Source organism: Marmota flaviventris, chromosome 10, assembly GCF_047511675.1.
Source record: "Marmota flaviventris isolate mMarFla1 chromosome 10, mMarFla1.hap1, whole genome shotgun sequence".
Lineage (NCBI taxonomy): Eukaryota > Metazoa > Chordata > Mammalia > Rodentia > Sciuridae > Marmota > Marmota flaviventris.
The window spans coordinates 77,679,309-77,751,397 of record NC_092507.1 but is presented as its reverse complement, the minus strand read 5'-3'; the positions used below and the strand labels follow the sequence as shown (position 1 = coordinate 77,751,397).

The 72,089-nt window shown below is 37.1% G+C and overlaps 1 protein-coding gene across 4 annotated transcripts; it reads right to left on the bottom strand.

The window, feature by feature from the left end:
• Positions 1 to 16,331: 16,331 nt before the first annotated feature.
• Cdc7 (cell division cycle 7) lies at positions 16,332 to 58,206 on the bottom strand. 4 transcript variants are annotated; one of them, XR_011708880.1, is made up of 14 exons: positions 58,127 to 58,206; positions 57,231 to 57,389; positions 48,785 to 48,868; positions 48,332 to 48,467; positions 41,899 to 41,992; positions 41,671 to 41,813; positions 40,595 to 40,844; positions 39,851 to 39,946; positions 38,870 to 39,048; positions 37,987 to 38,069; positions 35,454 to 35,603; positions 31,529 to 31,642; positions 19,674 to 19,755; positions 16,332 to 16,665 (listed from the first exon to the last, which is right to left on the bottom strand). XR_011708880.1 is itself a non-coding variant. In XM_071618042.1 (13 exons), the coding sequence occupies exons 2-13, from the start codon at positions 57,343 to 57,345 to the stop codon at positions 19,741 to 19,743; spliced, it is 1,455 nt and encodes a 484-aa protein (XP_071474143.1). In that variant the 5' UTR covers positions 57,346 to 57,389; positions 58,127 to 58,206; the 3' UTR covers positions 19,355 to 19,740. The 4 variants fall into 4 exon arrangements, 3 of the variants coding, with proteins under 3 accessions (XP_071474143.1, XP_027791066.1, XP_071474142.1); XM_071618042.1 differs by lacking the exon at positions 16,332 to 16,665 and having other exon boundaries at positions 19,355 to 19,751; XM_027935265.2 differs by lacking the exons at positions 16,332 to 16,665; positions 19,674 to 19,755 and having other exon boundaries at positions 30,676 to 31,642.
• Positions 58,207 to 72,089: the final 13,883 nt, after the last annotated feature.

Below are 72,089 nucleotides of genomic sequence, written 5' to 3'. Positions count from 1 at the left end.
GGGTGGAGCAGGATGAAGGGAAAGAAATAGCTCTAGAAGAGAGGGGCCCCTTTGGAAATGTGCTTATCTCACTGTACACAAAGGATGAGGGCTTTTGGCCTTTCCCATGGAGGGTGCGGGTGGGGGAAAGGAAGCTGATTCCCCAGGAAGCGTGATCAGATAAGAAATCTGTGCCTCTGTAAACTCATCTGCTTCTGTTTTAGTACTGTCCTTCCTTAACTTCCTCCTAAGTTTCAGTAAAACTACTGGGGAGAGGGGGTTTCTATCTTTTTTTCAGCTGAGCTAAGGGGAGGAGGATTGTCCAAGAAGCTGCTCTTGAGAGGGCTGCCTGGGGCCAGGTGTGGTGAGTCTATAGCAGACAGTTAAGAGCTCCTTTTTCTGCTGCCACAGGCATCTGTTCCTACCCCCTTGAAACTGTTGAGTCTCTCTTCTCTATGGAGCTGTGGCTGCCTCCTGAATGGGGGCTGTGAGCTATGATCAGTCAGGTAAAAGGACTGATGTGTGAGGAACAGCCTCACATTCATATGGCTCTTATCTGCCTACCTCATCAGTAGCTTTGCAGGTAGCAGGCACCTCCTCCAGAAAGAAGCTGGGTAAGGGCAGTGTTGAAACAGGAGGACACAGGAGGACAGTGGAGTGTTCTGGAAGGAGGACCTGGTGAAAGCACTTTACTTGATGCTTTTGGATACATTAGTCAGAGTAATTTCATTTCAACTGATTTTGAAGAGAGAGGAAGAGAAGGAAAAAAAATAAAAGGAAGTTAAAAGAATTTGTGATTGATTTCCCTTTCAAATCCAGGATGTCGGAGACTTCAGAGGTTGCCTAGTTTAGCCAGTGCTCCCAGGAGCCCCTGCGTCCCAAATCCAGCCAAGCCCAGCTCTGGAACTCCACACCCTGAGCCTACCTGACAGGTTGAGAGTTTGGTAAGGCAGGGAGCAATTTACTTTAACTGCATCGCTAAAGCAATGTTTTCTTTTCAGAGCTGGGGGGTGGAGGGTGGATAAAACTACACACTCTTAGCTCAATCCAGGTGTTTATACTGTTTGCTGAAGTTAGAACAGGCATGATTTCCCTTAAGGAGAGATGGTGGCATTTTGAGGGATGGTCTGTGTGTGTGTGTTTAATTGGGTAGAAGCCCCAAAGAGCGTGAGTCCTTTTTACTTGGCAGGAACTCCAATCCATTCATCAAGGGAAAACAAAAGTGTACCTTCAAACACCAGCTTTGTGATAACCTCAAACACTTAAAAGTCAATATTTGCTCACAGGAACTTTATGTATGTACATTTCAGACACTTCCTACGTGGGTCAATTTTGATTTCCTTCTTTCTGATAGAGCCTAGCTTGGGGAACAACACTAATCAAAAGGTCCCTATCAGTCCATCTCCCCTCCCATCTTTTGGACTGATCATTATTTTTTAACTCTCCAATATAGGTATCAGACTTTGGTTGGAACTCCCTTAATAAGAGAGTTTTTTTGGCATGTTTTTGTTTATCATTTTATAAATATGAGAGAGACACAATTTGACAATAGAGCTTCTAGATAAAAAACTGGTTTTGTTAAAGTACTTGAAATTTAAAAGCCCTTCTTGCCTTGTAAGGAGCCCTTTGAAAGATGATCTGTTTGGGACCCTCTGGGATTTCTGAGGAAGCACACAGCTTTGGGGGAAATGCTTTCTCCCTCCCCTGATCCCACAAGTACACATTTCTCAACCCTACACTCTAGCTAGACCACTCTGCTTCCTGATGCAGTAATCAGATATTTTGATGAAGAAAATTTTAAAGCATAATCATGCTGTAGTAAGGAAAGTGGGATTTCTTTCCTTGTTGCAACTCAAGGTCACATGTTCTTTAAAATTTTGGTCTCTCACAAGATGCCCATCCCATAACTATGAAAAAGTCAGTCTCCAACATTAGACAGGTTACCAACCAGAATGGAAGAGAGACAGCCAGCCAAATAATTTACGCATGCAGTAATTGCAGTAAATTTTTACTCATGTTATTAGTATATTTGACACATGCATTACATTTACTGAGTCCAGTGCCTAAGAACACAAAGGCAAATATTAAAATTTATCAAATCTATGGCATATATTGCAATCACACCTACTTAAAAAAACTCACCAAGAAAAAAATACACTGACAATTGTATGTAAGTAAACCTCTCATTTCAGAAATGCTAGAAAATGGAAAATCTAGAAATGCTAGATAATAGAAAATGGAAAATGAATGAATCCTTCAAGATTCACAAGGGAACCAGGTAGGGAACCAATTACAAAACAAGGTAATAAGCACCATTACAGTGGTAAACAAAGCGGAGGTTGGTCCAGAGCCAGAGATAGGCACTTCAGATAAGCTTCATAGAGGAGGTGACATTTTTCAAAAAATGAACATGACTTGCAGGTGAAGAAGACTTGGCATTGCAGGCTGAGGAAACTATGTGCAAAGGCAAAGTGGACTAATGATCTTATGTGGGGCTTTGGCTACCTCTCTCGATTTAATGCTTACAACATGATCAGACTTTACCATTACTTCTCTTTTACAAAGGAGGAAACAAGCACAGGTTTAGTAACTTGCTCAAGATCTTTCAGCTGGCAATCAAGAAATACTAGCTATTGCTATTATTTCTGTCCAGTCATGTGGGCCATTGATCCAGAGCTGTTATCAAATATGGTAGAGACTAACTACAGGTGCCTATGGGAAATGTGGATTGTACAAGTTGAGATGTGCTATAAAATATACCTGATTTTAAAACTTTAGTGCCGGGGCTGGGGATGTGGCTCAAGCGGTAGCGTGCTCGCCTGGCATGTGTGCGGCCTGGTGTTCGATCCTCAGCACCACATACAAAACAAAGATGTTGTGACTGCCGAAAACTAAAAAAAATAAATAAATATTAAAATTCTCTCTCTCTCTTTAAAACAAAAAAACAAAAACAAAACAAAAAAACCTTAGTGCCCTCAAAAGGATGTAAAATATCTCATTAATAATTTTTATATTAATTACATGTTAAATGATGTTTCTGATACATCTGGTTGAGAATATATGGTTAAAATTAATTGTTCTTTTTTACTTTTGGTAATTGAATTACTAGAAAAAAATTTAATTAAGTATATGAATCACATTAAATTTCTGTTGGTCAGCATTGTTCTAGAGCAGTCTACTATGAAGTGGCATTGTGAGAGCAAATGATCCTGAGGGCAAAGGAATGTATTTGTGCCCATATTCTTTACATTCTGCCAGCAGAGTCCACTTGTGGTTCCTCCCACAGGGTGACTGGTTGTCACTCTGCCTCTGGGGCTAGGTGAAATATAGAAGCTAGTAATCAAGAAACACTAGCTATTGCTATTATTTCTAAACTTTGAACACAGACAGCCTTACACCAGAGTCTGCCTTTGAGTTCCAGAAATGTGACTACCTGTGGGTGTGACATTGAGCACAAAGGGCTGTGGTCAGATTGTTAATGTGCTACTTCTTTCAGGGAACCTCTTTGTACACATTTCCAAAAGACCTCTAAGGAGTGAGTAGAATGCTGGGGATTTCTGGCACCAGTTGAGTGATAAGGCCTCAAGGAAATAACTTCCATCCTAAATCAGGCTCCTGTGAGATCCGGGCTCCTTCCTCATTACATTCCAAGGCCAGGTATTGGCCTATGCTAGTGAGATTCTGCCCAAGTCCTGAGCAGGGAAAATACCCCTCCATACCCAGGACCCGTCTGCTTCTTCTACCCTGCTCCATCTTCTACCCAGTCACACACCTACCCGGTAAACTTCTATGCATCTGTGGCTTTGTTTGTGCTTCCCCTCACTAACCCTTTCTTGTCTTACTTTCAAGGCCAATTCACCCTTGAAGACTCCGCTCAAACCTCACCTACTCTACAGCCTTCCCTCACTTCCCCAGGGCATAAGTTATCCTCCCTCTGTTCCACACTGTAGTTATTTGTCTACACATCTATGGCCCCTGCTTGATGATGGGTTCCCTCTAGTCAGGGAAATGTCCCACTTGTTCTCCTCCACCCAGCAGTGCCTCATCAGTATCCACACACATCACACAGATGCTCAATCCCTGCTCTGGAATTGAGTTGAATCAAATCACATTTAACCAGCTAAAGGAGAATGGGGACAGCTCCTTCACAATAGAATTCTCCTTTATAAATCCTGAAAGGCTGATTGTTCCTACTATTCGCCTATCTATTAAAATGAAGAATTGATAGAGGTAACAGCAGTTTTTTGTTTTGTTTTGGTCTTTTTATTTATTTATTTTATTGGTGCATTATAATTATACATAATAGTGGAATTCATTATGCCATATTTGTACATGCGCATAATTTGATCAATCTTATTCCACAGTATCTTCCTTTTCCCTCCCCCCTCCTCTTTCCCCAGATTTGCTTGTGCTACTAAAGTAATCTCCCTTGTATTATTAATTAATGCATTAAAATTTTATATATATATATATATATATATATATATATATATATATATATATATGCAGGATTCATTATGATATATTCATACATGTACAGCACATAATTGGGTAGATTTCATCAACTTCTGAAATGACTTTTACAGAAGAAAACCGTGCAAGAAAAAAAATCATGATACCTTACCAGCATGACTCAGCAGCAAGGCACATCTCAGGGGAAAGGAAGATTTGGTTTTTGGTTTTGCTCATATAAGTTTTTTTTTTTTTTTTTTTTGGTACTGGGGATTGAACCCAGGGGGCACTTAGCTACTGGGTTACATCCACAGCCCTTTTTATTTTTTGAGACTAAATTGCTTCAGGCCTTGCTAAATTGCTGAGGCTGGCCTTCAACTTGTGATCCACCCTGCTTCCAGAGTTGCTGATTTTACAAGCATGCATCATCATGCCTGGCTTCTCATCATAGGCTCTTAATCTGTGAAATTCAATCACTCTCCCACCCTAGTGTCTCATGCTCTGATTTTGATACAGGGGTTGATGCATGATCTGGGGCCTGTTTCTGTGGCATTCAAAGGGTCTGCATTTGGTTTCCTTCCTAGTTTGCTTCTCACAACAGCCTCATAGAATGCAGTGGGTTTGTTTTTTAATTTTTTTTTTTTTTGGTCCTCATGCATGCTAGGCAACTACTCTGCCACTGAGCTGTAACCCCAGCCTGCGTTTTTGTTTTGTTTTTAATATTGCCATTATTCTTAAGAGTGTCATGAATTAACAATTTGTGATAACTTCTCCCACCTTCACACAATTTGATGCTTTCCTTTCAAACATACTATTGACGATAGTGATGATCTGGATCACACCTTGTGAGTCAGGACCTGTCCTTCCTTACTAGAGACTGATGCAGACAGCAATGACTAGGTGCTTTGAAATACTAGGCAGTAGGGCCTGGAAAACATGTCACAGGCCCTGAAAAGGTGTGCCAAGTCAGAGCCAAGAGCTAGTCCTCCTTTGCCTCACAATTCTGCTCCAACCCCCAATCCTTTCCCAAGGTGACATGCACCAAGGGGCCCATGCACAAATTGTTTTCCTACCACTGATCCTAATCCTCCAAAATAAAACTGATGCTTATTCTAAAAAATAATAATAATTTAACTTCAGGCACCCTGTTATTTCATCCTAGGAGCCTGCCCCATCACCTATAATACTATTTTACATAAGTTTTTCAATTATTTTACTGAAATGTCCAGCAAAGACTCAGCACCTTGAAGCCAGACAGCTTAACAGAATGATCTCTCAATTTTCTTCCTGATTGTATGTTTTTTGTTAAATTTTTGAGTAAGTACAATTTAGAGAAGGAAGTCTGATTTCTACTCAAGAAAAACAGGGAATCTGTCTTGGCAGTTAATGTGTGAAGTGCAATGTGTAGTAGGATGATCTATTCACATTTAGCTTTTATTTTTTTTTTTCCCTCATTCTTCTCCAGTTCCCCTTCTTGCTTCTCTTCTTTTTTAAGAAATGCATCAAAAAGTCTGGGAGAGTGAACTATCCTGAGACTCTACAGGTAGCTCCCTCCTCCAAAGGCAACAGGGCTCCACAGAAACCATCGAAGTGATGAATCTGAAGAAGTAGATGTGATATCAGTGAAGAGTCCAGTTGGGGTCCAGGTTCTTGGCTTCCAAACAAAGAACTGAGCAAGACATGCAGAAATAAAAGGCAGAGTATAGATTTATTGAAAGTAAAAGTGAGCTCAGCATGGTGATCCAGCCATAATCCCAGCCACTCAGGAGATTGAAGCAGGAGAATTGCAAGTTCGAGGCCAGCCTCACCAACTTAGCAAGACCCTAAGCAACTTGGTGAGAACCAGTCTCAAAACAAAAAAAAAATAAAAAATAAAAAAGGGCTGAGGAAATGGGCACGGTGGTGCATGCTTGTAATCCCAGCAGCTCAGGAGGCTGAGACAGGAAGATCATGAGTTCAAAGCTAGCTTCGGCAACCAGTGGGGCGCTAAGCAACTCAGTGAGACCCTGTCTCTAAATAAAATACAAAATAGGGCTGGGGATGTGGCTCAGTGGATGAGTGCTCTGAGTTCAATCCCTGATCCCCCAACCTCCTCCAAAAAAGGGCTGGGGATGTGTCTCAGTGGTTAAGCACTTCTGGATTCAATCCCTAGTACAAAAACAAAACAAAACAACATCAACAACAAAAACAACAACAAAAACACTCCATAAAGTAGAGTGGAGCAACCTCAGTGAGAGGTCAAGGCCCCGAGGTCTGGGCAATTTGATTTTTTATGTGTCAAACTGTTCTGCATTCTTCTCTTTATGAACCTAATTGAAGACCCTGCCCTATTTGTTCCCATTGGTTACTTTATTTTCGCCTAATTAGAATATGGGACTTCTGGCAGAGTTGCTATGTTGATAAGCACTCAGTGGCGGGAGTTGCCATGGTAATAGGACTTACCATAAACAGAGACAAGATGATTCATTGCCCCATCTTATATTCTAGCCAACATTTTTCTTGTACCCTGCCTCTGCCATCTTGATATCCCTAAACTCCTACCTCAGATGCCATGGCCTTATTTGCTGGAAAATATTAAATAATGAGGACCTTTTACATTTTCAGGAATTGCCAGACTTACAGTACAATGTTCCCAAGGAAAGGAAAATATCCAGACTTTTTGGGTCAGAGGGCTGGCTACCCTGATAAAAGCTGTTGCAGCCCATTTAGGTGACTAGATTTTGGGGGACAGACCACAGAAGGACTCAAAATTAGCACCAAGAGTTGCAATTCTGGGAATCTAAGCAAGGGACCTTCTTGGCCAAGTGGAACAAGAGGCTGAGAATCATTTTCCCAAAGACCTTGGCAAAATTTGTATGTTAAAGCTTAATCCCCATTTGGGCAGTGAGAAGTGATTTGATCAAGAAGGCTCCGCCCTCACAAATGGACTTGTGCATTTTGAAAGTGCTGGAGAGAGGAGATCACACCCAGGATATACGTACGCAAGAGGTTTTACCACCAGCCCAAAGTTGAAAGTGAAAGGGATGACCACAAGTCTCTGTCCCTGATGATTCTGAGAGTCACTGAGTCAAGAACAAGCAGTAGAAGCCACACGAAACATTTTATGTTAACAATGACAAGAGAAAATGTTCACTTGTGGAGAGGATGGTGGTAAAGCAAGGCAAAATGAGAGCCTAAGCTTTGAGAGAAGGCTATCCATAGTCATTCTCCATTTAATAAAATTTCTCTAGTACATATTCTTTGCCATGCACTATGCTAGTATGTACTATTTATTTATCAAACAATAAATAAAACTCACATGATCCTTACCCTCTGGTACAGAGGTAAAGGTTATTTCAAGTCCTCAAATAACTTTAAACTATAGTTAGCACTGAGGACTAATTATTATCTGTTTTCAACCCAATCAGTTTTTAACTAAGAGATAAAACAGATGAGTCTCTGTGCACAAATTTCAAGAAAACAAAGAGTTAAGTCCTGTACAGGGCCCTGCTGAAGCTGTCCCAGGAAAAAGAGGGGCCTATTTATTAGTCCTTGGGCAATGGGTTGGTTCTTCCTCTACTGTCATTTCAGAGAATAAGTGCTCCCTCCGGCATCATGGCTGGCCCGGAAGGTCACTGCAAGCTCAGGGTACCACAAATGCAGGATTGTTCACTCTCTTTGGCAGAGGAACTGGGCTTGGGACCAAGCTATCCCACAAACTCAGGTTTTTCCCATTTTATTTCAAGGGCAGCCAACTTTAGGACCTTACAAACAGGCTTATGGCAACACTGACAGTGGTGATGAGGGGAGCCAAAGTCAATGCCATCAACAGGCCACATTGCTTTCAGAATAATTTCCCAATCTTTGAAACAACTACAGAGTGATTGCGAGAGTGCCTTAGAGGGGAGGAGGAGAGCTGGAGTGCCTCTGGTGAGTAAGGTTGTGTGTTCAAATGATAAAAGGAATTTTCTGGGGATCCCCAATCTAGTAGCCAGCCATCCTTCCTTCCTTCTTTTCCTCCCTCCCTCCCTCCTTCCCTCCCTCCCTCCCTCCTTCCTTCCTTCCTTCCTTCCATCCATCCATCCATCCATCCATCCTGAGGATTGAACCCAGAGATGCTTTACCATTGAGCTACAATCCCAGGTCTTTTTTTTTTTTTTGAGGCAGGATCTTGCTAAATTGCTGAGGCCAACCTCAAACTTGTGATCCCCTTGACTCAGCCTCCCAAGTCTTTAAAATCAGAGGCATGTGCCATCACACTTGGCAGTCTTGTTACAACTTTCTATAGTGTGAAGAATTTTTCTGGAAAATTCTACAGTCTCTTCTGTGGTGATTGTACTATATCCAGTTGTTTAAGCAGAAACCTGGGGTTCATTCAAAACTTTGGTATTTGATCAATATATTCTGCATAGAAAATCTGGCTATTTTTTGATAGTTTTTTTTTCTAGCTGGAATAAGATCATTAAAAGTGACTTGATGTAGCCTAGTTTCTTCTTTCCCTTCAGTATTAAACTAAGACACCCCCACCTTTAGAAAGCATGTAATAGGGCAACCAAGGCTAGGTCAATAACAAGGAAGCCCCAGACCAGAGTCCTTCTGTGGCTCTCCTTACAGTGGTGACTCAGGGATCCACAATCCTATAATCTTATATTTAGATTCAGAGGTCATCACAGAAGGGAAAGTGAGAACATGGACAAAGGTGCAATGAATTTTATGGCCAGGGGCCTGAGAATAACATGTAATTTCTTCCCTGTGCTACTGGTTTTAATCCAGTCATGTGGCCCCAATCTGATAAGAACTCCCCAGGGTGTCAGAGAAATTAATATAGAATTGCTGAGGCTGGCCTTGAGCACATGATCCTCCTGCCTCAATCCTCCTTCAGAGATTAGAGGCATGCATCACCACACCTAGCTGTATCCTATTTTTTAATGATGTGGTTTTGATTTCTTCCTATAATTTGTGGGCATACTATAAATTAATACAGAATTTTCTATTAACCAGCTAACCAGTTCAATACAAGTCCATTCCAGTCCACTCTTTTATTCACTATAAGATCTTAGGTTACAATTCGTTCATCGTTTCTTCCATCCAATTTACTGTGCTGACTGTACTTACGGTATCTACTGTAGGTCAGACTGCTACATTTGAAGAAGGAGGAGAGGAGAGTAAGAGGGGGCTTCCCTGTAAGCAGACACAATGCTTTGGGTTCACCAAATTTTGTCATTCATCTCTTTCCAGTACATGTGAAAACATTTCCAAGATTCTCTGGGAAGTTCTTATTAGGTTGGTGTCACATGACTAGGGGTACAACTAGTACTAGTGGTGAAATGCCTCTGGATTCCATTGCCAGTTGAAAAAAATAAAAAAGAAATAAAGAAAGCTGTACCAAGACTGAAGGAGGTAATGAGTTAGTTAAAGGAGTCTCTTTCTTATCATAAAAATGGATTATCCAGTTCTTGATTCTCTGAAGAATTCTCTTAATTTAATGAGGTAAAAAAAGAGAGGAAAGTAGGGAGAGAATGTCAGTTTCCTTCAAGTCCTAGGGTATTGGGATCTCAAATGAGAACCATGAGGTGGCCATGTCTATCATTCTGCATCAGAGAAAAACCAATGTCAATCAGCATTAATATGTTGACTCTTGAAATTAAATTTTCTCAAGTGGTTACACAGAACCAAGTCTATTGGATCAAGTCTGGAGAATTCTTTCTTTAGACTTTACAAAATCCCAGGGTTGTAAATAGTTTTGATTTAATGGAATTTGTATTCTTAATTAAGCCCCTTTATTGTAATATGTCTCAGATCATTTGATACCCTAGATTCAATATTTGCTATAGAAACTAAAGGAAGCAAGTTCTCTCTTTCAAAATAGACATATCAGTTCTTGGGCTTGGATCTGCTCTACTTGAGCTAACATCTCTGGACCTTGAGACATTGGAATTTCAGACCTGAGTTATCAAGAAATAATAAGAACATGTAGGAGGTCTGTTCCATGAACTAATACTAATACTGTATTTAGATAAGTAACTAAAATCTCAGTTTGAACATGATGTCTGAAATGAGTGTAAAGACTAAGGGGATGTGGTTGCAATCCTGAAAGTCTGAGTTTTAACCAGAAAATAGGTCAAGAAAAAAACAGACTTACAAAAACTACATGTACCTGGGCCCTACAAGGATAAGCCTGCTGGTCACATAACAAGGAGGACTTCTCAGGGAAACTGAAGGACTCACATAATCATAGTTTTAGTAAAAATCACAACTAACAATTATGAAGTGATAACTATGTGCCAAGCACTCTGTCAAGTGTTCTACATACATCATCCTGTTTAATTCCTCATTACAAGCCAGTGGGGTACATATTAGTAATTTCTTTCAGGAAACTGAGGTTAATAACTTACCCAAGTACCAAAGTTTTCCTGACTCTAAATTTCAAGTTTTTAACCACAACCCTGCCAAATTTAACATTCAAACTTCCCATTGTGAATTCAGTTTAGGAAATGATATATTGTGTGGTGGGAACAGTAAAGCATGTCAAAGTTCCTGTATCCTACCTTACCTTTGGTCTCAGTTTCCTGGCCTATAAAATGGGACTAATTCCTATCCTGTATTTAGCAGTCTTGAGAAAGCTTTCTCAAAGGCTTCCCAAGTGAAGGATTCCAATTTAGGTTGTCTAAACAGTTTACATACATTTCAGCCTTCAATAATTTTTCCTGTGCCCACTAGTTCACAAAAGAGAATGCTACAATATAATCACAATATAAATCAAAACTTATTAGCACAACAGAAATGTTAAATCATTCTCTGTGGCCTATGTTATGTTTTTCCCTTTAAAGGACAGAAAAGGGAAAGTCCTATAAGTGCCCTGAGGAGGTAGCACAAAGGAGCCTGGAAGAGGATATTCTCTCATAGCCATTGTGGGAGACAGCTGGCATAGTGGGCAGCCTCTAAAACATCAGGTGTTTTAGTCAGCCTTTTCTATGCTGTGACTAAAGGATCTGACCAGAATAACTATAGAGAAGGGGCTCACGGTTTCGGGGTCTTAGTCCATAGAAGGTCGGCTCCATTTCTCATGGCTGGAGGTAAGGCTGGTCATCATGGTGATCAGGAAGCAGAGAGAGACTCCACTTTCCGGATACAAATATATACCCCAAAGCCATGCCCCAATTCCCACCTCCTCCAACCACACCCTACCACTTCAATTAATCTCATCAGGGATTAATTCACTGATTGGGTTAACCTGCCAATCATTTCTCCTCTGAACCTTCCTGCATTGTCTCACATGTGAGCTTTTGGAGGATAACTTATATCCTAATCATAGCACCAGGAAAGGTAGGGTTGTACCACATCCATCTACTGAAATTCCTTCAATTTTATTTATTTTTTGTTTGTTTGTTATTGGGGATTGAACCCAGGGGTGCTTAACCACTGAGCCACATCCCCAGCCCTATTTTGTATTTTATTTAGAGACAGGGTCTCACTGAGTTGCTTAGGCCCTTGCTTTTGCTGAGGCTGGCTTTGAACTCATGATCCTCCTACTCAACTTCCTGAATTGCTGGGATTATAGGCCTGCACCACTGCACCCAGCTCCTTCAACATTTTTATTGTCGGTTGTGTAAATTATAAAGCTTCAGAATAATGTTTTTTGGAATTTTCTAGGCAGAAAGCTTGGATTAACTCCGTATATGTTATATTTAGACAAAGTGAAAAAGGGTCTCTTGGTCTGGCTGCCTGCCTCTGAAAGGCAGAGGTGAATTAGGGAGGACCCCAGGCCCCAAGGATGCTGAGAACCTCAGGCTTGAGGATGCTCTGTGGTAGAAGGGTAGAATCCAAGAGATGGTTCAAAACAGCCTTCTTCCTCCTGTTGATTGTGATATGTGAGGCACTGTCCTGGGCATTGGAAATGTGTCCTGGGCTCATCAATGAGGAAAATGTCTTTTCTAGAGTGCTTTAAGACACTCTCATAGCTATTGTGGGAGACAGAGAAAAAAGACTTTTATATACATAAAGTAATGACTATGCATTGTGAAACCATGCAATTCTGAGCTAGAAGTATGGATCTTCAGTAACGGACTTGAGATAATCATACTTAGGCCTAAATCCTACCTATGCTTCTAAATTAGCTATGGCCCTAGGGAAATTATTTAAGGATTTGAGCCCAGCTTCTTGCACCTATAACGTGGGGACAACCTCACAGTTATATTGTTGAAAACTAAATAAGATTACCTAAATTAAGCATTTAGCACAGTGAGGGCTAAGTAATGAACACAATGGTGCAGACCCTTGGAGGCAGAAATTGCATCTTGCATTTACTTTGAATCCTCAGTGTTCACTGGTGTAACAGAAGGTGTTAAAATAATTATCTGTTGAAGATCAGAAAGTTAATGGAGGCTAGGAAGCAAGCTAAAAGTCTAGAACAGGATAAAAGACAAAATGTCAAGAACTAGAAGAGGCAGAAACAGGATGTAGGGATAGAACAGTCATAGCAACTAAGGTTACTCTAAGAGGAGGTGAGAGGAGGAGTAGCGGGTGTGTGGATCAGCATCGAATAAAGAAAGATACAGGGTTATGACAGTTCCAGAGATCTCTCCCCATAAGCTCATTAACACTCTTCTCTGCTGCCCCAACAACTTATGCTGTAATAATAGCAAACACAACTAACGAGGAGAACAAACAATTCAATTATTAGTTACCTACTGTGAAAAAAAGAGTCCAGAAAGATAGGCCCTGAGACTCTATCCCAGTTTCGGAGTAAGAGGATCCTAGAGTTGTGGCTGCCCAAATTTCTTCTCTGTCCTTTCTTTGGCTCCCACATACTATCTCCATGATAGGAAAAGTGACCATAATAAGTTGCCCTAGTTAAAGCTCATGCCCCAGTGCAATCACTAATAAATCAAGAGTTCTTATACTTCAGGGTATGAGCTAATCACCTGAGAATCTGGCTACAATATAGATTCTGATTCGGTAGTTTTAGGTGTAGCATGGGATTATGCATTTCTTGATTAGTTAAGGCTGAAGATGATGCTGTTTGCCCAGGGACTACACTGTCAGTGTCAAGTAGATCCCACTGATAATCAAAGGTATACATCAGCATCACCTGGGCTGGTGTGTGTGTGTGTGTGTGTGTGAGAGAGAGAGAGAGAGAGAGAGAGAGTGTGTGTGTGTGTTTGGTGGGGAGTACTGGAGTACTGGGGATTGGACCCAGGGCCTAAAGCACATGAAGCATATGTTCTACCACTAAGCTACGCCTACCTTCCCTTTTTTTAAAATTATAGACTCAAGGGCTCAGAAAGACATGATCTGAAATAGCATCCCTTCAGAAATTTCAACTTGCCTTTTCCACCAAACGTTTTCTTTGGGTTAAGGGGATGTAAATAGAAAAACAACCTGCTAACCTCAATAAACACACCTCTCAGTAAGTCTACATGCAGGAGGAAGCATCCATTAGGGCACCTGACAGTGTTTAGTTAGCAGGTACTGGAAGGGTAGCAGCTCTGTCTGATTCAAAGAGCCAGTAGAGCTTTAACTTCAGGCACCCTGGGGTTTAGCTGTAAGGCATGTGTGAGGCTTTGCAGAAGGTGGTCAGTGTCCTGTGGGCCAAGAATTGAACAAAGCACTGAGTGGGGAAAGATGCACTCTGGCTTTAGGGATTCTGAAAGTAAGATACAAGATTTGGATTATTTCAAAGCCACTACTAAACACATGCAAAAGAAATCAAACAAAGCATCAAGGTGGTGAAAAAACTGGTGGAACTCAATTGGTTAGAAAGGAGAAGTCTCCGGGTAAAAATTAATCTCACACTGTAAACATTAATCTCACACTGCAGGAGATAATCTAGGGGGATAAGTAGAAGTGGATGGAGGAGGTTGTACACTAAAAGGTGGAAGTACAAATAGACAGGTACAAGCTCTAAAATGGGCCTCCATGAAAAGACTTCTGGTTTTAAAAACAGGAAAGAAATACCTCTATTTGTCAAAGTCCCACAGGGGATCCTCCTCTAACAGCTTAGATGCTGAGCTGCTGGGGGCAGAGACCAAACCTCATCCTGCCCTCCTGCTGTAAGTCCTGCACCAGCTACAAGTCTTGCCCCTGGCTACAGAGGCCTCTCCATGGAGTGTTAGTTTAGTCATTCTTGCTCAGCATCAAAATAACACCCATCAATGAGCTGCCAGTTACAAACCCTATTCCTACTCTCAACCCTGGATGGTCCCACACAGACAGGAGGAAAAGGTGGAAGTGAGGAGAAACCAACTACTGGGGAACTGCACTGAAGCAGATTTTCCACACACTTCAGAGCAGGGTCAAGAAAAAGCCAGAATCAGGGCTTCTAAGGGAGAAAGGAAGGGCAGGGAAAGGGTTGCTTCATTGCAAGACACAAAGCTGGATGAACAACTGAGTCTTTGCCTCGTTGACAAAGGAGAATAAGGGACTCATGCCAGACTGGCTTAAATTGACTGGAGAAAAGCGACTTTTATAATTCACGATCCTTAGCATGTGATGGAAACCCTGGCAAAGTGGCCAAACAGGCACGCACTCTCCAGGCAGAAAGAACTTGAACCATGAGACAATGACAGGCTCCAGGGTCATGGGTAGGGTTGCCCGGGACCTCAGGGCCACCTCAGGAAGGGAGGAAGTGCCTAAATGGGGTCTGGCTGCCCCCCATGGCCTGGGGACCATATGTTCCAGCTGCACCCCCTTAGTCACTCACTTCACACCTGCTCTCTCCAGCTGTGATGGGTCCACCCATGTCTGTGACTGTGTGGGCAAGGCTAGTCCTCTTGTGTGGTCACCTTCAGGTTTTCTGTAGAGTGTCGAGGGGATCAGGGAGACTTCTCTGTGCCAGAGTCGGGTGGGGTGGGGTACACAAAAACAAGTTAGAGGTAGTAACTTCACAAGGATTTACTGAAAGGTTGCACTGTGCTCTCAAAACCTGCCTAAGAGGCTTGGGACATAGTGAATAGTTAACTTATCAGCGATAAAGGATACTGAAGACCTGCCCCCAGAGCCACTGCAAGAACCTCAGAAAGAAGGAGACATTCCTTTTAGTTGCTGATTCTAGATTTCTCATCAGTGTTGGTGGGTTGAGCTAGAGATCATGATTTAGACAAAAATAAATGTGAAATTTCCTATATCCAAGTGGTTAGGAAAAACTTTATGAGCTACACAGCACAAACCTGCTGTAATCATGTACTAAGTTGAGTGGCAGTCAGACTACAGATGTGGAGAGATGAAGAAATTTCTGGGGTCCAGATTGATCAGATTTTAGAAGAAGATTCAAGAAAGGGACAAGCAGAAGAAAGTGGGAAGGCATTCCAAGAGGGAAGGGATAGCATAACCAGAGACCCTAAGATGAGCATGGGGCTTAGGGGCTTTGGCGGGATCAGTCTGTTTGGAGTTAGTAGGTGCTCTGAAGAGCATGGGAGAGAAGAAAGCACAGGCAGCTGGAATATAGCAGGGAGCACATCAGAGCATCCCGCAGTGCCTAGGAGGCTCTCAGCTGTCAGGTTCTTGTGAGCATCATCCTAGTTCCTTCTGGAATTTAGCGAGATCTTGCATCAGAGTTCTAAGCACCATAATTTTCATTTTTCCTTCACTGTTACAGTTTGAATCTGGAATGTCCCCAAAGGCTCATATGTTGAAGGCTTGATACCCAGCTGGTGGCACTATTGGGAAGTAGTGGGAACTTCAGGAGTAGGGGCCTAGTTGGAAGAAGCAGGTCACTGGGGGGCCTACCCTTGAAGGCTACATCTTGTCCCTGGGTCCCTTTTCTTTTTGTTGTCTGGCCGCCATGAGATGACAGCTTTCCTTTACCAGGACCTTCCACCATCATGTTCTGCCTTACCAGAGACCCCAAAACAACACAGCTAAGTGACCTTGGACTGAAACTCCTGAAACCATGAGTCAAAAAAAAAAAAAAATCATTATCCTTTAAGTTGATTTTTCTCATGTATTTTGTCATAGTGATGGAAAGCTGACTAACATACTCACTGAATCCCTGGAGGGGGCCAAAAAAGAAAGGTGTTAAACTCCTTTCACATATTAAACCTCTGCTGCTGAAAGGATGAAGCTGTTCCAGAGGGACCTTTGAGAGAGAAATATGGATGTCATTTGTCCTTTATGAGAAATCCACATTTCATACATCTTCAAGGCAAGAAGGCAGGAGGAGATGATGAAGATACTCCTTAATTCAGCAGAAAGGCTTTACTACCTCCTTTCTGGAAGAGTCACCAAGATTCATTTTGAAAAGACAGCAACCAGGATCTGTCAAAAGGACAGCAAAAAGGACAAGAATGTTCACTCTTACTGCTGCTATTCAGCTTTACATGCAAGATCCTAACCAGTACCACAGGGCAAGAAAAAGACATTGAAGACATGCACATTGGAGGGGAAGAAGTAATCCTTTTCCTTACTTTGCCGGCAACATGATCTTATATGTAGAAAAGCCTAAGGAATCTGAGAGAATATACTAGAAGTGATAAGTTTAGAAAAGTTTCAGAATACACTATTAAAAAACAATGGGAAGACTAAGCTATGAAAATATTTCCATGCATAATAACAAGAAAAATATATGAATAATTTTAACAAAAGAAGTACAAGACCAACACATTGAAAGAGAATTGAAAGATCTTTTAAAAATGGAGTGTTATGCCAAGTTCATGGATTGGAAGATTCAATATTGTCAAGATTTGAATTGCAATTGTTCATAAGTTGATCTATAGTTGCATAATAAGGCTAATAGTAAACCCTAAAGTAGTAGGGAGCATTGAAGATCAGTAAATGCTTAGCCCAGAGCCTGACAACAGAGGAGGCTGCTAAGGGAAAATCCTGAATCAATTATTCCAACAGAAAATGCAGGGCCTCCTTGTAACTCTAGAATTGTAGACTCTTTGGCATACTGTAGCAGAATTGCAAGAACCTCACCTTCCTAATTTAGCAGCCTTTTTTCATGAAGAAGCCTGGGGTAGTGGACTTAAAGCCTTGGTTTCCAAGTCCTGGTTCTGTCACAATTGGAACATATAACAGAGTTCCTTACCCTCTCTGGGTTCCTCCAGTATGTCCCTCCTCCCAAGTGGGGTTGTTGGGCTATGTCTGAAGTCACTGCTCATTACCAATGTTAAAAGTGTCAGGCTGGGCTTGGTGGTGCGTGCCTGTAATCCCAGCGGCTCGGGAGGTTGAGGCAGGAGGATCGCAAGTTCAAAGCCAGCCTCAGCAAAAGTGAGGTGCTAAGCAACTCAGCAAGACCCCGTCTCTAAATAAAATAAAAAATAGGGCTGGAGATGTGACTCAGTGGTCCAGTGTCCCTGAGTTCAATCCCCAGTACCAAAAAAAAAAAAGTCCTCTGTGAAGTAATGATAGCACAGAGCACAGGGTGGGGGCTGGGGCCCAGCCCAAGAGATCACTGTGCTATAAGCTGGAATATATAGAGAGTAGCCTAGCAGGAGGCCATGGAAATTTTCACAAACCAAAATTGGCATTTGGAGTCAAACTGGAAAGTTGTGAACAGGATGCTGCTGAAAATGGTGCCAGGCAGGGCTGCTACCTGAAGTTTTGGCAGGCTCTACCCGCTGCCAGCTGATTACAGAAGGATGTTGTGTCATCAGGAAATAGGAATTTGAAATGACCCTACAGGAAAGTGTGAACAACAACAGAAGCAACAGAAAAAAATAAAAATAAAAACCAGACTGGTGGAGTGTGTGGGGTGGATTGGGAGACATGTGAGTTCTCACTTTCAACACTCAAGAAACTTCTAAAGAAAAGTCCATCTGGCATTCAAAGATGGCATTGTGATAGACTGCTTCATCTGCCCCTCTTCTCCTCCATTAAGACCTCCTGGGGGAGGAGAGGGGCATAGCCTCTTGAGGGGATGACTCATTTCTGGCTTAGGATGCCACAACTTGCAATGGACATTTGCTTTTCTTTTCCTTTTTGGATGCCCAGTATGGGCTTTGCTCAACTTTTACTTCTACTACTTGAACCCAAGCTCTTCTCCAGTTTCTTAGTTGTTCTTCCATTCTATGATTCCCTGATACTATTTCAAGTAGGGTGTGGTCCATTTCTGTTACAAAGACATAGAATGTGGTTGTGACACTTGCTTGGGGCAGTTTTCAGGAGGGACATGCTCAGGGAAATAGAAAGAGCCTAACTTCAGGCACCCACCCTCAATCTTCAGATTCCTCAACTTTTTAGCTATGTGATCAGAGGTGAGTCACTAAGTCCCTCTATGCCTCAACATCTGTAAAATGGAGATAGTATTACTTTTCATCACTATCAAGTTTAAATGTATTTATTCACTCATTCATGTAATATTTGCCCAGCAGCCACTATTTGCCTAGAACTCTGTGAGGAACCAGAATAGAAATATGAACAAGAAAGACATTGTATGGGCTGGGGATGTGGCTCAAGCGGTAGTGCACTCGCCTGGCATGCGTGCAGCCCGGGTTCGATCCTCAGCACCACATACAAAGAAAGATGTTGTGTCTGCCGAAAACTAAAAAATAAATATTAAAATTTTCTCTCTCTCTTTAAAAAAAAAAAGACATTGTATAATCCCAGTCTTCATGGGGGCATACAATCTAATGGGAAGAGACATATTGTATATGTATTTACAAGTTCAAAAGGCACATACTCTAGTTTCTCTTCAGATAATATAAATCTTTTGCTTTTTGCAAGTTTAAAGCCCTGTGGGAGGACTGAAGGAATCCAGTAGAGAGCCATGTATGAAAGACCTTTAATAATTGTGACTTCCTTTTCTCCTGGCTGTTTTCTTTTTCATCATGACCTTTTGCATTTTGCATGCATGTTTACTTTTTTTACCACTGATACCCCACTCATCCATGTTCTTGTAGTAGAATTAGAATACTCCAGAGAAATCCAGATTTGGTTCATTGGTCGATTGACATCCACATTATATTTAAAGCATGTATTAGAACACTTTCACCCCTACAGATGAACCAACTATGTGTGTGTGAGGAGTGTCCTTATCTTGGGCATAAAGAGAAGCCAAGAATAAGAGAACAGGGAAAGCAATAGGGAGGCTCTAACACCTTTAGAATTGACTGCTTCTCAGATTAACAAGGTCTAGTAGGAGTTATGACAAAGAGGCTGACCTAAAGTTGATTGACAAAACAAGGATAAACACTATCCCTGATCCACTAGGTAGCTTTTTAATATAAAAAAGTCTCAAAAATGATTCACAGAACTTAGCACCAGAAAATGTTCTTAGAGAACATTTAGAAAGGCCCTTTATTGCCAGATGTAGTGGTACATACCTGTAATTCCAGCAACTTCAGGAGGCTGAAGCAGGAGCATCACAATTTCAAAGCCAGTCTCAGCAACTTAGCAAGACCCTGTCTTAAAATTTAAAAAATTTTTAAAAAAGGGTTGGGGATATAGCTCAGTAATTAAGTGCCCCTGGGTTCTATTCCTGGTACAAAAATAATAAGAATAGGTCTGGAGATGTAGCTTAGTGGTAAAGTGCCCCTGAGGGGGGGGAGGGAGGGAGGGAGGAGGGGGGGAGGGAGGGAGAGAAAGGAAGGAAGAAAGGAAGGAAGTCCAGCCCACTCACCCCTTTATTTACTGATAAGGTAATCATGGCTTATTAAATCTCTTATGTATGTCCTGGGTGTGTACTCCTGTGTACTTTTAGATCTCTGCTAAAGCAGTAAGAGAGCCTAGACTATTTCATCATCATATGGTCAAGTCTTGGTGGCTGTGCCCTATGATAAAAGCCTGGGTTAAGCTCCAAAAGGACAAGAACCAGAGGAATGAGGGTCTGTGTTAGATATTGGGGAGGGACAAAGAAGAGACACAAGTACTTTAGGGTTCTTCTGACATAGTTGGGGAATTCAAAAACACAAAATGCCAGATATCACACAAGGCAACAATTAACAAGAACTGCCTGTTAGATATGATCATATCAACATTTCTGAAACCCAGTTCATCATTTCTGCCCAGTTATCTCCTTAGACTCATATTGGAAGTGCCTTCTCCTCAGACACCTGCATACATTAATAGCAGTATCATCCTCCAGTCACAAAGGCTTAAAACATTCAAGTTAGTTTTTATTCCCACATTTCCATCAACCCCATATCCAGTTAATTATAGGTCCCACTGATCTGATCCTTAAATTCTACCTTTTCCTGACTAAAGACATCAGGGTAGTATTCCTAATATATAACTCTTACCATTCCCCTGCTCAAAATCCTTTGGGTTGCTGCAAAATATCATTTGCATAATGAAACACAAGCTCCTTATGATCTACATCCAATTCCTTCCTTCTTTCCTGAAACTATCTTATGTGATTTATTACCCATGATTTTAACTTTTTATGTTTTGATACTTTGACATCTGAATTGACTCTGGAGGGAAACCCCCCCGCCCCCAACACACCCATCCAGGGCTAGCCAATGCTTAGAGATAGTAAACTGCTAGCCCTGGACATACCTTTCAAATGCAGAACAACCCACCCCACTTTCCCCAACACCTAATCTATGGGTCCTTTGCACCCATGGTCACTAGTCCCCTGCTCTAATCATCCAAGGGCCAGTTAACAGGTAACTAGGGATAATCCCTATTCCCCTAAATTGGTTGAAGTCATCAAAACTAGCCAATCCTGAACTGTTAACTCCTCTTTGTCTGATCCTTCCCACAGAAATCACCATCAAGGCTTCTGCCCTTATTTTCTTTTGCTCCTTTTGTCTCATTAGTGCTTCCCTCTGTGGCCCCTTGCAATATGTCATGCCTCCTCTTGGGATCTGTGAGTATAAATTAACAGTCATCTCTCTGTTGACCTTGTTATATAATATTATAAATACCTATATTTTAATATAAGGAACTCTATCCTCCAGAAGTAGTCCTCTGTTCCCCAAACAGGACCCTGCTTTCCGATGTCCATATTTCCTCATTTTCAAATAAACTTCCTTTGCGACTACTGCACTTTATAATTCTATCCATTCTTCAGTGTATTCTCACAAGCATTGTCTTAAAACCCTGGTAATGAAGATGAGTGTGTGAATTACAAGTTAGTGACTATTGTATGCCACATGGCAAGTTGAAGGCAATGTCAGGCCTTGGAGCCTCACAGGCTTTCTTTGCAACCTTCTCAATCATTGCATTGGCTCAGATCCTCTGAATGTGTGCAACAGAAATAGACTTTAATCAACTTGAGCACAAAAGGGATTTCCTGGAAGGATGATGGGGAAGCTCACAGAATTGAAAAAGAGCTGAAGGAACGGACCTCAGGTGAAGTGGGAACAAGTGATGAGTCTCTGAATTTCCCTTCATGATCTGTCTTAAATAGGACTCAAATCAAGCCTACTCTCCTTAAAGTTTCAAATATCTGGAAGTGACATTTTGAGGCATCCAGCCAATTAGATGTAATCCCTAGATCAATGAGCTATAGTAAGATGTGTTTGAGAGGTAGGGAAGGGTCCCAGAACACCGATGTGATCAGTGGAGTACTATGCTTATGTATTAGAATTTCCCAAAGAAAATGGAATGGTTGACACCTGGGCGTACACCCCAATTCAAGTCTCTTACAACTTCCTAATGTAGCAAACACTTAAGTCTTCTACACCCAGTTGGGCAGTAGACAGATTAAAACAGCTCCAAAGCAAAGCAATTTTAACAGTTGAATAAATAGTCACTGGACACAATTCTATACAAAAAACTAGCTAGATACTGTGTGGAGAAAGTGATGAAATTGGGCTCTGAAAATTAGTTAAGACCTGGCAACTGTTCAAGGATAAGATAGGTATGCAAACCAGGATAAAGGCAGGCAGGGTAAAGGAAGTGATGTTACTAAAAGTCATGCTCCTAAAAGAATACTACGAGGTTTTACAATATGAACAAATTCCCTAAAATCTACATCCAGAGAAAAACCGAAAAGCTAAAGTCCAGATTTTCCTTCTTACTGAAACTTCATCTTATGCTGAAAAACTATACATGACTCTATGTGGAAAGGAACTCAATGTTCTTCTTTCCACCTACTGCAGCCCAGATGCCAATTTAAACACCTGCCACCCCTTGACTGCAATTACGGACGCTCTGGGGTCAGCCCCTACTCAGATGACTAAATAAACACTGTATCTGGGGAAAAAAAGAAATTACCAAAAGAGTCTTGCCTATACTTCTATGAAGATTTCAGATGCTCCATCAAGGAGAAATTTCTGAAAGTCTTTGAGCACAGCAAGGATAAAGTATTTTAGAATGCTTGATGATAGGGTTAAGCATAGAGTTCTTAGCCAATAACATTACTATACAAGGAGAGTTTGCCACAACATTTCATAACCAAGTGCAGGCCCAAGGCCACGTTGTTGCAACATATTTGGATCCATCTCACATTGTAGTGATGAGACAGCGTGAAGAATTTAACAATCTTAGACTCATTGGTATTATCAAAATGATCTTCTTTATTGAAAGCAGCAAGGTATATCTCACAACTTCTCAAAGTCAAAGATCAAGTTAAAAATTTGATATGGGTGTGGAAAAATGCAAAAGCTTCTTCACTTACTCCAGAGGCACAAGAGGAGATGGGCCATGAAGAACATAGGGAGAGGGAAAGCTGAAAAAGGAAATTATGTAGGGAAGAGGTACATTATCTGCATTATTTCTACTGTTGAAGTGGGGGAAAGTGAGGGCAACAGAACCCTCTCACCTTTAACAGCAGAAAGATAATCTGTTGATTAAGGGAGAAAATCAGTTAATCTTTCTACAGGTCCACTATGCTTCAGTTACTGCTGCATTTTCTTTGACTTGTGAACCTACAGATAGGGAAGCCTCCAGTATTTATACTTGTAAATTACAACTTAAAAGGTATGGCAGACATCTCCTCGTTCTTAATACATATGTATGTCTCATCTTTAGAACTTAGTTTCTTTTAGCCTAATGTTCAGCCTCCACTGCTGAGTTGAAAAATAGCTGAATGGAAACAATTTCATGTGGCTCAACTTGATACATAAATTCACTGTAAATTATGTTAAGTGTACTGTTAAATAAAAATATTAAAAATTGTGAACTTGCTTTGTCATCTTGTCATTAAAAATATCTATCTATATATCTCACATTGAGATCCTTAAAAAAAAAAAATAAATAAATGGAAGTGACCAAGGCCCTTCTTGGCTAGAGCCAGTTTCTACCTTTATCCTGAAGCCTTCACAGAGCAGAGAAGGTCTCATGAGAATCATTTGATGCTCAACACCAAGAGCACTTCCCATGTAGCAAGTCTTTTTTTTTTTTTTCCTTAAATGTTGCACCTCCACCTCATTTTTTTTTCTTTTTGTGATACTGGGTATTTAAGTTACATCCTACTCCTTTTTAATTTTTATTTTGAGAGAGGGTCTCACTGAGTTGCTGAGGCTGGACTTGAAATTGGATCCACCTGCCTCAGCATTTGGAGTAGCTGGTATTACTGACACATGTTGCTGTGCCCAGCTTCAGCTTCATTTCTAGTTAACTACCTAAATCAATAAAGGCTGTCCTACTGCATATTTTTTATATCACTGCATCTGTTTGGCCACCAGACTGCAAACATATCTTCTCTCTCTTTAAATGTTCAATGGCCTCTCCAAACTTGCTCTGCAAACTATATTTAACCTCCTACAAAGTTGGACATGAATTCTAAATTCACTCACTGAAAATTTAGGCCAACATAAAACTTAGTGAAATTGCTATCAGAAGTTTCTCTGGCTGACTCTGCATATAGATGCTGCTGTAGCAAAGACAGACTGATAACAGGTATAGAGTCCTGCTATCATTTCTCCTCACTCATCTCCAACAAAGATTATGTTTGCTGCAGGTATGCTGTGTATATGCATATAGCATAGCTATATATGTGCTTATTTTTAAATAAATATTCATGGAAGCCTGATGATGTGTCAGGCACTGGAGATACAATGTGCATGAACTAGATAAGTCTTGTCACGGAGCTCACAATCTAGTGGGTAATACAGACAAGAGGGAATGATAATATGTTAAGTGTCATAATAGGAAGGATCAAAGGTGACTAAGGTCCTATGGAAGCAGCCATCCATTCCACAGGGTTGTGTCTACCTGTGCCAAGCACTATTTAGGTGCCAGAAGGAGAGATAACTGGGAGGCTCATTTGAGCAGGGTACTTACTTAATGAGGAACAGGATGCTAAGGAGCAGGATAGAGACAGTCACCTGGACTCAGAATGAGAGGTCAGGGAAGTCTTACTGATTGCAGTGATGCCTGAATTAAGACCTGAAGGATGGAATAGTCAGCCAAGTGAGGAAGTCTGCAACTAAGGGGAAAGTGCTCTAGGCAGAGCAAAACAGGACATGCAAAAGACTAGAAGAGAAGGAACAAAAGAGATGAAAAGTTTGGAAAAGATGAGGGGGTAGTCAATAACCACTAGCTACCCCTATGCCTGAAAACATTTGTTTCAAATGTGCAGGGGCCAGTTTATTCATTTTTTTTTTTTTTTTTCCTTTTAGAAGCCTTATTGATATACCAGTCAAAAGATGTCTACATACCTTGCAAAACATGCCAAAGGAATCTCTGCCATCTGGTGGGCAGAGAGAACATCACAATGCACAGAAAATCACTACTATAGTTTTTAGAATCATGGTATCTCAGATGGTGACATTTCCACTCAATGGTATAAAAGCCCTGATGTATGTAACTACATTCTCAGGCAATGCTCTCCTGTATGAAAAGATGAAGGAAGCTAGGGGAAGGGAAACAGTTATGTACTTGTACCAACACTATACTCATACAATCCTACATATAATCCTGCATAGTCTCATACAATCCTACAAATAGCAGGTGCATGTACCCCATTTTGCAGCTGAAGAAACTGAGATTCAGTTTAAGAAAGAGCCAGTCTTGGCTGAGTGCTTCCTGTTATGCTACCTGCAGTCAGGGTTTATTTTTTAATCATTAAAAGATGAAGCAGGAGGCATGAAAATGCTCCCCAGTTGTGTGTGACATTTATACTTTAAAATACATTTATACTTTTAAATATATACCTCAGAGAAATTATTGAAGTCCCCATGTGATGCTCAAAGACATTGGAAAAATCTTAGAAATAAACATGTCAGTTAGTCCCCCAAAGCAGAGTTAGCCTCAGAGGCCACATTACAAGGGACATATTTTCAAAGCTAAAAAACTGGAATGCATTTCTAACAATTTCATAGTACTTTTGGTTTAATGTCAGAAATGCAATTTGGAAGTAGAAATGCTGGAATTCCCAGAACACATAAGTAAGTTTTTGGAATTAAATCTATTTCAGAAAAATCCAGGATAAATAGGATCCCATATGTATGAAGATGAATTATATCAGCAAAATCAAGTGTGCACATTATGCTTTCCCATGATATAACTTATTTGTGAGTCCTTAAAACAAATTTTTTATTGTTATAGTGTTTGGCACAGAAATAGGAGTGAAGAACATGACTATAATAATTATGAAATTTTTTGCTTACTCGCCTCTTGTACAAGGATGTGAAGGGTTATAGATAAAATGTCCACCCAATGGAAAGAGCACCAAGATGGAACAGAGGAATTACTAGATAGATAGGAGGGGGATGGGGCAGCTGAGAAGCCTTAGGAGGGATCACCAAGGGAAACAGGCTAAGCCTTCGGATGCTTAAGAATTAAAGGGTGTATTTTTAGACTGGTAGTATTCTTGGAACTACGGGGTCAGGTTCCTAGTTAACCCAAAAATTTTGACTGAATAGGAGACTTTAAAGTGTTGTTAGAGACCTTAACTTCTTAAATTTATGTACAGGAAGTCAAGGAAATGATATTTGGACTGATCAGGGAAGGTTTTGTAGAAGGCAGTGAATTTCTGGTGGCCCGATAAGAATGAAAGCATTTGGGATACACAGATTGGAAGGACAAACATTAGAGATAATGGCAACTACAAAGTTCAAAGACCACTTTGGCTTAGTATTTTGCCAAGAAAGCAAATTAATTAAATGTAACTTAAAAGCATTCACTTGACTAATATTTATTGAGCACCCAACTCAATAAATGCCAGGCACTAGTCACAACTTATAGGGGAGAACAAGAAAGATATTTTCTCATAATATATAACAGAGATGTACGCTGTTGTTTTTAATTTTTTTAAACATAAAACTCATGTTTACAGGCTGGGGTTGTGGCTCAGTGGTAACACACTTGCCTAGCATGTGTGAGGCACTGGGTTCAATTCTCAGCACCACATATAAAAAATAAATGAATAAAGGTCCATCAATAACTAATTAAAAATTTTTAAAAAGTAATGTTTTCTTTTTGTGAAGTTTAAAATTTTTATGTGATCATTTACCTGCGGAGTTTTAAAATAAATCAAGATCAAAGAAAGGTACTCACAGAACACCAGGTATTCATTTAATGGAAAGTGTATGTGGTGCTGAGGTTGGTGGCACATGCCTATAATCCCAGTGACTACGGCAGCAAAATCAAAAGTTTGAGGGCTACCTCAGTAACTTAGTGAGACTCTGAATCCAAATAAAATAAAGAGGACTGGCATGTAGCTCATAATTAGAGTGCCAGTGGGTTCCATTTTACTTCAGTAAAATAATTTAAAAAATAAAGGAGCTATGGTTATGCTTGCTAAAAGTTACTCATATGCATAGTGTGATTGGTTTTGTTTTTAATTAGAGCTTTTGGGTACAGGAAGATAGTGATCAGCAACATGCCAGAAGAAATGCAGAAATTTCTACATGGTAAAAAAATGAGTGTCTAGAGAGCTTTAGAAGTAACTGGATTCCCCAGGCCCCTGCTCCTCTTTCTTAAGGACAGAGATAAAATAACAACAATGTGAGGCCACAGAGGCATACATCTGTTTCTGATTTCTTTGTCTTGTCCTAGTTGGAAGTAATTTCTAGATCATATGCTACAGTCTCAGAAAAGTTACAGAAGGAATTCACACAAAGGGCAAATACATAATTAAATACACATACAAAAACACACCATCAATAGAATGTAGATAAGGAACATATGCAGAACTTCTGATTAGGATGAAATCATCCGATGGTTCTTTAATTTTCTGATTTGTGCAACTAGCCCAAGTGTTCAGTATTTACTGATATCAGGATGTCAGAAATCCATCCCTTGATCCATCTTCTTAGTTTCCTACTAGACTGGCATTGGCATTTTGGAAGTTTGGAACTAGAGATGAATCTACAAGTTACTTATTCCTTATTTTCCTTTGTGTTAGAATTAAATTTCCTAGTTCTAAACCTGGTACTTTTCTTAAAGAATTGCTTCAGTAAGGTCCAAGATGGAATCTGCTTAATGGCAAGGACCTCAAGTGTTAAACTAAAAAATATATTTGCACTTGGGGCCTACTTAAATAGAAATTCTAAATCATTCACATCTGTTTTCTAGTCACCTTTCTTGCCTTATTTAAAAACAACAACTTTTGTTGTTGTTGTTGTTGTTTCTTTGTTTTCTTTTTTTGTGGTGCTGGGAACTAAACCCAGGGCCTCATGCATATTAGGCAAGTGCCCTAGCACTGAGCTACCCCCCAGCCCCCACACATACCATCTTTTGACTTTTTTTTTTAAAAACTCATCCTTTTGAATTCTTTTCTATAAATTGTTAAATGTTTTAAGCACTCAAAACAGAGGTCAAGGATAATTTTATCCTTTTAGTTCATTCTCTTCTATGAAAAAAAATTAGCAGGTCAAATTAAACTCTTAAATTAAGTTGCAATTTCTTTTCTGGACTTTATTTTTAGAATTTTCTCACCCAATTCAAATTGCTCTTCTAAGATCATGCTTTTTAACTTTAGATTATATATCTAAAACATCATTATTTATTAAATGCTTGCCTTACTACTGGCTTTTGAGGTTACACTGTTGAAAACCTTGCTGTAATTTGACCCAGCATTAACTAATTCTGATTACTTATTTGGTACATGGTGGATAATGTTGACCTTTCAAGGAAGGAGTTTAACACATAATTTGACAAAATTAGGAAATGACAGCATCAGTTCTAAGAATATAGAAAAAAGAATTTGAGGAGAGAGTTGACAATGTCTGGTGTTAGATACCGTGTTCTTTAAAGACCAAAGACAACATGCACCAATGTAGGCGGAAACAATACATCTGCAGACACTGGCAGACAGCATTACCCGCCGAATTTGGCCAGTTTCTTAAGATAAATAACTTTTTGGTGACGTGCAGGGCTGAAATTACATAAACAACAGAAATTACTAAGCCTAAGCCAGCAAGTTTTGTGAGTTTTAAGCTTTTATGCAATCAATACCCTGACATCTGTACCACAATTCTGTCCCTAAAATACTGATGCCAGAAACTAAAATATTAACATTACTTGTTGACTTTTGTTCAGATTTTGAAATAAACTAAATTTAATTCTTTGGAACAACCATCTTAAGCCACATTTTTATTTAGATCATTAAGACAACCATAATCATCTCCTTATACGGAAAAGTTTCATTAAAAATGCTAGAGAGCTGCAGCCTGTTTCAAAAACCAATACTTGTAGCTTGTTATACTAACAGTTCCAATGTCTAACCATTATAAATGAAAACACCATTAACGGTTTTATCTCAAGAGTCTGACTAGTAAGAATTTTAAAAGGCTGACAATGAAAAATAGCTGAATATTCCAGGAACTTCTATAATAATAGGAAATGGCATTAACTCATTACCTTCTTAATCTTTCTCCAGAAATGACTATTTTGTCTGATTAAAATATATGAGGGAGGTAACTGCCATTATAAAATGGTATCCGGAAGGCTTAGAAACTGCAAGAATAGGTATACGGAAGTCCCTTATTAGTTTTATCCAGCACATTGGGAATGTGTTTGCCAAACTGAGGCAACATTCTCCAGTGGAACTGAAATATACCAGGAGCAAATTTGTAATATTAGATATTTTTAAAAAGATCTTTTACCTCCCTCCTTGAATATCAACAAAGTCTGTACCAACAGAAAATTAAAACAACAGCTCTGAATTCTAAACTTTCTTAAAAAATGTCTTCCTCCCTTGTTCTTCTGGGTAGTTAATTTTTTATTCCTCTTAATTTTCTGAGGATATGTGAGTCAAAAATCTTAGCTAAGATTTCACTTTGGTTACTGAGGTTTACTGTTTTATAATTTGTGATAAATATCCTACAAATTAAGTCAATTAGCAGCTTTTTAATTAAAAAATCAATAAATCATATATTACATTTAAGCCAGGTCAGTATTTGTTTACCTACTATCCACTATTTGCTTAAAAGAGATGTTTCATTAATCTCAGAATAAAATTACTCCCAGTAGTCAAATTTTTTTTGGCATTTTCCTCCCTTTCTTCTAAGAGAAGGGGTATTGCTATATTGTTCATGATGGCCCAAATTCTTGGACTAAAGTGATCCTATTGCCTTGTCCCCAAAGTAGGCACATGCCATACAAGACTGGCTTAAACAATCATTTTTAAAATCAGTCTGACATAAAAATACAAAAGGATAACTTTATTAAACATTCAAATTCAAAAAGGATTATAGCATAAGACAGCAGATCAAAAGCCATGGTGTATACATATATATACATATATATAAAATAGTGTACACACACAAACACATACATGCACACACAAACAATTATCTACATTTACCAAGTATCTGATTAGGTAGCTATACTGACCTGTCAATGCTCAAAATAATGAAGTAAATATCTGTCCCTAATCTGTTTTTATAATTTATTAATCTCAGATCTACTCCTCCAGACTTATTTCCCATAGGAAGTTTGTGATGCTGTACACATCATGCTACATGCTCTACATATCATTTTGGAATGTAAATAATATATAAACTTCTATCTTAGGTCCCTTCCCACTTTGCCTCCTTCATTATCTCTTTTCCCAATCCACCTAAAACTCCAATAATCATTCTTCACTAAATAAGACCAACTTAGTTAAAACAGGGTATAGAAATCTGGAGGGCTCTAGATAGAGGAAAAATCTCCAGTAATATTTTCAATTCTGTATTTATTTTTCCTTTGGGCAGCTACCTAATAATATTAAGATGATGTAAAAAAAAAAAAAAGAAAGAAAAAGAAAAACATACACATTCAAAAGAGAAAAGGATAAGCATTTTAGACTATTAATACTCACCTTAGTCCTAAAGGCTTTCCCTTATCAACCAATGTGTATATTATTACTTTTAAGTTCCCAACTGTAAACATAAAACATTTAATACAATACCCAGAAACTTTATGGTAAATGCCATATGATTTCCAAAGTGACTATGTTAGGTGAGGACAAAGAAAGAAAAATAAATAAGACAATTTACACAAAAATGTGTTCATGAAATACTTTTTTTAAATGGACAAATTCAATTTTAAGTGATATTTTGCCCCACGACCAACACTTCCTTACTGTCTTACTGTTCATAAAAGATATCCTCTAAGAAAGGAAATTATCTTTATCTATAAAACTGTTAAGAGTTCTAGCACCATTTTGAACTTTTCAAAAGGACAGAGCTTATACTCTTAAGGAATCAGTAAACTAAGTCTTTTGACTCATTTGATCCCTATCACACCCATTAATTTTAATACTTTCACCTTGAACGCATGTGCTAGGCTAAAACTACTCTTTTTTTTTTTTTGCATATGGCAGTGAAAAATTTTAGAGACACTAAAGGTCTGATTTTACTTGTATTGATTTAACTCAAAGATTATGCTATCTGTCCAAAAAATTCTCCCAGATATGTTAGAGTAATCTTAATCTCTATTTTATGACCTGTCATGAGAGCAGATAATAACATTTTAAAATAAATTATTTACCCTATTCTGGTATCAACAAGAACATACAGCTATTACAAAAACTCTTCACCTCACAATACACAACAGTAACATTAAATGAAATACCACCATCACAAGCTCATATCTTTAAAAAATGGATGTAACAAAGCTTCTTCTGCTGTTATTCTGGAAGCTGGATTTAAGTCTAGAAGTTTATCAAGCAGGTCATAAGCTTCATCAGGTACCTCATCCCAGCCTTCTAAATTGGTATTACATTCATCACAACTACTGCCACAGCCATTATTATCCCTTTTACATAATGAATTCCCTAAGTGTTGTGCCTGGGATGTTTGTATGATGTAAGAAGCTTTCTGGTCAGTCTTCTCTGAAAAGGATGGGTCATACGTACATCCTTGACTATCACTTGTTAATCTGGAAGTGTTAGAATCTCGACCCCTGAGTCTCTCACAGAGTTTCCTTAAGTCTTGTGCTGGGACTTCTTTGCTACATAATATTGATTTGCCTAAAAGAAAAAACAAAAATACATACACACATATTTCATTATATTATTTGCATATATCAAAAGCATCTGTCATGGGAAAGAGGCAAGTCCAGCCATGTGCTTTATGAGTATATACATATATATGCATACACACAGAATATTAACACAGAGCACCACATGCATTTTTTTTTCTGGTGGGGGTAGTGGAAATTGAACCCAGGGGTGCTTTATCACTGAGCTATATCCCCAGACCTTTTTGTTTTTTATTTTGAGAAAGGGTACTGCTAAATTGCTAAGGCTGCCCTCGAACTTGCAATCCTCCTGCCTCAGCCTTCTGAGCCACTGGGATTAAGAGCATGCAATAAGGTGTCTAGCTACAACATCCTATTTTTAAGTTGTATTTGAACTACATAATTGAAGGCCAAACCATAAAGTGGGAAATAGTAAGTAGAAAGCAGCAACTTATTGAGCTATGCCAGGTCTCACTTGACTCTGCCCACTTCTCCAGCTTTCCTTTATTCTTTTGTAATCTTTAGCTGCAGCACTCCACCCTCCATCCTACCTCCCATCCTCTATGCTTTTAAGCACTCCACACCCTCGTGTGCCCAGGAGGCTCCCATATACATCTTCACCTTACTCAAGAAGCCCCTCTGTGATGACACTCCAGATGCAACTGATCATGTTAAACTTCTGTCATTTCCTGGGAAGAGTTCTATTATTACTTTTTTTTGGCTGGCTCCACCTGCTCTACTTATTTATTTATTTATATATTTTTTTTTTACATGCGCTCTTATTATTATTATTTTTTGCATTACAATTCTTAATACACCTTTATACCACAATTTATCATACCACTGTATACAAGATATGTTGATACCAAATTCACATCTTCATACATGTATTTTGTACAACAATGAGGGTCTCTCTCCTTCCACCATCCATGCAATTCCCCTTCTCTCTCCCTTTCCCTCGCATCCCTCTTCCCTGGCTACATTACATTGTAATTGACAAAATGTATGTATGTCTTACCTACTAGATAATGTATTCTTTCAAGATAGGGAATGTCCTATTTATTTTTGAACCCCCAAAACCTATACAATGCCTGGTACCTGCTAGTTGCTCAGTTAATGTCTGTTAGACTGAACAAAAAGGCATTGTTCATTTGAACATCTGTATTCAAATGTCACACTCTTAGAGGTACTGGTTTTATTCAACCTATCCTAAATGGCTGAGCTCTCTCCCTTTCTCCTCATCTTTTTCAGTACCATTCACTTGTTAGTAAATATTTACTTTCTTGCCCTCATTAGAGAGGGTATTTAAGCTCTATAAAAGCAGAAACTCACAACAGTACCTGGCATATAAAGTCCCAATAAGGTTTCTCAATGAATTAATAAGCAAATTAGATCTCAAGTTTCTAAAACATAAATGTATTTATAAAATAATTTACCATCAGCTTATTATCAGACACAGGGAAACATAAGTTACGCACACAAATAGGTAACTGTATGCTAATTGCTAATTTCCTTATTAAACAGAAATGTGGCTCTAAATGATTAGCATAACATTTAGATCTCTTTCTGGAGTATGCAGATTATAAACAAAGCAATTTGGATGAAGTTACCTTTACATATTCTGAGACTGATGTAATAGGGCAGGAAAAAGTGGGGAGGATGACCCCAAGGAAAAACAAAAGGAAACAAATGACTACCAGCTAAGTATGGTGAGGACACCACAAGCCAATTCTTCTTTACTTTTAAATCTATCATTTCTATCATTATCTCTAGAAAATTCTAGCCAGAGGAGAATAGTCACATAGTTTTGATTTATTAGCTTGCTCTAAAGTCATGAAATAAAAACAGTATATAGCACATCCCAAGCAGTACAATATGCTTAAAATTATTTTTGTACATGACTAAAGAGTACATTTAAACTATTCAGGGAAAATAATTTACACTAGTACATTCAATCAAAATGCATTTTGTTACAGACTGCTATCTGTCAGGCATTTGTTTTAGCTCAAAGTTTTCTTTTGAAATTATTCAATAGAATTCAATGAGTATTTAATGATGACCTAAAATGGGGCCAGGTCTAAAGCTAAGGATAATGGGGTAGGTTTTATATATATTATATATATATATATAAGAGAAGCAGAGGTACACTCACTGCTATCTCAGGCAAGTCATCTCTTTATGTTCTAAAGGAGAACATAGTTTTGTGTATTTAAATTTTGAGCTTTATTAGTCAGCTCAAAGTTATAAAATGCTCTAAAAACTAAAAAGTTATGCTTAAAAAAAAGACAAGTACCATAGAGCATTATTATTTTTTAAAATGAGAACAATATAAATTTCTAAGAAGCCCTTGTGTGATATCTGATATTTGCTCTGAAGTATTTTTGTGTCAGATGTACTTTAATTTGTGGCTCTCATTACATCTTTGACTATCAATGGGGGAAGAGTCAAGCTCAACAAAATGTTGTAGTGCTGGCTGATAAACTTTATGTTCATAAACTTCTTTTAAAGATATTTAATAGTAGATAAATGTTTTCTTAACTAGTTAAGCATAAACATACTCATGTTTATTACAATGTAATACCAGTTTCAAGATAATTATTTTACATTCACAGTCATTTTTCCCTTATATGTATGCATTATTTCATCTTATTATCTTCAAATAAATTTTTCTAATAATAGGTGGAAGAAAGGTACAACATGTGAATTGACTTGGAGGCAGAGATAATTTTTGGCAAGCTTTTATTATGAAGCTTTCCTAAAATTCACCACTAAGTTTTTTTTATGGACTAGACCATAGCACTGGTGCCTAAGCAAGAGGCAATGATTTTTATGGTGGTTGACCAGAAGTGATTTACAGTCAAAATCATTTGTTTTCAAATTAACAAGCCTGGAGCCTTTTTCAGTATATTTTTCTGAATTATATTCTCAGAATGGCACAGCATTTTGGGCATATGAATTTCTTTAAACTTCTCAGATAATTCTGATTTGCATTGTTGGTTAAGACCCACCGATCCTGGGACTGAACACATGGCAGCCCAGTTACTCTTGATGTAGGCTGATTAAAACATTGTCCATAGGGGTGTTCCATATTGTATGGTGCAAGCTGACTTAATCAGACCCTCTCCTTGGAAAGTATAAAGTCTAATTGTGCTTAGAGAGTAAATTCAAGGTGGGCATTTGAATTCATGTTGTTGGACAGAAGCTGAGAGAATTCTCATGTGTCCTATAAAGTAAACTGTATATCCCAGTCTTGAAGAAGAACCTGTGTGGAAATGACTTCCTATGTCCTATGTCCGATACACGCTTACAAAAATACTCCATCTGAAAAGGTGTTCTATTCATTTCACTTCTCTGTTACCCTACCCCTCAAAACCTGAATACTAACACACATTTCTCTTCTCTTCCAAACTATAGTCCTTATTAGGCTGTATTATAATTCTTTACTTATTATACTAAAATCAATTAAGGAGAGAACATTCTTAGTACCATGTAGAACATCTGGTAAATATTTATATAATAAAAGTCACTAAAGTAGTTTTTATTCCTTATTCTCTTGTTTAAGATTATAAAGCTGAGCTCTAAATACTGGAGTAGTTTATTACTCTATAATTAGTAAGAGTAAATGATTACATGTAATGAGGAGAAAAGATGATAAATTATTTTCTTACGTAAATGCAATGTATTTCCAAGCAATTAAGAATTTTCTACCTATGAATAGATATATTTATAAACATTGAATATGTTTATTTGTAAAGAGAATTTTATGTTTGCAGCAAATAATCAAAGGCATCTGTTTTGTTCTATAATATAAAACTGCTTACCAAAAGTTTCTGCAGCCTGGATAGTTTCCCTGGATCCCCGAATTGTCATAATTTGAGCCAGTGCAGTTAAGTCATCACTTGCTTTATAAAATGGATATCGTCCACTGAGCAAAGAAAGGAATATGACACCTGCAGACCACATGTCAATTGCTGTAACAGAAAACAAACTTTAAAATAAATTCCAAATCTATAATTTCATCATTTATATAAAATAGTTCTCAACCTTTACTGTTCATTAAAATCATCTTGGGAGCCTTAAAAAATTCAGATGCCAAGGCTCAATCCCTCAGAGATTTTGATCAGTCTGGAGTTAGGTATTTTTAAAAAGACCCCCCAGGTGACTGTAATGTATACCCAGGATCCCTGACTCAACACCCTTGCTAAAAAATACAATGTTTTCTTTCTGGAACAATATGTTGGTAAGTTAAAAGGATATTTCATCATTAGAAAATTCTTAAGTAAACATACATTGTATAAGATCAAAAGAAACCAAAAATAGCTCTGTGGAAAAAAATCTGGGATGCCTCTCAAAAACCTATACTACAGTAATGTTTTTTCATTCTAGTGAAAAGTACTGAACATTAGAAGCTCTTCTTCAGCCAGATGTTAACATCAACTACTATAGAAACTTTCATCTCTGGAATTCTGGCAGTTAAGATTAAGACTAGTTCAGCTTTAGCCATAGGTTCAATACACAGGACCACCTAAAACAAAACAAAACAAAACACATCCAGCTCAGCTTCATGTTAAAAAGCTCATTTTTCTCTGAATTGTTCAATTTTTAGTATTATCAACTTATTGCTCTCTATTCCCTTGGCCACCGATCATTTGCCTTTCTTAGTTCTATTTATATCTTTAACTACTCCTTCAATGTTTGTGCCAAGGCTTCAGTGCCAAGGATCCTCAGAATTCCAATCTATTCCTCTGTTATATTCTCCCTTATTGTTTCATCCATCATACAGCTTCAACTACCACTTATTTAATGATGATATGCTGTATTTCCAGCCCAGCTCCTTCCCTGAACTTTAGACTTAACTTTTATTCTGCTAGATGTCTGGAAATGCCACAAAAATCTCAAACCAAATTATGCTGCATTCCAACTTTATCTTCCTTTATAAACCAGTTCCCTTTCCTTTATTCTCCATAATGGTTACTGACAGTACCCAAGTCCTCAAGTTAGTAATCTGGTAAACATCCTGAATGCCTTCTGCCCCCCTACCCCTGACAGCTCACCTCCCCACACCAAATTCAACATTCAATTTCCTCTCAAGTCTGGTCTTTCCAATCCTTCATTTTTCTTTTCATTTCTTGTACCAAGTTTCCCTTTCATATTTTCATCATCTTTCACTAAAGAGCCTCTAAAATCTATTTCTCTGTATACCTGCCTGAATGATGCATCTAGAATACAATATTACCATCTCTTTCCCTTGAACAGCTTTCTATAGTATAAAACCCAAGCTGTTTAAAAGTGTGATCTGACCTTGTATACCTCTTTATAGGTTTATTTCTAACCATTTCTCATCTTGTATCTTATATTCTAGCAATACTAAACTTTAATAGTTTCCTTTATGGCTAGACTATGCTGTTTCAGTTCCTCAGTTCACACCTCAACACTAATCCTCTACCCCAATTCAGAGTCTTATCTCAGAGGTCATCTCTTCCATTAACTTCCTTTCATAATCCCTTTGAGTTAAAATAAATACCTCTGAAATACTTTGAATAGGTTTTATCATCATGCTCAACACATTATTTTATAATTATTTGAGAATGTGCACTAACCAGAGGGTGAGCGGTCTCATTCATTTTTGCATCATTAGCAAGCACAGAACAGACATACAATGAATGAATGCATTATTTCAAAGCCTATAATCCAAGTGAATAACAGGGTTCATCTATTCATTCAACAAAATGTTTCCTGGTCTCTAGCTCCATAACAACATTTTTTAAAAAAATTATAATTATTAGCATTTATTAACTGCACCAAATAATGGGTTTCACAGTAACAATTTCAAATATGTGTATAAGGTACTTTGATTGTATCCACTCTATTACACTCTTTCCCCCATCCCCCTAGTCACCCTCTCCCTCCCCAGTAGTCAGTCCCCCTTCTACTTTTACATGCCAACTTTAGATTTTCTTTATTCCTTTAAAAAAAATTTTAACAGCTATTATTATTGTTTTCATAATAACAAAAAATAATTTCAATCAAACACAATTTTACCTGCACCACAGAAAACTTTTGAGGTATTAAGTAAGCAGATGAAATGCTGCAAATCTAAAGTTGGCAAAAAATTCAACACAATTTCCCCCCCAAGAGTGACAAAATACACTGTATGTTTTCTTTTTTTAAAGCAACATTAGGATGAGAAACTTTCAGAAGAATGGCATTATCTCAAAAATGGGAATGTCTCATTGCTAGAACTACTTAATAATTTAATTAAAGCAGGAGAGTTCAATATTAGCCATACAGAAAGATCATAAAATATATCTAAACAATTCATTTGAACATACCTGTATTTCCAGTACAACATACCTGTAGTTTGATTAGGGCACTTTGTCAATACCTCTGGTGCTCTGAATCCTGGTGTACCTGCCCTTGGGGCAACCTGCTGACGCCTTAAGATGAAGAAATAAAATTTCTCTAGTTACATTACGCTATTTAAGTACAAAGAATAGTAGTTGTCAATTTGTTAGTTCACAGTGAATTTTGCCTTGATACTGACATATTTATTAAAAGCAAATGATAACCTAGTGTGATGAGCATCCTTATTTTTCCTCTACTGGTCACCCCCACTCTTCCTGAGTTCTCTGGCCTTATTCCAGAAGGATCTTAAGGTAATTTCCAAGCATGAAAAGATGGTAGTTGATATAAGCCATAATAGAAAAATAGATCACAAAAGGAATTTGTATGAAAATTCATTTGTTTGGGGATGATTAATTATCAACATACTTACTCAACTATATACTTGAGTTAATCAGGATATGCTCTACAAAAGTCAAGTCTTAAAGGAAAGGGAGAAATTTATGAAGCAAAGAGCTGCAGGTGTAAGAAAGGAGCTCTATTATTTGTACCCAATTATACCACACAGGCAGAAAGAAACAGAGAAAACAGAAAAGATGACATTAGCAAGCAAAATGTGCAAATCAAATGTCAAAAAAGTTACTCTCTATCTCCCCATATTTGCAATAAAAGAGCAAATGTGTTTCTCAAAGAGCATATGCATGTTAAATGAATAATATGTGACAACAGTTATCATTTGCTCTTCAAGGTATTGTTCTACATCAATGCCTGTGTAGTTCATAGATCTGTGTTATTCCTTTCACTCAGTAAATCAATTGCCCACCAAAATTAATGCAATTTCTAATCTTGTCTGACAGCATGCTGGTGATTTTATAGTGGCATCACAACGCATTACCTTGAAAGGCAAATACTGCAAACTTTATCTGTTGCATAGCAGTCACAGGTCAGGTTAGCTGGGCAAGAACTGGCAGTTTTCTTTATTATACCACTATTCATAACTTTTGTAGAAACTGGCTTCTTTTTTGTTGGTAACTTTCTTGATATTACATCCATAGTCTTTGATTGCTTTACAAGCTACAAAAGAAAAGTCATATTTTCTATTTTCATGACATTTAACATGATGCCTTCATAAGCTAGTATGGCAGAAAGCAACAGCAAAAGCACAATTATTTTTGTGGTGTTAGGGATCAAATACAGGGCCTTGCACAAATGAGGCAAGCACCTTACCACTGAGCTATAACTCCAGTTCCAGCCTAATAAGAACTTTCAAAAATGGCTGAATTCTGTTGGACTATAAATAAAAGTTTAAGGTCTTTTTCTGTTGAATAAACTTAAGTTTACTAATTAATTTGGTAAATATTTGACTTTATTAGAATTTCTCCCAATATATTACACAAATATAACAGTTATGTTCTAGTGTCTAACTCCATTTCAGAACTGTAAACTGCACATTTACCGTGGCTAAAATCAGAATTTTAATTTGTTGCTCAAGCTATCTAGCTATCATAAATCAATTTAAAATCATCTAACACTGAAAACAATTTTGTTACCTTTATAACCTTCTTTACACTATCAACTATGTGTTAGAACTCTGTTAGGCATTTGGAAGTCACATTCTAGCAATGATGACAGAAAAAGTCTCAATGTTCCAAATATTTTTATAGGGAAAGAACAAGAAGCAAAAAATGATGAAAAATTCTACCAGAAATGTTCAGGAAAAAAAATTAGAGAAAATAAAATTTTGACTGAATGCTCAAAGCAGTAAAAACTTCTGCCAAAGCCAAACTTTACGTAATAAACACTAATCTAGTCATTACCTAAATTTTCCTCAGTGTATGACTGACTGACCATTGCACTATTAAGCTACATTACTTACTTTCACTGCAGGGCTCTCATGTGAAATGGAACTGTGTATATTGAAATTTCTTTCTCCAAAAACAGAGCGCTGGACAGAAAGGCCTACAGATCCCTCCTACAATACCAACAAAAACAAGGAAAATAAGGATTATATCTGTAACACTTTCTGCCAGCTGTACTCTGCCATAGTTTTGAAAGAGTTAAGTGACATGAAATAAAAACAGCTGCATCCAAGACATTCTCAGGCATCAAAACACTCTGTGAAAGGAGAAAATAGTCTAGACAAAACTCTTCAGACCCATACAATGTTATCATAGCCCACAAATACATATAACTAAAAATCTCAAAAACCACCTGCATGTCACCTTTTGCTGTGCAGCTAAAATGGAGATAGACACTTCAGAATTTTTTTCCTCTAACTAATGCTTTCTTTTAAAAAGGATGATTATACTGAACTTTATAACATGCAAAGAAAATCTATTATTTTCCATTTTATCTTATAATTTAATTTGTAATATATAATGATAAAGATATTATAAATCAACTAAGTAAAAAATTTCAGTGTCAAAATAGTAAGTAAAATGATTCAGCACAGACCTTAATAAAAATCTAACCAACTGAATACACACAACCAATGTTAAAAGGAAAAAAAAAAAGCTTTCTTTTTAACCGCAGGTACTAGTATTATATCTCCCCCTGTTGGATAAAGGAGTACATTTCCAAAATAGTGCTAGTACTTAAAAAATATATAAAAAGGTAGAACCTTTCCATCTTTTCCTTGTTTCAACTGAATTTGTGCATTTGTGTAGGGTCTTTTGACAGAAGTTTTTGCAGTGGATTGCTGATCCAGTTCCTTAGGTGCTGAGCCACTCAATGAAATCTTGTTTGAAGTGATTACATGAGATTTGTTTTGTGAACAACTTTCCTGCTGAGTTTCAGACTGGACAAATTTGAGAAGTTCTATTTTTGTATCATGGGTTCCTTGAGCCAAACCAAAGTCTACTAAGGCATACCTAAGAAACAAAATTAAGCACTTTTACTTTTATTTAACAATTAAAGTTGAGTAACACTGTAATACTCAAACCACACTCACATAGAAACTAGTTCTTTTTAGGAACAATTAAGAATTTACAATATTCCTGAAAAAAAGAAAAAAAAATATTTCCAGACAAAGTAAAGATGTAACAGCTAATTAAGATTAAAAATTAAGGAATGATATCCCTCAATTCTTTAATCATTTTTCTCTCTTTTTTTCCCATGGCATATGTTGATAAGACAGAAGAGGAATGCATAATATACTGAAACACTTTGACAGTGGAAGAGATGGCATCATAGCAGATAATTTAATTAGAAAGTTAAGGAAATCAAAGAGCAATGTCAAGGACATAAAAGCCCAAGAAAGAATTATAGTTTTCATCTCCTTACTATATTTAACATGATACAGTTATTTTCAGCTTATAATGCCTCTGTATATAATCAAAATATATATGGAAACAGAACTTTGGTGTTGAACCAGGAAATTGGCTATCATGCCATCCAATTCTCTCATTTAGTAGCACAGAAAAATGAAGCCAAAAGATGACAGACATGTGCAAGGGCAAAAAGCACTAAAATTCTATGTCTGTCTTAGTTAAGTGCTGTTTCTGTTGGTATATCTAATGATGGGCATTGCTTTAAGAATATAATTTTATTTTCTTCATTGCATCTCTTTTCCTCAATCAATAAAAATTTTATACAGAAATAATTTGCACTTAGCTGTTGCAGTATGTTCTAAGAGAATGACTCCATAACACAAATTCACTTAAGCAGAAATATTTTCTGAAAATTCTTCATACTTACTTTTTCAAACGCCTATTATATAAAAAATTGCTGGGTTTGACATCACGGTGAACAATACCAAACTGATGAATGCGTTTCAAAGCTTTGAACAGATTAAACATATATTCCCGTACTTCTTGAAATGAAAGAGAATTCAAAATGTCCTAAAATAAGTTATAAATGAGATCATAAAATTATTTTCAATTAAGCATTTAGCTAGTAAAAATTCAAAAAATATTAAAAACCTACCAAAAAGGACTCATGCTCCAGATATGGCATAGCAATAACCACATGATCGTTTTTCCTAAAGCAGTATTTAACTCCCATGACATTGTCTTGCCCCCTAGTGAAAAAAAGCGCAAAACAGACTTTAAAGGAAAGGTTAAAATGAATTGGAACTTTATGCTTCTTTATTTTTTTGGTGGTGCTGGGCATTGAACCCAGGGGTTTGTGCATGTTAGGCAAGGACTCTACCACTGAATTACATCCTCAGTCTTATTCCTCTTTTTTAAAAAATGTAATTTTAACAATGCATACACACTGCCAGGAAACTGGCTTAAAATCATGATATAAAATAATATAAACATTTAACTGACTTATATAAAAGAAAATTTTCTTTTAAAACAAAAATAGTAACAGTTATGAGGCTGGTGCTCAATAATAATTCAAGGGTGAGATAATTCTAATTTCAACCGAATTGGCAGAATGAGAAGGAAAAGATGAACAAGATGAGTAGCAGGTAAGATGATAACAGTAATCAGATTTTAAAAGTAACTATAGGGAACATTCACTGAACATTCACTATATGGCAAGCTCTAAGGACTTCACACCTATCAGTAAACTCGATCTAAGGAAAGTGCTATTATTCCCCTCAATACACCTTTTTTGTTTTTCCTGATGAGGTAACTAGAGTACGGAGAGATTATGGAACTTCTCCAAAGTCACTGATTAGAGCCACACTTTGAATCAAGCAGTTTGCTCTGGATTTATGCTCTTAATCACTATACTATATTGCTTCATAAAAGGTAAAGAAAATGAGGTAAAGCTGATTTCCATGGTTTTGGACCTGAGTAAAACAATGTGCATAGCAACAAAACAAGCAGGAAAATCACACAAGAAAGCATCTAAAACCAGGACTTCATCATTTTGATAGAGATTTCTAGATACAAAGATTAAATATTTAAGTGGAAAGTCAAGGGAGAAGTCAGTGAAAGTACCTATAGAAGTGTTATCTAATTCTGTGAAAATTTACATAAAAGAAAACTGAGTCTTGGAATAAAACCTGTAAGTTGATAAGGAAAATGAGGAAGACGAAACAAAATGAGGGGTTTTGAACAAAGAGATAATCAGCTTGGAAGTCAAAGAGAATAAGGATTGAGGGAAGGCTTTTAGTTTAATAATGAGGAATTAATTATGAGAGTAATTTAGGTGGAAAGGAAAAAGCAAAACTGGAGATATGGAAAGAAAACAGGATTCTATGCCGTATCACTAGAAGTGGAGCACCAAGACAATTTGCCTAACTGCATTGCAAGATCAGATGAAGACATTTTTAGCATGTACTTGCTGAAGTTCAGAGAAAGAAAAAGTGGTAGAGGGAGATAAAGTATAGAAAAAGAAATGATCACATCTAGGGAGGGGACTAAAATACACACAATTATGCCTTGGAGAGGCTATCTCATCTTCTATAATAAACAGAAGAGTAAAACAAGGAAAGAGGTTCATTCAGTAAATATCGAGTGGGTAATGTTATTTGCTAGACACTATGTTAAACATTAGGTATGCAATTGTGAATAAAATTAACACAATTTCTGTCTTCACGGAGTTTACTATTTAGTGGATATACAAATAAACAAGGTAAGAAACAATGACAGATTATCGTAAGGTCTTCAAAAGAAACCAAAAGGTATGTGACAATACTTTAAACATCACTCTGAATGCTGTGTAAGGATGGGATCAATAGGGTAGGAGAAGCCAGCTATATTAGTAGTCTAAGTCTGGACAGAGGTAGTGGCAGCAAAGACAGAAATGAGTAACTACAAAAAATACATCTTGAAAGCAAAATGACCAAGATGGACGTGTTTTAGGAAAGAAATGAAGAAACTGAGGATAATCTCCATGTTTCTGGCTTGAGTAACAGTAGATGGGTGGTACCATTTGCAGAGATGGGTAGCTGAGAATATTTATTATGGTAGGGGGTTTTCTGGCTGGGGAAGGTGAATTAAAATTTAGTTTTGGGCATATAAAATATGAGATTTATCAGCCACCTAATAGGCAGATGTGTGTATCTGTAGTTAAGAAAAAAGGCCTGAGTCTAGATATATACTTTTGAGAATCATTACTATAAGCCATGTGGAATTGCAGGATACTATCTAAGAAGAGTATAAAAAAAGAAAATCCAGGATCAAGTATTGAGGAATTCCAGTATTTAGGTGTTAAGTCAAAGAGGAAGAGGAAAAGCTGGAAAGGATACTGAAAAAACAAAACAAAACAAGGAGATGTGGCAGTACAAAAGTCAAAAGATGAAGGTTCAAATCAACTGTTAATATCTACAATGCAAATTATAAAACACTAGTGAAAGAAACTGAAGAGGATACAAAAACAAGGAAAGATAGCCATGGAAGAATTACTATTATTATTAAAACATCCATACTATCTCAAGTAACCTACAGATTCAATGCAATCCTCATCAAGATACCAACGGTTGGTCTGGGGTTGTAGCTTAGCAGTAGAGCACTTGCCTTGTACATGCAAGGCCCTGGGTTCAATCCTCAGCACCATATAAAAATAAATAAATAAAATAGAGGTATTGTGTCCAACTACAACTAAAAAAAAAATACATTCAAAAGAATACCAATGGCATACTGGAAACACAATTCCAAACTTCTTATGAAACCAAGAGATCCTAAATAGCCAAAGAATCTTAAGCAAAAAGAACAAAGCTGGAAGAATCATGACACCCCATCTCAAAACATGTAACCAAAACAGAGTGGTACTGGCATAACAAGTAATACACAGACTAATGGAACAGAACAGAGAACCCAAAAATAAATCCACACATCAACAGGTGATCTTCAACACAGGCACCAAAAACATACACTGGAGAAATGAAAATCTTTTCAATAAATGGCACTGAGGAAATTGAATATCCATGTACAGAAAATGAAAATGGGCCTCTATCTCTCACCATATACAAAAAATAGACTCAAAATAGATCAAACACCTAAGTGTAAGAACTACAACTGAAAAATTACCAGAGGAAAACACAGAAGAAACTCTTCAAGACATCAGTATAATATCAGGCTATGAGGTTTTATTCCCCTCCTCCCTTTGAACAAGACCCCAAAAGCAAACATTGACAAATGGGATTACATCAAATTAAGAAATTTCTGCTCAGCAACAGAAAGAATTTACAGAGTAAAGAGACAACCTACAGAATGGGATAAAATACATGAAAACTATTCACCCAGCAAGGAATTAATATTCACAATATATAACAAACTGAAAAAAAATCCAACAGCAAAATACCTAAATACTATGATTAAAAATCAGGAAAATGATCTGCATAGACATTTCTCAAAATAAAATATACAAATGGCCAACAATATATGCAAACATGCTCAACACTATCCACCATGAGGGAAATGCAAATCAAACCACAAGACACCACTTCCATTAGAATGGCTGTAATCCCAAAGAAAAAAATAACAAGTGCTGGTTGTTATGAGAAAAGGAGCAACTCTTACATACTGCTGGTGAGAATGTTAAATTAGGACAGTCATTATGGAAAAGAGGCTGAAGGTTCCTCAAAAAACTAACAATAGAACCACCATACAATTTAGCAATCCTACTATGGGTATATATCCAAAGGAAATAAAATCTTTATATGAAAGAAATACTTTACTCTTGTGCTTATTTGCAGCACTATTCGCAATAACCAAGCTATGGAATCAGCCATGGTGTCCATCAACAAATAAATGAAGAAAATGCAATATATATATACATACACACACACACACAATGGAATATTACTCAGCCATAAAAACTGACATTCTGTCCTTTGCAGGAATATGGAGGGCACTGGAGGATATTGAGGATATTAAGTGAAATAAATTAAGCACAGAAAGACAAATACCACACGATTTCACACAGAAGTGGAAGCTAATAAAGTTAATCTCACAGAAATAGGAAGTAGAAAAGAAATTACTATAGGATAGGAAGGTTAAGGGCATGGGGAATAGAAGGAGTATGGATAATAAGTATCAAATTACAGTTAGGAGGAATACGTTCTAGTGTTCCACAGCACAGTAAGTTGACTAAAGTTTACAGTAATGTATTATACATTTTATAAAGAACCAGAAGAAATGAGTTCCAAAGTTCCCAACACATAAAAATGATAAATAAAGAGACAGAAATGCTAATTACCCTTATTTGATCATTACACATTAAATATATGTTTCAAATTATCATACTGTACCCCATAAATGTCCACAATTATCTTGTGTCCAAAAAAAAGTCAATCACATTAAATGATATTTGTAGTCACGGTTGACTGTTACTAAAGTAGTTTCAGTTCAACTAAAAGGGAGAAACACACTAGGGGTGTAGTGAAGGGAAATTGTAAAAGTAAAAACAGTATGTGTAGACTATTTTTGAGGGAACAAAGAAATTAAGGAGCAGCTGGAAGAAGGACCACAAATCAGGAGGCATAACATTCTAACTACATCATGTCTACATGATGACAGAAATGAACTAGCATTTTTTCATATATTTGTTGATTGATTGTATTTCTTCTTCTGAGAAGCATTTGTTCAGTTCCTTGGCCCATTTATTGATTGGGTTATTTGGGTTTTTTTTGGTGTTAAGATTTTTGAGTTCTTTATATATTCTAGAGATTAGTGCTCTATATGACGTGTGTGGGGTAAGAATTTGTTCCCAATTATTAGGTTTTCTATTCACTTCACTGATTGTTTCTTTTGCTGAGAATCTTTTTAGTTTGAATCCATCTCATTTATTGATTCTTGATATTAATTCTTATGCTATAGGAGTCTTATTAAGGAGGATGGGGCCTAATCCGACATGATGGAGATTTGGGCCTACTTTTTCTTCTAACAGACGCAGTGTCTCTGGTTTAATTTCTAGGTCCTTAATCCATTTTGAGTTTTATGTGTGGTGAGAGATGGGGGTTTAATTTCATTTTGTTGCATATGGATTTCCAGTTTTCCCAGCACCATTTGTTGAAGAAACTATCTTTTCTCCAATGTACATTCTTGGTGCCTTTTTCAAAGTGTAATCATATGGGTTAGTCTCTGAGTCCTCTATTCTGTACCACTGGTCTACAAGTCTATTTTGGTGCCAATACCATGAGCAATTAGAGAAATGCAAATCAAAACTACTCTAAGATTTCATCTCACTCCCAGAATGGCAGCTATTAAGAATACAAACATCAGTTAAGTGTTGGCAAGGATGTGGGAAAAAAGGCACACTCATATATTGCTGGTGGGACTACAAATTGTGCAGCCAGTATGGAAAGCAGTATGGAGAATCCTTGGAAAACTGGGAATGGAAACACCATTTGACCCAGCTATCCCACTCCTCAGTCTATACCCAAAGGACTTAAAAACAGGAACACAGCCCACATCAATGTTTATAGCAGCACAATTCACAATAGCTAAATTGTGGATCCAACCCAGATGCCCTTCAGTAGATGAATGGATAAAGAAAATGTGATATATATACACAGTGGATTATTCAGCATTAAAATAGAATAAAATCATGGTGTTTGCAGGTAAATGGATGGAGCTGGAGAGTATAATGATAAGTGAAATTAGCCATAATCCCAAAAAACCAAATGCTGAATGATTTCTCTAATTTAAGGATGCTGATTCATAATATGCTGCAGGAGGCAGGGGGATGGAAGGATTAAGTGAACTCTAGATAGGGCAAAGGGGAAAAGGGGAGGGAGGGCAAGGGAAGGGGCACAGGAGTAGAAAAGATGGTGGAATGTGATAGTTTTCATTACTCTAAGTACACGTATAAAGACACAAAGGATGTGACTCTACTCTGTATACAACCAGAGATATGAAAAAACGTGCTCTATATGTGTAATATGAATTGTAATGCATTCTGTTGTCATATATAACAAATAAAAAATTTTTTAAATTTTTAAAAAATAAACTAAGTTAAAAATTAACAAAATTAAAAAAGAAAAGAAATGAACTAGCAGAAGAGAAACCAAGGAAAAGACATGGAAAATGATTCTGTTGTTCTAAATAATGAGATAAGTTATTCTGTACCAATGGTACAGAACAGAGGACACAGAGACTAACCCACATAATTATAGTTATCTTATATATACCTATAGTTGTAAAGATAAGAAAAATTAGTTCTTCATACTAAAAAACAATCTAGACCATGGAACTCAAGGTTTATGATTTGGTAGGAAGGTTACAAAAAAGTGGTACAAGAACAGGAAGTCAAGCTGGGGCTCAAGAAATCCACTCTAAAAGAATATAAATTTAACCAATCATTGTAAGGTTAGAGACAAAGTATTTGCAAACTGCAAACAAGTGAATGAAAAATACATTCAGTTCATGCATAATCTCTAATTCCCAATAAGCATATACTTTAAAATATTATAAATTATATACAGCCCAATCAATGAAAGTATCTTAAAATTGCCTACCCAGCCACTGTTAAACACTGCAGTTCAGCTGCAATTCTTACAGGATGACTTGTTGGAATTAAGTGTTTTAGAGCAATTTTCTCTTCAGGTCCTACTTGTAACTGTGCTGTGGCCAAATAAACAGAGCTGAATGTGCCTGTAAAATAATTTATTAAGTTTTAAATATCTCACTTTTTAAAATGTTAATGAAATGATACTATTTATAGATGAAGAAACTTTGAATGGCATAATATATTAAAACAGGACTGTTCATTTTACTGTAAATATTTATGTTTTCACACTTTACAGGAAGGAAGAAAGAAAGAGAAATGCTGTTACTATAATAATATTATCATGGTCTTAATAGTTTAAAAATAGGGTATTTTCAACAAATAATAATGAAAACTTAGATTATGCAAAGAAAACAGAAGGAGGAAAAACTTGTAAAGGTAATAAAATATATCCCTAAATTACCTTCTCCAATTTTGTCCTTTATTTTAAATACATTACTAAGCTGTGGTACAGCTTCATACAGCTTCTCAATATCTTTTTTAACACCTACCAAGGAAAAGAGAAGTATAAATAATACAATTAACAAGAGCTCTTTTACAGTTTCTCAACTTAAAAAATAAAATAAAATGTAATTAATCACAAATGTTTTAATGAATCTTAAAATTGTAAGAATATTGAAAACTCCATCAAACTGCTACCACCCACATACACCTATTTTAGCTAATGGACAAAAAGATAGTCTCAGATTATAAATATCAACTTTCTACTACATTGGAACTACACACTAATAACTACATTGCTATTGCATATTTGTCTTTTAAATGAAGAAGCTAATTTTTTATTGGTTTCTTTTTTCTTTTTTTTAATTAAATTATTTATTTATTCTAATTTGTTACACATGATGGCATAATACAATTCATTTCACATTACACATATAGAGCACAATTTTTCAAGTCACTGATTATACACAAAGTATTTTCACACCATTCTTTTCTTCATACATGTACTTAGGGTAATAATGTCTAACTCATTCCACCATCATTCCTACCCCTTTAACCCCTCCCTCCCCCTCCTCCTCCCTCATCTCCATTATGAGTCAGCATCCTCATTAAAAAAAAAACAAAAAACTTCTGCTTTTGGTTTTTGGGATTGGCTAATTTCACTTAGCATTATATTCTCCAACTCCATCCATTTACCTTCAAATGCCATGATTTTATTCTCTTTTAATGCTAAGTAATATTCCATTGTGTATATATGCCACATTTTATTTATCCATTCATCTACTGAAGGGCATCTAGGTTGGTTCCAGAGTTTAGCTATTGTGAATTGTGCTGCTATAAACATTGATATGGCTGTGTCCCTGTAGTATTCTGTTTTTAAGTCACTGTGGTGTGCATCTGTACTCCCACCTACTTGGGAGGCTGAGGCAGGAGAATCACTTAAGCTTAGGAGTTTGAAACCAGGGAGCCTGGGCATATAGTGAGACCCTATCTCTTAAAAAAGAAACACAGACAACTAAATAAAAAATAAATAAATAAACATAAAAAAATAATAAACAATTTATGCTGTGATCACTAGATGGCAAAACATGAACACAATGCAATGTTCTTGAAAACTATTTCTTTCCCCAAAGATAAAATTTTAAAGGGCTCAGAAAAGCTTTATTTTTTTTTAATCAATCAATCTCAGCATTGTTTCATTTTGTTATCATCCATACAAATTAACAATACACTTTACTGTATGAAATATTTGGAAGAGATGATAATTCCTTGGCAAACTAGCAAGCTACAGAATTCCACCCAGTGTAGAAAACATATTCACAGGCCTTTAACCATTTAATAAACAAATTTCACTGTTTGGGAAAACAGAATAATGGAAAACAAAAATTGACAGTGTGTGATATTAACCTGTTGATATAATACAGGATAGCAGCTTAATAATATGCTGGGTTTTTTCCACCTTCATCTTCTCTTAAAAAAAAAAGTTTATTATAAAACCATGCAGAAAAACGGTGTAAGATATTATTGAAATAGTCTATTCCTGGAAAAGTATTATGTATTAAATATTTAGTTAAAAATCATTTTAAAATATTTTAAAGTATTCTAGAATATTTTAAAAAATGGTTCCAAATACCATTAGTTATCCTCATTTTAATATAAATATAAGCTCTCTATGAAAACATGTGGTTAATATAAGTGGCAGCAATAATACAAAATCTGATAAACTACTGGATACAAAAAAGAACTACACAAGTGTCTTCAGATTTTATTGCAAAAATCTAAGCTAAACATGAGATACTTTTAAGTTATCACAATAATATTCCACATAATGTAACAGATTAAGACATATTCAAAACACTCACATGTACTATCTTTTTAGATCTTCATAATAGCATTGTGATTTTGGGAGAACAAAAATTAATATCCTGATTTTCAGAATAAAAACCCTATTCAGGAAAGTTAAATCATTTGCCCAATTTCACAGAGATACTACTATAATCTATACACTGTTTTTAAAAGTGCTCAGGAATGAAATTTATTTTTAAATGAAGAAACTGACATTCACGGTCCCCTACAGAGCTTAGTCTAGCATAGGAAAAAGACATTATTATTTTTCATACAATGACAAACGCCAGAGAGTAGGTAGAAGGGACCTGGGTGGCTTAAGGGGGATAAATCCTTCATAAGGTACCAGGAAGCCTTCAGATGATAGTTAAGTTGTGTTCTAAAGCATTCACCAAGTAGCAAAAGTGGAAGAAGACATTTTTGGAAGAAAGAACTATGTATACAAAGACACTGAAAAGGAAAAAGGCATTCAGGATTGGGGTCCTGGGAGAGCGAGGAGATAATGAAACACAAAGTAACTGAGGAAGGGAAAAGCAGAGAATGCAAGTGAAAGTCATGGAAAATTTTTAAGCAGAAAAAATAACAAGTAGTTTGAACTTTAAGGGGAGGAGAACATGGAAGAGTTGGAGACCAAATAAGAGGCTAAGAAGATCTAGTCCAGTGTTTTTTCTACTATGTTAGCCCATTTAAATAAATAGTAAGAATTTATTTAAATTACCCTCACCTTCCCATCTATATCATAAGTGGACTAGAGAACCTTTATGGCTCTCAATACAAGAGGCAATATAACATAAGTTACATATAACAGTACAGAAATGGAGGCCCTAAGTTAAAATTTGGGCTCCACTGTATACCACCCAGTATGACTTTCCTTGAGCATAGTTTCTCTCTGTGAACCTTACTTTCCTGTCTTCTTATTTATTTGGGGAGCACTAAGGATAGAACCCAAGGCCTGGCACATGCTAGTGACGTGTTTCACCACTTAGGTACATCCCCAGCCCTAGTTTCTCCATCTACAGAAAAGGGGTAACAGTATACAAGCCACTTAGATACTATGAGGATTCAATAAAATTTAGACACACACACATAGATGAACCTTTTTACGCACTGCCTAGCACACAGTAAATATTAAATGATAATGATGATTCCCTTTATTTCTTTAAGTAGGTTTTGCTTTTACTGGCTCCTGTTTTAAATGTGCTGGTCTGACAGTCTGGAATATATAGCTCAGCTAAGCAAGCCCAAGGTACTGGATTAAATTCCAGTACTTCAAGAAAAAAAAAAAGGTTCTTCAAACTTCCCAGGTTAGTTCAATTGTCACAGTCCCCTGTGACACTTATTTAAATTAGCACTTCTCCTATTACCCTGTTTATTTATTTACCCACAATGAAATTAACCTGTTTGTTTATTCATTTTCTGCCTGCCTCCTTCCACAAAAGCCACATCACTATAGGTTCCCTGTTATTATAATTCACCTCACCTCCTGGTTAGAACACAGCAAGGAACATATGCTGAATAAACGAATAATTACTATCATTATGGGCACCCAGAGACAACTGTAGGGGGACAAAAAGCAAAAGTTTAAGAGTCACACCACCCTACTTTACTCTGTAAGCCAAAAAACAAGGCCTGGGGAAAAAAATCTATATGGCTTTCTAGCAGTCACAGTTGCTGTAGTAAATTATACTCTTTCCCAAAAAGTGTCATTCCAACCAACTTCAAATTCCACAGGGTCAAAGGAAAAGGACTTGCATGGGTATTAAAATGATATGTTCAACTATTACATTTCTTTTGATTTTTAAGACACAATTTTAGCAACTTTGGAATTGGGATGCATCTTACAGTTGCCAGACAGCATCAAAACTTACAGTGATTTGAAGAAAATCAGAGTATTTATTTAACCCTTAAGAATCAAATCAATGTAGGGAGAAGTAAAAATGAAGCAATCAAATATAGGCCAGATCGACATATTGGGCTCTTCTTAACAGCCAATGAACCATGATTAATATTATTATTAGATACTGGGGAATGAACCCAGGGGTTAAACTACTAAGCCACATTCCCAGCACCCCTCATCCCTTTTGGAGACAGGGTCTCACTAGGTTGTTAAGGCTGGCTTTGCACTTGCAATCCTCCTGCCTCAGCCTCTTGATGGTTTCTTATTTTTAGTGGTTCTTCAGAGAAAAATTGTTACCATTAATGTACACAAAACAGTACTAAGAGGAAAATGGGATATGAGTTTAAATACAAAAATTTAGGAGAACTGAAATATTTTCCTTTTTATATAATTACCCAGATATACAATTATTTCTCTATTTATGTCTAAAAGAATTATTTTAGTAAGTATAAAACAAAAAATTTTCTAGGTGATAGAACATTGTATCATAGTATAACTGGCAGCACAGTGTTTAGATATGAAGAAATATTTTAAAACTATGCAGTTGTATACTAAACATATTCAAGTGCTTGTTTTGTAGTGTTTTGTAGTCATTTTGTTAACATATTCAAGTATTCAATGCATTCATACTTTGTTCTGTGATTACTATTACTGAAAGCTTTATAGTAGGATGATAGTCACATGAAGCTAGTGGACAGTAAGACTAAGTTTATTAAAAGTACATACAATTAAAAATTATTTTCTTCAGTTGCCTCACCACATGTGGCAGTAACGAAACATTTCCACTATCACAGAATGTTCTATTGGATAGTGCTGATATACAGGAAGGCTGGAATGTAAACATCTGGATTCAACCCCTGTCACAAACTATACTAGTTCTTAATTTCTTAACCTATAAAATAAAGGGGCTGGATCAGATGAACTTTTTACCCTCCAATTATAATAATCTATAGTTTTTCTACAAGTTCCCTACTTTGGAACTCTTCTTTGTATAAGTAAGAGCTGGCAAACAGTAGTAGAGATACTAGTTAACTATTAAAAAATCATAGGAAAGAAAAGAGATGTTAATAAGAAAATGCTGTAACATATAAGTCATGTGAATAATATACTTCCATGCCACTACTCACTTATTATGTACATACCCATCTTCACAAAACTCAGAATGTTTATATTAAGGATTCCTGTCACTACAGAACAACTCTGACATTTTTAAACAACACTAAAAACTTCTGACAACTAAAGTGAAAGTAATATCCTCATATTCTGAAGTGGAAGATGAGTGTAAACAAGCAGAAAAGCACATTCATGTCAAAAGCTGGAAAATACTACCAGACAGAAACAAATGAATAGACTTTGAGGACTAGGGAAGTTCCTAAAAAAGACAAAAAAATAAAAATAAATAAATGCCCATATTTACACGAGGGCCTAGGCTGCTATTTTGAAAACTTAAGACTAATAGTTTCAAATCTTCTTCCATATAAAAGCCAAAAACTACTCTCTTTACATTTTTCTTTGATTTCATTCCCATCATCTTTCTTCTTTTAGCCACAGTGATCTCCTTGCTATTCCTGAATGGCGGGCAAACTTCCATCTCAGAGCCTTTGTACTTGCCATTTCCCCAGCCTGGAATGCTCTTCCCCAAACAGGTACATAGCTCACTCCCATCACCTTCCTTCAAGTCTAAGCTCAAATGTTCCTTGCCAAAGTCTTCTCTGATCATCTACTCTTAAAATCAATCTCTTCACCCAGTTCTTTCTATCATATTTTCCCTTCTACATTACTTTGCAGTACTAATCACTTTTGAACACAGTATTTCTTTTATCTCTTTCCATTATATTGAGGGCATTAATTTCTGTTTTATACACAGATTTATCCCTACCATCCAAAAAAGTGTTTGCACCTATTAGATACTTAATAAGTATTCCACCAAATAATACTTTCAATGTCTTACCATGGAGTAAAACTAACACTTTAGTAATGTACATCATTATTCTGGGGCTCTATGCTACAAATAGGGGGATCATTTATCATTCTGCCCAAATTGAAACTCTTCAGAGTGAAAGGGGATATCAATAATAATTACTTTGTGAAAAAAGGCATAAACTAGATCTGTTTCAGGCAAACCAAGATGTTATCTATAACCCATTTTAGAGCATGAGGTATGGGCATCCATAAAATATACAGAAAGCAAGCATAATTTAACAGCATAGAGTTATTCAGTATATGAAAAGTTTATTTTATTATTTCACTGAGCAGATCTTTCTCACTTACTAAACTTGGCATACAGTAGATACTTTAAAATACTTGCTGAAACACTGAAAGAACAAACATTTGATCCAATACTATTCCAAGTACTTCAAGCAGTGCAGCATTTTTCTTAATTGAAAAACAATCTAAAAATTCAATAATAAAAACCAATTAATATCATACAATGGAATTTAAACCAAGTTGTAGAATATTTAAGTACATAAGAAATATTTAAGACACACATTAAGCAAAAAATGGAGACAAGGGGAGTTGGGGATGTAGTTCATTGGTAGAGTACTAGCCTAGCATTCATAAGGCCTTGGGGTCAATCTCCAACACCTCAACTGAGGAAAAAAAAAAAAGGAGAGATTAGAAATAAGTGCATTATGATCCCATTTTGGATTTTTACAAATATACCTCTAAGACTAAAGGAGTACAATAATCATTGGCAATATTTGAGTAGTGGGATAATATTTTCTTATTTTGGCTTTCTATAGTTCATAAATTCTTTTCAATAAGCATGTAGAATTTTTATCAGAAAAAGTTATAAGAATCTGGGGCTGGGGTCGTGGCTCAAGTGGTAGAGTGCTGCCCAGCACGTGTGAGGTACTGGGTTCAATCCTCAGCACCATATAAAAATAAAATAAAGATATTGTATCCACCTAAAACTAAAAAATATATATTAAAAAAGTTATGAGAAACTGACAAATATCCCAAAAAAAGGGCTTTGCTATTCATCCATTACACCAAGTAATTTACTTTATATCACTGCATTAAATCTTTCATTCAAGTATTTTCTATCATTCATTATATTTAGAACCTTTCTGGTTCTGGGAATACAAGACATATTAAAAGCCCCACTACTGTATAAAAAACAATTTCAATAAGGCATAAAAGCTGATGAGGTCCAGGCACATAACTATGTCATGATCCAGTATCACTTTCCTAATTAGATCAAGAGACGGTTATGTGCCTGGACTTCTTTAGCTTACTCTTTATTGAAGTTATATTTTTGATATAAGCTTAGTTTTTATTCAGAGTCATAAAAAAGAACTATAAGGCTAAAGTTTCAGAATGTTTTATAAATTATCACAGGCACTATTTAAAATGTTCTCCAATGTTAGGTTATGTAAAAGCTATAAAACTTCTGAAATTGGGAATAAAATTCAACCCATTCTTTATTCCCCAGCAGATTTTCATAATACTAGAGAAGTAGCATGATCCTAAACATAATGCTAGAACCATATCAGATTCATTCATTCATACATGCTACTTAATGCACAACTTATCAGAAGCCAAACTATGGAGGTAAAATAAAAAGTACTAAATACAAGGATAATACAATAACTATGTAATTGTATTATATGTTCAATAACTAATGAGGGAATGCTTAACTATGAAAAATAGGTAATAGCAAGAAAAATGGAAGGGAAAAGGGACAGCATCCATGAAACTGGATCAAAGCGGCACTTGCCGGGAGAATGAAACAGAAATGTTTAGATAAGAAAATTCACTGTAATTCAAAAACAAAGCATAAGGAAATGAATTAATATGGTAGAAATAGCAATGGAAAAAGGCAATGCTATACATATTAAAAAGAAGATAAATTTGAGTGACGAAGTCAACTCTTAAGTGTAGGAAACTGAAATACCAAAAATAGGGACAATGAGAATATACTTCCAGCTTCTTAACCTAAGGTCTGGGTTATGGTCAAACATAGCATGAAGTACAATGAGGTATGGTGTCATTATCATACCTCATTGTATTATCATACCTCATTATCATACCTAAGTGAGCATTAGAAATATTTCATTCATTTTGGTCAAGGAATTCTGCTTTTGAATTGGGGGAGGGGGTACCAGGGATTGACCACAGGGGCACTCTACCACTGAGCCACATCCTACCCCTATTTTGTATTTTATTTAGAGACAGGGTTTCACTGAGTTGCTTAGTGACTCGCTTTTGCTGAGGCTGGCTTTGAACTCATGATCCTCATGTCTCAGCCTCCGGAGATGCTGGGATTACAGGCCTGCACCCCTGCTTTTGAATATTTAAGTGAAGATCTCTTCAGTGTAAATTTCTAAAATAAGTGTAAGGCAGTATGGCAAGGGGAAATAAGAGCTGGTCCAGATGAGAAATTCTAGTTTGGACTCCAACACACTTATGTTTTCTTAGTCACTAATATTTAGACCTTAGCTACTTCATCTATAAAATGATCAGGCTGGACTACAATACTCTTAAAATGCAATCTAATCCTGAATCAAGATCTTCCTACTCTTGTTTGTAAAATGATCCTATATAAACATACAGCTCACTTTAGGAGTCAATGTTATTTTTTAAAAAGATATAAGAAATACAGATGCCTGTGCATCTTTATAACTGTTTAGATCCTAAACATAATGCTAAACCAAACACATACCTGGAAGTTTAAAATTCTGCTCATATTTTTTTGAAGAGTCTTCTGCCTGAAACCGGTCACGCAGGGGAGAAAAAGCCATTGGCTCATCCATCTGAATCCCCAAAGATGCCTCCATCACAAAACAACTGGGATGCAAAATGTCAGCAAACGGGTCATGTCCTTAGGGAGAGCAAAGCAGCTGTGAAAATTAGAATGCTGGAGAAGGTAAGTTTAAATCACTCAGTGAACCAAGCACTAAACAACGCTGCTGTCCTCAAAGGGGCAAACACTTAAAAGCGCACCATATGTTCAAATCCCCAAAGTAAGGGAAACTGTGACCATTTCTACGGAAATCCCATTTGCTTTACTTTCACCTTCCAGAAACACCGGCAGGGGGCCGTAGGGAGAATTTCCCAGATGAGGCAGCCTCAGCAGCAGCTGGCAGCGCTGGAAAGGGGTTTGGGAAAGCTGAGGAAACGAGCCTGGGCACAAGCCTGCGGGGAGTGTGAGTGAGGGGGGCGAAGAGGAGGACGGTTCGTCCCGAGGAAAAGGAATGAAGCAGGAAACGACTTGCTACTGAAAAGAAGCCCCAGGAGGCTCGTCCAACGTCCCACGCAAGTTGATGGAGAATTAATGCAATACTGGCCGCGAGCGCCAAGCAGAGGAAGAGAAGGGGAATGAATGGGCATTCTAAAGCGCCGGCCGCGAGCGCCGCGGGAAAGGACCTTCCACGCTCAAACCCGAGACCAAACCGGATGCTCTGTGCGCAAGCGCGTCACTTTGCCGCCCCAGGTCGTAGGGATCTGAAGTCGGGGAGAAGAGAAGCGCTGTACTGCGACAGAACCGAAGTCAAGACCCAGAATTCGCTCCTAACCCCTCACAATCCCGAGCCGCGGAACAAACAGTCGGAAACTCACGGTTTAAGAGAGTACAACTTCTGTAGCTCCCAATATGCCCCGGTCTCCGGCTTCTAGAATCCCCACCCAGCGCTCGGCCAAACGCGCCTGCGCAACACTTCCCGCCTCGCTGCTTGGAGTTGCTCATGCGCACTACAACGCCCTCGGCGCTGCGGAATCCGCGCTCGGCGCCTGCGCGAGAGCTTTGGGCGCCTTCCCCGAGGCCTGGAAAGGCCGAAAGGGCAGTTACAGAAATAAAACTCAGGATGTTCTTTAGTAAAAGATAGAGTGAACCGTAAGGCCAAGATCTAGTATTTTCAGGAAGGAAGATATTCAGAGAGAAAAGAGCCTCAGGTGTAGGCGTTTTGTCACATCCCTACATACTGTGTTAACACACGACATTGGGCACTATGGGTAAAAGGCCCTTTCTTGACTCCCTGCTTTGACTTTTCGTTGAGTGCCCTATTTTATTAAAAACAAAAATGTAACAGCCGACTGTTTATGGGCGTTGTATTGCAGTAGAAGTGAGCAGCGTGGCACCCAGCTTATATTTATTGAGCCCTTAGCTTACAATGATGAGCAAGGCAGATAAATGGCCATCTCTTTTCAGAGTTAAATGGCAATGAGGCAGCGACAGTATACGAAGCAAGTAAACCATGTGCTTTCAGATATTCAGTATTACTCCAAAGGAAGTAAGATGGAAGAACGTGATAGTACTAGGAAGGTGGCACCTTGATGAGATTGTCAAGGAAGGCCCTTCAGAGAAGGGACCTGGATAAGGAGGAGCCAAAAGAGACTACCAGCAAAAGACAAGGCTAGTGCATAGATAAGAATGAGCTTCCTGTGCTTGGGGCAGGGGTAGTCAGAGTGAGGGAAATATATGAGATGAGGGTGGAGAGTTAGGCAGAAGCCAGATAGACCTTGTAGGCCTTTGAAACCCAGAGTAAGAAGTTTGGCTTTAATTAGAGGAATGCAAATCAAAACTACACTGAGATTCTGTCACACTCCAGTCAGAATAGCAGTCATCAAGAATAGAACAATAGGTCTGTAATCCCAGCAGCTTGGGAGCCTGAAGTAGCAGAATGGGAAGTTCAAAGGCAGCCTCAGCAATTTAGCAAGGCCCTAATTTAGGGAGACCCTGTCTCAAGAAAAAAAAAAAAAAAAAAGAAGAAGAAAATAAAAGGGCTGGGATGAGCTGGGGTTGGGGCTCAGTGGTAGAGTGCTTGCCTAGCATGTGTGAGGCACTGGGTTCAATTCTCAGCACCACATATAAATAAGTAAAATAAAGGTCCATTAACAACTAAAAAAATATTTTTTTAAAAAAGAAGAAACAAAAAGGCTGGGAATGTGGTGGCTCAGTGGTTAAGCCCCTCTGGGTTCACTCTCTGGTACCAAAATAATAATAATAATAATAATAATAATGGATAGGATGTGGAGAAAAAGGAGCACTTTACACTGTTGGTGGGGTTTTTAAATGGGTACACCACTATGGAAATCGGTATGGAGGTTTCTCAAAAGACCTAGAATGGAACCACCCAGCTAGCCCACTCCTCCGCATTTATCCTAAAGAATTAAAGTCATCATATGATGGGGAAACATGCATAACCATGTTTACAGCAGCACAATTCACAATAGTCAAACTATGGAACTAGCCTAGGTGTCCATCATCGATGAATGAAAAAAGGAAAATGCGGTATATATGTACAGTGGAGTTCTATTCTGCCACAAAGAAAAATGATGTTTTTCTTTGGATAGAACTAGATATGATTTGTTAAGTGAAATAAGCCAAACTCAGAAGGTCAGAGGTTGTATGTTTTCTGTCGTATGTGGAAGCTAGAGAGGAAAAAAACGATGGGAAAGGTCTTATGAAAATCAATGGGAGCTTGGTAGAATAGAGGAAAAGGACCAGGGAGAGGGAAGAGAGGAGCTAATGGGGAAATACTGGGCTATGATATTGGCCAAAATATATTGTTATATTGTGTGCATATACAAATATGTAACAACAAATTCTACTATGTCCAACTATAATGCACCAATAAAAAAGGGGAATGGGAAGTGTGTTTTTTATTCTAAGAACAATGGAAAGTGGTTTTAAAGCAAGAGAATATGATTTGATTTGTGTGTATTGCAACAGTAGAGGGACAAGAATGGAAGCAGAGAGAATAAGAGGCTACTTCATATTTAGGGTGCTTTGGATCAGAATGATGGCAGAAGAAATAAAGAAGACAATAGGGGCTGGGGATGTGGCTCAAGCGGTAGCGCACTCCCCAGGCAAGTGCGGGTCGCTGGGTTCGATCCTCAGCGCCACATAAAAATAAAATAAAGATGCTGTGTCCACCAAAAGCTAAAAAATAAATATTAAAAAATTCTCTTTCTCTCTATTTTTTTTTAAAGAAGACAATGGGATTTGGTGGTTGGGTGTGCAAGGTGACAAAAAGGGGAGTATCAATGATGAATTTTAAGTTTTTGTGTGAGCATATGTGTGGATGGTGATACCATATAAAAAGGAAAACTGTAAAGTGATAGTTTTATTTGGGAGTGATGGTTAAAGTAAATCAAGAGTATGGATACTGAGAAAGAGAAAAGCAGATCATGCCATCCGGGAGATGACTTGGTACTGCCAGCTTGTCTTGATGTTGCTGCAACTGGCCTGGCAAGCACAATTAGATGTCGGTGTTCTTTTATTGAAAATAAACAGTTTCACATATCCTTAATGCCAGCACATTGCTGTCCGCATGGTAGAGAATTAACAAATGACTGGAATTAATGAAATGAGAAGAGGGTAGTTGAGTTTAAATAAGGATGAATCTCACATGGAGAGAGCCAAAATGAGAGTTTAAAAGGAAGCGATTATAATGATTCCCCATGGAATCTTTTGGATGAAAGATTATTAGGAACTTAATAGATAGTAATGTATAGATTAATCCATCAAACCATAAATAGATAAAAAGTACTGGGAATAATAGACTGGTAATCTCTGTAATCTTCAAATTGGTATAACTAGGGAAGAAGGGTAAACTAGCCAAAAAGGTAGTAAGTGGTGCATGGAATGGTGAAAATTGGAATTCCAGAGACTGTTGGAGACGTTAAAGTTGCTGGAGGAAAAGATCTGCTCTGGAGTGAAAAATTCAGATTATCCTGACTCCAAAATCCATATTTAGACCAAAGAGAGATCAGTTATTTTGCCTTATCTATTTTCTCCCCAGCCTGTAAGTAATATGCCTTTCTGTGGGCTCCATTATGCTGTATGCATGCCTCCATCTCAGTCCATAGGCATCAGAAAGAAATGCAAAAATTTGGCCTTCTCCAGAGCACTAAATCAGAATCTACAGTACAGCAGAATTCCTTGGTAATTTGAATGAACTATGAAATAACTGCTGGAAATAACTCAGAATAACTGCTTGTACATTAACATCACCTGAGAAACTATTAAAATTCGAAGCTCAGGATGAACCCCAGTTTAATTACATCAGAATTTTGGGGGATGGAATACAAACATCAGCACCCTTTAAAACTCCTTCATTTGATCCCCCCATTCAATTCTAATGCTTAACCAAGGGTGAGAAACACGGATTTTGAAGCTGGTAACATTAATCTACAAAGCCTATTATAATCCTTGCCAAAGTTATTTTTTCTGTTAATCATTGTAGGGTCTTTAACAACTTGGTTTTTTTTAATTAATTGTAGGATCTTTAACAACTTTTTTGTCTTTTCTATTAAATACACTTATTTAAGTGACTGCATTTGTGTCTCTAATTGTTTATAAACTTGGCAAATTAATCTCTCTGACATTCAGTCTCTTTATTTTAAAAATGTAAAATGGTCAAAAGCTTACTTGGTTTTGCTGTAGTCTAAAAATTAGACAAAGTGACATAAGATATGTACAGTCCTTAGCCTAGTATTATTCGATATGTATAGTGCTTACCCTGACATTGTTGGCTCATTTAATTTATATAGGTATTTTTTCTCCCTTTCCTTATGATCATATCCTTAATGCCTAGCACATTGCTATCCACATAGTAGGGACTTAATAAATGGCTATAGAATTAATGAAATGAGAATTTAGGTTTTAAATGGTTGGTTGCACTCAATGTCTCTCATAAGCAGATTGGAGGTGGATTGATTGTTGTATTAATAATTGTTACTTAGGGATGTTGATAATTACATACACAAAATTTTTCTTAAGGTCAGACCAGTGCCTTTACCATTTTTCCTTTACAGCACAGTTCTGTGTGTTTCTTATTTTATCTTTTTTTTCTATCTTCTCATCTTCCAAAATCAGTGAAGGTTTCATTTCCCTGGATATCCCAGTCTAGGATCTGTATCTTTCTTAACTCATGGTTAAGCTCTGTGTAGACTAGCCACAAGTAATTTTATCACATACTGTCTTGTTTTTTATTAACCACATTGAACAATTTATTTTTTTATTAAATAAAGTCACATTGTCTAAATTATGCTGTTCTTCTAAACATTTTGGTTTCCAACTCGACTATGATCTTAGAAGAAGTACCTTGTCTTTTTAAGAATTTCTTTTTCATAGTACTTAGTTCATTGATAGCCACAAAATAGGTGTTTTATTAATGCTTGGTATCTTTTGGCACTCATTAACATATATTGAGTTTGGGGTCTTATTTAGTTCAGCTCATTTTTTGAGGAAGGAGTTTGTTTATCCAGTAATTTGTTTCTTTTTCTTCTGTTTCCATAGGAGATAGTTAAGAGTTACCAAGAAAGGGAATCAGAACTAGTTGGTACAGGAATCTGAAGGTAATCTTATTTCAAAGGAATGAAAAAGCTTTCCAATTATTTGAGGCAATTAATATCAAAACAGGACTTTATTAAATCATTCTATGGTTTCAAATGATCAGAGAAAAGACAATGAATATGTAAAATTAGTGGTTTTGAATTCTCCATCTTCAAAGGTAAGATGCAGGAAATGGAAAAGGGAATTAATAAGAAAAGAAAAAAGTAGAAGAAAAAGGAATTGACAAAATGAAAAGATGATACTGTTTTAATCTTAGATTATTTTAGATGTTATGTAGAGGGGGGAAAAGGAGATAGGGAAGGGAATAGAGATACTTCAAACTGGGATGAGGACAGAAGTTGTAGGTCTAATTCAAGGGCAGCAGAAACAATTGAGTGGAGAATGACTGGGCAATGCTGAGCAAGATACCTAATCCTGTTGACCTAGGAGCAGGGGCCAGTGGGCTGGACTGTAACAGTCACCTCGCCAGTAATGAGTGGCCTCCCTACTATTGTGGCACTATATGGGATACCACCTGGACCTTTCCATGATCTTGGAAAGGGCTGGAAGGGATATAGAAAATGAATTTCCTACCATCTCAGCAGAATGGTAGCTCAGAGGTAAATTAATTTTGTTTCAGATAAATAAAGAAATATGTGTTCTTTTGAGAATCGAACTTGCTTGGCAAGTTCATACAAGAATAGATATGCTGGGCATGGTTGTGCATGCCTATAATCCCAGTGGCTCAGGAGGCTAAGGCAGAGGATTGCAGGTTCAGAGCCAGTCTTAGCAATAGCAAGGCACTAAGCAACTCAGTGAGACCCTATCTCTAAATAAAATACAAAATAGGGCTGGGGATGTGGCTCAGTGGTCCAGGGCCTCTGAGTTCAATCTTTGGTACCCTCCCCACCCTTCAAAGCAGAGTAAATGCATTGGGACTTTTAATTCTAGTTTGTTTTGCAGTGCTGGTAATTGAACCTGAAGCCTCGTGAATGCTAGGCAATTGTATCTACAGGATACATCCCGGACATAAATTCTAGTCTTTATGTCACAAAACCTATGAATTAGAGGTACAATTACCTATTCTCCATCTTGAGCTGGGACCCAGGTACCACATAGCACCAAGACCTCTTATGTTTATCCAATTGTTTTAAAAAATCCTACCTTGTTCTGAAGTTGTTGTCAGTTACTTTTATTAGCATAGGGACAAAGCTTGTCCTTTGTATGCATTCTGAAGCTGTATACTATACAGGGGACCATGGAAAATTACTTAACCTCTCTGGGATTCAGTTCCCTCATTAATGTAATGGTGATAATAAGAATATCTGCTCCATAGAATTATTGCTCAGTCGATGAATTAATAAATGTGGGTCATTTGGAAAAGTGCCTGACACATGTTGGATTCTGTGACACATGTTGAATTCTGTGTGTTAGCCATGATGAAAACAATGATAGTAAGATTCTTTAACATAGTACTTGACACATATTAAGTGGTCAGTAAACATTTGTCAAAAGTGGTTGAATTTGTTGAATACATGAATGAATAAAATAAAATAAGTTCCCAGAAGATGGGAGCTTTATCTGGGGAAAACTAAAGTCCAAGTTGGGGTTTTGAAAAATTAATAGGAGTTTACTAGATAAGTAGGAGAAGGAGGAAGCACTCTCTTAGGCATTCTAGGATGACTGAAACAGATAAGTGTGGTCAGGGAACTGTAGGTTTTTTAGTATTACCTTGGCACAAACAGTGTGAGAAGGACCGGTAGCAGTTAAGCTAGAGATTAGCAGGGGCCATGCCATGAAACTTCCTGTATGCTGTTTGCAAAATGATTGACATTTAATAATTGGTTTGCAGAGCTCTTTTGACATGTTCATTGACCATTTATATATCTTTTGGAGAAATGTCTGTATCCTTTGCCAATTTTTTGAATGACTTTTAATGTTGAGTTTTAAGAGTTCTCTTATATTCTGGATATTAATTCTTTATCATATGTATAATTTGCCAGCGTTTTCTTCCATTAGATAGGTTGTTTTTTACTTTGTTAATAATATTTTTGATGCACAAAAGTTATTTTCACCAAGTCCAGTTTATCTAATTTTTCTGTTGTTGCCTGTGCCTCTGGTGTCATTGCCAAATTTAAAGTTGAGAAACTTTTCCTTTATTTTCCTATCAAAGTTTTGTAGTTTTAGAGCTTGTGTTTAGGTCTTTGGTCCATTTTGAGTTAAATCTTATATGTGGTATTAGATAAGAGCCTAACTTCATTCTTTGGATAGCTTGTTTTCCCAGTAGACATTGGGAAACTGTTTTTCAGTATTACTAGCAAGTTGCTCAGCCTAAATTAATTTAAACATATAAATAATCTCAGGCTCTATTAATGGAAATAAAATACTATTTTTTCCCTATTATTATGTAATGTAAGGGTAAAAGAAATTGAAGTTAAAGCGTAAAAGTTAAAGGGTAAAAGACCGGGTGTTGTAAAAGTTTCTAAGCTGCAAGGTCTGAGTTAAAATGTAAAGGAAGTATTGTTAGGTTTCTATGTTACCTGCAAAACCTGAAATTTCTGTAGCTGTTAAGACAATGCTTAGAACCGCCCAGTAAACATTTCCCCTGATTGTCTGGTTGTTTAATAACTGAAGGGGTCTGTGTGGTTGCACTCAGGCCTTGCAGGGCCTGAACCAATCAGTTTGAATGTGTACTCTCCTTAGGAATGACCTATCACTCCAGCCTGACCTGTTCCCGCCAATGAATGAACTAATCATGTTTAGGAGTTGTTGTTCAATTTTCCCGTGCCTCATGATGATTTGTTCTGATGTATACAAAGCCCTCCGCCCTCCCCAAAAAGTGTACTTAAGCAGTGCTCAGCCCCTGCTCGGGGCTCTGGGCTGCTTTCCCTTCTTGAGTGGGCATGGAGCCCCAGCATGCTGGTTCAATAAATCCCCCTTCTGCCAATTGCATGAGTGGTCACTTGGTGGTCTCTTTCTCCGACGTTTCGCGGGACCCTTACAGTAACATAGTTTAAAGAGATATAAATCTCTCAGGATTAAGTTTAAAACAAAATTTTAAAAGGAAACCAGGTTATTTATAATAGTTATCTATCTATTTTTTCTTGTCTGTTTATCCACCCTTTTTGTGGTACTTGTGGTAAGTTGTAACCCAGTTTCTAAATTAAAAACATGATGAATGGGAACATCTGTAAGAAATATCTAGAAATCTACCAAGGGAGAAGAGATATTTATAGGATGAAATAAATATGCTCTATTTGAAGGTGATTGCAGCAAAGAAAATAAATAACATATTTTCCATCTAAAACATACAGACGTCAAACAGTGAGAAAAAGTGCTATTATCATCATGGAAATTCAGAAATTGATAGAACCAAATTCACATTTTAAATATTTAAATGTAAACTTGAGAAATCTGTGATTTTTGTATATTTGCATAGCTCCAATATATAGTAAAATATTATTAGAACTAGAAAGTCAAATAGCAAGTACTATTATGATAAGTCAAATTTCATCTTCAGGGACTGAAACTTGTCTAAAATCTGCTCACACTCTTAACCACAGCCGACAATTTCAGTTCAGCCATTAATGGGAAAGCCAGCCACTACAATGAAGTCATAATGGTTTAACTTCCAATTGTTTGTTATCTTTAAGTAAGATGATTTAAAGTTTTGAAAAAATTCCTAGAAATTCCAGTTCAGGGTGTTTCCTTGAAAAGAAATATGCTTGAAAATACATTTAAAATGATATATTAATATTGTATTAAACTCTTGATACTTCTCTGTGTTTTAAAATTTCAGATAAGGTTATAATTGGTTAACTTTTATTTTAAAAACTTAAAGATGTAAATGTCTATTATTCAAGACAACTTTTTAAGATAGTTGTATACAGCAACATTAATTGGAGCTTAGTGCTTATCTTCTCAATTTAAGGATTTAGATATGATCATATCATTTAGATATGATTTAGATTTAGGGCTGGAGAGCTGGGTGCGGTGGCACACGCCTATAATCCCAGCAGCTCTGGAGGCTGAAACAGAAGAATCAAAAGGTCAAAGTCAGCCTTAGTAACTTATCGTGGCCCTAAGCAACTCAGCAGGACCCTGTCTCTGAATAAAATATAAAAAAGGAGTGGAATGTGGTCCAGTGGTTAAGTACCCCTGGGTTCAATCCACAGAAGGAGAGGAGGAGGAGGAGGAGGAGGAGGAGGAGGAGGAGGAGGAGGAGGAGGAGGAGAAGGAGAAATTCAGGACTGGGGATATAGCTCAGTGGTAAAGCACTTGCCTGGTACAACAGCCTGTGTTTGAACCCCAGCAGAAGGAAGGAAGGAAAGAAGAAAGAAAGAAGGGAGGAGAGAGAGAAGGAGGAGGAGGAGAAGGAGGAAGAAGAAAAAAAACCTAATTTTTATTCTAAAGAATTTTACAGTTGAGCTGTAAATCCCTGCCTCTCCTCCAAAATAGTAAAGACACAAGCATAATTTTCTTTGAAACTTTAAATATAGTGAAAACCCCAACTCTCTTTGGTTTGATGTTGGAGCATCATAGGGCTCTGAGAACTACAGACCAAATCCCCCATTGACTAAACCCACCTGCCACCTGTTTTTATATGTACTGCAAGCTAAAAATGGATTTTACATTTTTTAATTATTGAAAAATTTAAAATGTATTTTGTGACATGAAAATCAAATTTCAATGTTTATAAATTAGGTTTAATTGGAAAACAGCCCTGCTCGTTTGTTTACATATTGTCTATGACTACTTTCACCCTACAATGAATGGTAGAGTTGAGTAGTTCTCACAGAGATGTGTGACCTGCAAAATAAAAAATATTTACTCTTTGTCCCTTTTTGAAAAAATTTTGCCAACTTCTGGAGTGTAACAATTATGGCTTAATGCTACATTTTTTTTCTTTATTTTTTTGTGTGGCTTGAACATACAAATTAAAAGAATGTTACTAAGAGTATACACAATTTTTTTTTACTGTGTAATTTTTAACATATTTTAAATCAGTTAACATGGAGAAAAAAAGGACACAAATATTTACTTCAGAATTAATTACAACAATTAATAATTGTGATTCATACTTTCTTATGGTAGGTTTTTTTTTTTTGTATTTTGTATTTTTTTTTTTTTTGAGAAGAAAGTTCTAATTCAACCTCTTTGTGTAAAAAAATACACTGATCCCATGATTTTTCACAAGCCAGAGATGGAGGAAATATGGCATAAATTCATATGCTGAAGTCTTTGTTAACAGCATGACTAGAAGACACTGACTTTGATATTTAATTTTGATGTGAAGAGGAAAGAAGAGCTTGCAAATACTCAGTGTCTATTTGAAGTGAAAGCCAAGATCCACCAGAACTCTCCTTGATGCTGCTTCTGTAGCTGGGAAGACATTAAGGTAAAGCCAAAACTGCTTCAACATCCTTGAATAGTTAACGATTCTGATCCTCCTTAACAATGTATGTTCTGTGTTGTTACTCATACATTCTAATACATTCTTCTTTCTAGCCACATAAAAAGGATGTTTCAGATTATGAGACCTCTTTACCTGGAATCTCCTCTGAATGTTATAAGACTAGGGTTACACTTTCACCGCCTAGGAATACCTTCTTGTGGCCATCCCTCAAAAAGGCTAACTGTGGTATCAGAGTGTGTTATAAGGAACTAAAGGGGATCCCTTGCCTTCTAGCTAGGCTTGAAGATCGTGAGTTATACCCTTAGGAACATAGAGCTATCATCTTTTGTAGCCATCACATAGCTAAAATTTTGACTGAATGTGAGGACCAAAAATAAAAGATCAATAACAGAGGCTCAGGAATGAGAATGATTAATGCTTTCTCACATATGAAGTATAATGCATAACACCCCAAATCAACATCAGTCTTAAAAAAATAAAATAAAAAACAAAATATATTCTGTTTTTAGATCCTATAAACAGGCAATGAATGTCTAAATATTCATCTTCTATACAGCAAAAAATCACATCTCTGTGATTTATGCCAGCCTCCAGTATCTCAATATTTTGGTCATATGAAGCACATCTGGAACTTGTCAAAGCAAGTTAACTTTACAAGATAATTCCTTGTAGCAAGACCCCTGGCCAATGCATTCGTTCCACCACATTTCCACCGCAGTTTACCCATGAATGGTCACCATGAATATTAAAAATGAAGGGTAAGTTTCCTTAAACTTTACATTTTGCTTGAACAAAGTGAGCAAGATGATAAAGTTATAATAAAATAGGTCTAACAGCCAGCTTTTCAAAATTTCCTGTCTTTTTCCTTTTTTTAAAAAAAAAGTAAATCTTGAGTAGATAGTTATAGAAACAAATGTGTTCATGTGATATGCCTACTTCTCTCTTTCATGCCTTTTTTGGGGATATTGTTTTATAATTGTTCTTTTGCAATAAAAGATTAGGAATTCCTATGAAATAAATTAATAAGGGGACTAATCACTCTTTTTAGCATTCTGTAAGAACCTAGGATGCCACACTCTTTGCACTAGACAGCTTAGTCCCAGTGCAGATGCACATATAAGTCTTCAGACATTTGGAATGTTAATTTATGGGGAAATAACAATTGCTAAAGCCAAGGCTTATACAATGACATCTCTACCTGGGTACCCCTCAAAGCCAGCAACATTCATTAAACACTGTGATTCGTTAAACACTGTGATTCCATGTAAGTCAGGAAGGAGGAAAGGCCAAGACAAGGTTGTGTTCAGCAGTTTACTACTCCTATAGGTAGGTGATTGGTACACAATCTTTCAGCGTCTCCTCAGGCTTTTGAAATATGCTGTAAAACTTTTCACCTGGGTTTAAAAGGGGAAGCAAGTATTTATCCATAAAATTATGTTCTCCATTAGTCAATTCCCTTTCCCATTTCAGACTGCAAATACCAAGATGTGAAGTGGGTTCCTATGGCACACAAAGAGTGCCAGAGATTCCCCTAGAAAAGATAGCTAGAAGGATACTGCACAGGTTGAAGCAAGAGTACCATCAAATTGCTTCTGCACAAAATTGTTGGGGTCTATTTGGAGCTTGTTGCAGCTGCAGTGGCTAAAGTGAAAGGTATGCCTGGTAGGATTTGAAATGGTGCACTGTCAAAAACTATGATGGGTCTGAATTTTACCCTACTTGCAAACTAACAAATTAGTCTGTCACAATTTCATGGCTGCTGGCAGAACACATAAGATTGCTGCTGCTTCAGAGACAAAAGACTGGGTTTGGAAAATTCATACAACTATATGAGTCATCCTAAGCTGTGAAAAAACTTAGAAGTTCTATAAGTCTGCATTGACTCCACCATTCCCCTATGCTGTATGCCATATTGCCAATCTGCCCCATGCATAATGCATACAGTTGAGCTTATGGAGATTTATAAAGGTGAAGATTTACACGAAGATGATAAATCTTCAGTATCTGAGTAGCAGTAAAGAGCAGAGGGCATATAAATTTTAACAATATTGCATTTTGATGGTTAAGAGAACAACCTATCCTGTACAGCCTATATGCTGTAAGTAATGTCAACCTAAAAGCAACAGAGAAAGTGGCTCTCAAAGAAAAACGTGAATAAATAAATAAGAAAGAAAAGGGGGGGAGGATTTATTTGAGAATGAGCTGAGGATTACAAACTGAAGTATGTGTTCTGACACATCATAGGCATAGCTGGCCTGGGCAAAGGAAGACAAGGGCTTTTAAAGCCAAAATGAGAAAGGTTACCCAAGTTGTTGCAAAACAATTATTTTTGGCTAAAAGGATCAATAACAAGAATGGCTTAGCCCCAGGGCTGAGCAGGCAGTTGCTGGGCAGATGTCCTTGCAGAAGTATTCTTTGTGCAGGCTTGTGGTTTTCACAGAGACTCTTGTGGTAGTTCTTATTACCAGGCAAATCATGTGTGAAGCCTGTTCCCTCGTAATCTCCTGGGTCTATTTTGCTAGGATTGACATAAGTGACTCCATTTTCGTTCTGACAATATTCACAATAATTTCCTTTTGGAGTAAGTTATGGACAGAATGATATCTTATTCATTTTTGTATCACTAACACTTAGCATAATACCTGGTACATAGATACTATAAAAGGTATTTGTTGGATAAATGTAAGACTAAGATTACAAAATATAAAAGAACAAAAACAAACCTAAATAACAATATTGAAATACAGCATTCCTTGTCATACTTAATAGGGATATTGCTATTTTATTTCTACTTAAAAATTCCTCCCCATTCAATCTTCAAACAAAGAGAAAATACTTGTAAACATTTGCATGGTAAGACTATTTTATATATTTATGGGTAAAAGAAGATCCTTGGCTTTTTTTGTTTTTAATAGAGTGAAGAGCCACACTTTTTTTTTTGTAGGTAGCATGGTACAGTGGATAGCGTATGAGCCCTATGATCAGACTAATTTGGATTTAATCTCAGCTCTACCACTCACTAGTGATGTGACTGTGGATAAGTTCCCCATCTAACACTAGGTATCATAAACGGCCTTAGTAGGTTCTTTTGAGGGCTAAATGAGACAACATGTTTGAAGTTTGTAGAGGAATGTTCATAGAGAAATGCAATGAATATTAGTTCCTATATTAGTTTCCTCTGGCTGCCAGAGCAAATTAGGACAAATTGGGTAGGTTAGAATAGAAATGTAGTTTCTCCCAGTTCTGGAGGCCACAAGTTTGAAATCAAAGTGCTTTGGCAGGGCTATGAAGACTCTGGAGGAATCCTTCCTTGCCTTTTTCAGCTTCTCATAGCTCCAGGTATTCTTTGGCTTGTGGTAGGTCTCCCATCCCTGCCTGATCTTCTCTTCGCTTGTCTTTCCTTTGTGTGTCTTTTATAAGGAACACTGATGGTTGGATTTAAGGCCTACTCAGATAATCCAGAATGATCTCATCTTGAGATCCTTAGCTTAATTACATCTTCAAAGAATCCTTTTTTCCCCAATAAGATTACGTTTATCACACATAAGTTTTTTAGTGTAATAGTCTAGTAATCATTTTAGACAGGCAGTAAAGAAGTTTTGCTTTTTTTTTTAACCTACAAATATTCAGATCAGAAAGGTCATGTGTCTTGCCTAAGGTAATATTTGCTATCATGTATATATAGTGTCAGAATTTTTAAAAAATCTACATCTCAGTTGTACAGAATTTAATTAGTTATAATCTTTTGTTCATGGAAATCCTAGTATCATTTGACCGTGCATACTTTATTATTTATTTGTTTGTTATACCTTATTATTATACTTTAT

Bases quoted from the DNA above. Each gene is read 5' to 3' on its own strand.
- Cdc7 (XM_027935265.2), bottom strand. From the start codon at position 57,345: ATGGAGGCATCTTTGGGGATTCAGATGGATGAGCCAATGGCTTTTTCT. The intron at 39,947-40,594 runs GTTCTACCTTTT...TTGGTATTGTAG, and splicing joins AACAAGGAAAAGATGGAAAG to GAGGGATCTGTAGGCCTTTC. The intron at 39,049-39,850 runs GTAAGTAATGTA...TTTCTTTTGTAG, and splicing joins ATGAGAGCCCTGCAGTGAAA to CTTGTAAAGCAATCAAAGAC.